The sequence below is a fragment of the Pelobates fuscus genome, chromosome 1 (genome assembly GCF_036172605.1).
Source record: "Pelobates fuscus isolate aPelFus1 chromosome 1, aPelFus1.pri, whole genome shotgun sequence".
Classification (NCBI taxonomy): Eukaryota; Metazoa; Chordata; class Amphibia; order Anura; family Pelobatidae; genus Pelobates; species Pelobates fuscus.
This window is the reverse complement of record NC_086317.1, coordinates 406,125,196-406,186,143: the sequence shown is the minus strand read 5'-3', so window position 1 is coordinate 406,186,143 and position 60,948 is coordinate 406,125,196. Positions and strand designations below refer to the sequence as shown.

General features: G+C 45.6%; 1 protein-coding gene across 1 annotated transcript; it reads left to right on the top strand.

Annotated features, from left to right (window-relative positions):
* Positions 1-15,704: 15,704 nt before the first annotated feature.
* Positions 15,705-49,793, top strand: LOC134569221 (cyclic AMP-dependent transcription factor ATF-1-like). The gene is made up of 8 exons (XM_063428139.1): positions 15,705-16,091; positions 32,339-32,452; positions 43,469-43,594; positions 43,728-43,828; positions 45,666-45,793; positions 45,946-46,113; positions 46,198-46,357; positions 48,928-49,793. The coding sequence occupies exons 2-8, from the start codon at positions 32,345-32,347 to the stop codon at positions 49,070-49,072; spliced, it is 936 nt and encodes a 311-aa protein (XP_063284209.1). The 5' UTR covers positions 15,705-16,091; positions 32,339-32,344; the 3' UTR covers positions 49,073-49,793.
* The last annotated feature ends 11,155 nt before the right edge of the window (positions 49,794-60,948 follow it).

Sequence of the window (60,948 nt, the reverse complement as noted above, 5' to 3'; positions counted from 1 at the left end):
AGGAAGCACCTCTGGTAGCAAGAGGCTGTAATGTAAACACTACCTTTTCTCTGAAAAGACAGTGTTTACTGCAAAAAGCCTAAAGGGAATGATTCTACTCACCAGAACAAATACAATAAGCTGTAGTTGTTCTGGTGACTATAGTGTCCCTTAAAGCTACAAAAAGCAAAATTCTCTACATCTGTAAGGTAACAAACAGATGCTAATAATCTCAAGTGACGCAAAAAGGCATCCACCATGTGAACTCAGGTGCCTAAGGCCTTATACCTTTTGAAGCGGAGGTTGCTATGCCCCACTTATCAGCATTACAAACATATGACTTCCCCCAAAACACTTACTCGTTTTTCATGGTTCTCTTAGTATTCCTTGGATAACCCTAACCAAACCTGTGTTATTTTGCATTTTCAAATGGTTTTTACCCACATGTATTTAGTTTTTTTTTTTTTTTTTTTTTTTTTTTCATTGATCAGTTTAATTCATTTTTGGTTTTGGAGCATGCATGTAATTAATACAGTACAAAGTTTATGGGATCCCTTAACATCCTCCTGCACATGATTTAGTAGATTGTGTGGAAAAGATACCTATATCACACCTACAAAATAATTAAAGCATGAACACATATTAATTATCTTATGGGCATGATTTATTAAACAGTGTGAAATATATAGTACAGTATGTGTATAAAAAAAATTATGAAAATCCACTAAATATGATATAAACAAGAAATAATCATTAAATAAATAATACAAAAAATATACTCTTGAACCAAAAATCAAAATAATACAGAGTCCCAGGGGTAACAGAGGAATATTTTTTTTGAAAAGTGGGCAACCAGGACTATCATTATTCATGATTTAGAACGTTGTGCCTATGAAATAGTGTATACTTTAAGTGTTTTGTTGGCACAATATAGTTAACTCATGTGCATGATCTACTATTGCATGCCCACAAAATAATGTATGGGCAACAGGCCCAGCACTTTGGTATGCCTTACCTCTCTTCCTGCTGTCTTGGCGTCCTCCGGTCCCTGGCTAGGCTCCAACATGCTGTTGCAATGTGCTTGCTCCTCCAGTGAGATAATTAGAGGAGCTGGCCAACTCTGTCACCATGTTAGAGCGCAGCCAAGGTCATACAAGTCAAGACAGCAAGGAGAAAAGCAGTTGCTTACCAAAGTGCAGGCCATGCTGTCCAATATATACTTATCTTATTCACAAGATTCGGTAGATTGTGTGCACAAGCTAACTATATAATTACTTAAATGCACACATTAACACACATCTTGTGAGCACAATCTACTAAATCATGCGATCGAGATAGAACAGTGTGCGCAATATCGATTAAATATGTTATAATTAAAACATTTTTTAATGAAAATCAAATCAAAATTAACATTTAAAAAATCATGAAAATTACCGTATTTTTCGCTCCATAAGACGCACTTTTTTTCCCCTCAAAAGTGAGGGGAAATGTCTGTGCGTCTTATGGAGCGAATATGAAGCTTTACTTACCTGTCTTGTAGCGTGGGCCGGCTTCACAGTGCGCACCGTGGTACAGGAACGTCAATTTCAGGTTCCGGTTTCCGGCGGGACTGAAAGGAAGTGCGCACTCAGTGTGCACACTTCCTTTCAGTCCCGCCGGAAACCGGAACCTGAAATTGACGTTCCTGTACCCAGGGCCGGTGCTTGGATTTTTAGGTACATAGGCGAAGATGCATTTTTCCGCCTCCCCCCCCCAAAAAAAAACATCTTCACCTATGTGCCTCTTAACCAGCCCCTCTCCCCTCCCTGACCATTAATGGTCCCTTCCCTGTCCCTTAGTGTTCTTCTCCCCTACCCACTCTTTTCCCTGTCTCTTGGTGTTTCTCTCCCATTCCCTCCCTGTCCCTTGGTGCACCCCACACCCCTTTAGTGGTCACACTCCCCTTCCTGGTGTGTCAGTGTGTACAGAGTGTAGCGGAGCGGAGCGCGGTACAGGAGCTTCAGTTTTCTGTACCCGGCCGAACTGACAAGGAGTGCTCTCTCTGTGAGCACCTCCTGTCAGTCTGGCCAGGTACAGGAAACAGAAGCTCCTGTACCGCGCTCCGCTACACTCTGTACACACTGACAGTCACACACTCAATGACAAACACACAGACGTCACTGACAGACACAGACTCATTGATCTGACACACACTCATTCATTGACACTGACAGACCCACACTGATTGACACTCATTGACAGACACACTGATAGTCGCACACAGACTCAATGACAAACATACTCTCACTGATTTGACAGACACACACTCATACACTGACAAACACACTCATCATACACTGACAGACACACTCATACACTCACATGCACACACAGACGCACTCACAGACGCACACACTGTCACTCACAGACGCACACACTGTCACTCACAGACGCACACACTGTCACTCACAGACGCACACACTGTCACTCACAGACGCACACACTGTCACTCACAGACGCACACACTGTCACTCACAGACGCACACACTGTCACTCACAGACGCACACTCTGTCACTCACAGACGCACACTCTGTCACTCACAGACGCACACTCTGTCACTCACAGACGCACACTCTGTCACTCACAGACGCACACTCTGTCACTCACAGACGCACACTCACTCACAGACACATACACTCAAACACAGACACATACACACACACACAGACACACACACACATACACTCACACATACTCACACACAGACACATGCACACACTCACACACACACACTCACTCACACAGACACATACACACACACAGACACATACATATACAGACACATACACTCACACACATACACTCACACACACACATACACTCACACACACACACTCACTAATTATTTTATAAATAAATATTTTCCACCCAGCCTCCCTACCAGCCTCCCTATCCTTCCCTGGGGTCCAGTGGGGCTGCTGGGCGGCGTGCGGCTTTGCTGAGATCAGACGCGGCGAGGGAGCTCTAACCTCTCTGCTCTGCTCCCTCACGCGCTGCCTGTCTGCTGATACCGCGGGAGCCGGAATATGACGTCATATTCCGGCTCCCGCGGTATCAGTAGACAGGCAGCGCGCGAGGGAGCAGAGCAGAGAGGTTAGAGCTCCCTCGCCACGTCTGATCTCAGCAGAGCCGCACACAGCACCGGGGGCCGAGATGGTGGCCCGGCAGGAGGGAGAGCTTCCCTCCTGCCGGTCACTGAAATCTTGCGCCCCCAGAGCCCGTGCGCCCTAAGGCGGCCGCCTGTGCCGCCTTATGGACGCGCCGGCCCTGCCTGTACCGCGGTGCGCGCTGTTAGGCCAGCCCACGCTACAACACAGGTAAGTAATTATGGGACAAGGGGAGGGGGAGGAAAACACTATGGGAGGGGGAGGAAAACACTATGGGAGGGGGAGGAGAAGACTATGGGACAGGGGAGAAAAAAAATATTCTGAACAAACTGTTCCATAGTAAGAAACATTATGGGACAGTTTGTTCAGAATTTTTTTTTTCCTGGCTTTCTTCCTCTAAAAACTAGGTGCGTCTTATGGAGCGAAAAAATACGGTAAGTCAAAATAAACAAAATGACTAATAAAAACAAAGAAATATAAATCACATTAAACGAAATATAAAAAAATGAAACACATTCACACACAATTTTTATTTTATGTATTTATTTACATGTTACATTAACCCCTTAAGGACACATGACATGTGTGACATGTCATGATTCCCTTTTATTCCAGAAGTTTGGTCCTTAAGGGGTTAATGTCCACCCAACCTCCCTTTTCTTACCTTATACCCAGCTGGGTGATACTGGGATCTCTCTTCCCTGATTGCCCAACTCCCATCAGTTCTGTACTGATGCCAAGGCGGGGATGACATTATATCTTGGGTACTTCATCAGTACAGGATGTATGAGGCAACTTGTAACTCAGTGCAGACAGGTCACACCAGCTTCCACACAGCCCACTTCAAAGCCACATGCAACAGCCACAGAGCAGGCACCTGCCACACGGCACACCCTCTAGCAATTAGCCAGTCCCCAGGAACCCTGCTCTGGGATGAGGGGGGTGTTCTGTGTACTTCACCTGGAAAACTGAGTGCTGCATAGAGTGAGCACATCCTTAGAAGTGTTGCCGCTAAACTCAGGGTGCTGAAACAGTTGTTTGCCTAGTCTACCCTCGGTTAGCAGTCCTGCGTGATCGGCAGGCAACCTGTCAGGCATTCACACCAGGCTGACTTTCCAATTCTTCGGGAAGACCTGTACCCTTTTTCAAGGAGGATCTGTCTTTTTGGCCAGTGCCACTGGCTCACCACTTTTTACCCCGCCCACTTACATTGCTGTTGCTGGTGGGGTATAGATCTGCTTGAGAGATTAGCGTAGGGTATGTGCTTTCTTATAGTTGCATCCTGTGAATTTCCTTCCAGCACCACCTCCACCAGATACATGACCTTTGGGAGGTATGAGTTTTTTAGTGTTTTTAGTCAATACGATTCTGCAATTAGGTTTATCAACGACCAATGGGCTCTTAATCCGGCCCTGATGATGTGTGGATCCTAGACTTTTTCATGGAGAGTCTATTAATGTCCAAACTATGGAAAATAATGTGAAGAAAATGGATTCTCCTTCAGAAACCTCATCATGACCCATTTACCACGATATTACCAAAACAGACAATGCAAAAAAAAGAAAAAGAAAAAGAAAATACTTTTAAGTTTAAACTTTTGGCCTCATGATGATTTATATATACAGTGGGACCTCGGTTAACAAACGACTCGGCAAAAATAATTTTCGGTTTACAAATGAAAATCCATTGAAAATAATGCCTCGGTTTACAATTTTTTTTCGCAATACAAAGCAAGTTTCCCCAGGATGCATTGCAGGTTTATAGCACTGCCCCCTGCATGCCGGAGCCTCGCCTTGTCGAGTGCGGAGGTGTTGGAGCGGCTTTTGCATCGAGGTTTGGAGCCATTCTGGAAATTGTTTGAAGTTGTTTTGGGACTTTTTGGTGCATTTCTCAAGCTGTGAAAAGGTAGGGAGCTGAGCTTTGTCGTTTGCATGCCTTTTATTGTGTGTTCTGCATTGTGGGTTGGTTTCCATGTCAGCTCATTTTGACTTTTCTTCTTACCTCCAGAACGGATTAATTGGTTTTCAATGCATTCCTATGGGAAACCGCGTTTCGGTTTACAAATTTTTCGCAATAAGAAATGTCCAGGAGAACACATTAAATTCGTAAACGGAGGTCCCACTGTATATATTAGTCAATATTGGAACAAGTACAACAAATTGCAAACATTGTTTCTTTATACTGAAAAACCTGAGCTTGGCGTGAACGCTACACTTTCTGGGTACAGTTTCCTGGTGTCTCTCAGCAATTAATTGTCCACTTCTCTCTTTTCCTTCTTACTAGCAAGCAGAAGCTTAGTATGCAGTCTGGGACAGAGAAAAAAAGTGGTGGTCGTGAGTGTGATGGAAGCCCATGTGCCCCTGGCTCGTTAAGGGGCTTGGAGGCCAACTTACACCCCATAGACTATGAAACCTGTCCTAGGTCTCTTTGAGTCGGATTGGCAGATTGCTGTGACCTGGTGGAACATTAAAATACTGTCACTTAGCATGGTACCTTTGATCCAGGTGCTTTTTGGACAGTGGGGAGCTTAGGGGTAAGCTGCCCACAAATGTATGGTTTGTGGGGATGCTTTGTTGGGTAAGGACATTTTGTATGTTTACATTAACATGTTTACATAGACACCAGAACCACTTTATTAAGCTGGAGTGGTTCTGGGGACTATAGTGTCCCTGTAATGTGAGGTAAATTAGAGATTATTATTTCTCACTAATGATATACTAGATTGCCTATTTACAACCAGATGAGGATGGTGATGGGCTCTGGCTACAGTTTGGCTCCACTGGTCTGGTGTAGAACAGGATCGCTGGAGGCTGTTTGTAACTGTGGTCACAAAATTCAATGTTCTGGGAGAACGGGAAGCAGCTTCATTTTTTGGGGGCCCCTTACACAGCTCAAGGTCTGGGCCCCAGGGCCTGACGGTGAGTATGCCCATAAGTCCACCTACATGTTCCACCCATGAGTTCACTCACAGGGAGTGGAGTGTGTAGGGGATGTGTTATGTGTTGTGTTATTGTAGAGGATCTAATGTGTGTGCTTATGGAATGGAGTGTTTAGGGATACCAGTTTGTGATGCAGTGTGTTTGTGTGCACTGGAAGCAGTGTGTTTTTGTGTAAGGGATAGAAAGCAGTGTGTGTTTGTGTATAAAGGATGTATTGTGTGTTTCTGGTTGTGTGTAAGGGATGCATTGTGTGAATCTGTGTTTGTATGCATAAGGGATGCAAGGTGTGTTTCTGTGTATGTAAGGGATGCAGTGTGTGTATCTGTAAGGGGTGCATTACGTGTGTAAGAGATGCATTGTGTTTATGTGTGTGTGTGTGTAAGAGAAGCAGTGTGTAAGGGATACATTGTGTGTTTCTGTGTATGTGTGCAAAGGATGCATTGTCTTTGTGTGTAAGGGTTGCATTGTGTGTGTGTGTGTGTGTGTGTGTAATGGATGCATTGTGTGTTTCTATGTGTGTAGGGATGCATTGTGTGTGCGTAGTGTGAAAGAGCTCCCTGTCCTATAGAGATCTTCCTTCCATCCTTTAGAGCTCTCCTCTGCCCCTTAGTGGTCTCTCTTCTCTTCCCCTGTCCCTTTGTGATCTCTACTCCCCCCCCCTTCCCTCCCTTAGTGGTCTCTCCTTTTCTCCCTGACTTTCCATTAGTGGTCTCTTGTCTCTGCTCTCCTCTGCCCCCCTTTCCATTAGTGGTCTCTTCTCCCCCCCCCCTTCCTTCAATTAGTGGTCTCTCCTCCCCTCCACCCTCCCCTAGTGGGCTCTTCTCACCCCCCTCCCTCCCTTAGAGGTCTCTCCTCACCCCCCTCCCCTAGTGGTCTCTTCACCACCCCCTCCCTCTCTCACACACCCACCAGTCTCCTCACTCCCCCCCCCCCACGCTCTCCTCACCTCCCCCTCCCTTAGTGGATTCTCCTCCCACCCTGTGTTCTCCTCACCACCGCCCCCTTGTGTGTTCTCCTCACCACCGCCCCCTTGTGTGTTCTCCTCACCACCGCCCCCTTGTGTGTTCTCCTCACCACCGCCCCCTTGTGTGTTCTCCTCACCACCGCCCCCTTGTGTGTTCTCCTCACCACCGCCCCCTTGTGTGTTCTCCTCACCACCGCCCCCTTGTGTGTTCTCCTCACCACCGCCCCCTTGTGTGTTCTCCTCACCACCGCCCCCTTGTGTGTTCTCCTCACCACCGCCCCCTTGCTTGTTCTCCTCACCACCCCCCCTTGCTTGTTCTCCTCAACCCCCCTTGTTTGTTCTCCTCACCCCCCATTGTTTGTTCTCCCCACTTCTCCTCACCAACCCCGTTTGTTCTCCTCACCTCCCCTTCCCTGTAGCGTGGCCGAGCTCTTCCCCGATCCGCGGTACAGGAGTTTCTGTTTCCCGTACCCAGCCGGACTGATAGGAAGTGCTCACTCAGTGTGAACTTCCTATCAGTCCGGCCGGGTACAGGAAACGGATGTTCCTGTACCAGGGACCGGAGAGGAGCTCGGCCATGCTACAGGGAAGGGGAGGGGAGGTGAGGAGAGAGGCAGTGCTGCAGCCGCCTGAGGCTCTCTATAGAGCGCTCAGGTGGCTGCAGCATTAGGGCCGGCAATGAGTGTGCAGGGCGCCCCCTCCTATATGGCGCCCTAGTTCGCCTTATAGGAAGTGCTGGCCCTGCATACATTGTATTTGAACTTAAGCATGTTTTTGTATGGAGTAACACTAACATACATATGCATAAGGACATACACAAACACACACACATACATATAGACATACATACAGACATATACATATATACAGACACACAAACACAGCTAATTTTTCAGCCACCTGCTTCAGCCTGTTTCTTACATTTTCGTTGCAGGAGCGTGGCTGAGGCTGATGGGAGTCGGTGTAGCTCTCCCTCTTCACAGCCTGTCTGTCCTCCCTCCCGTGAAAAGTGAGCCGGGAGGAAGTGACTGGCTATCACTTCCTCCCAGCAGTACTTGCAGGTGATATTTTAAAAGGACTGGACCCTTTTTTCGAACTGCCCTATTACATGGGCATCGAGCTTCTTCAGATCAATTAGCCCATGAGTTAATACTGCCATGCTGAAATCAGTTAAATTGTCTCCATTGTATTGTCATATTCTAAATCACATTTTAATTGAACGTTTGTGTAGTTTTTACTGACATCAAACTTACACTGATCAGCCACAATGTTAAAACCTCTGAACGGTGAAATGAATAACATTGAATATATTGTTACAGTGGTACACGTCAAGGGATGGAATATATTACTCTGCAAGTGAACACTAACAGTCAGTTATTGAATTTCATGTGCTGGAAGCAGGAAAAATGGGCAAGCAAAAAAAAAAATGACATTGACAAGGGCCAAATAAAGATGGCTAGAATACTTAGTCAGAGCATCTCCAAAATGGCAAGTCTTGTGGGGTGTTTCTAATACGCAGCAATTATTACTTACCAAAAGTGGTGCAAGGAAGAACAATTGAGTTACCAGTGGCAGGGTCAATACATCTGATCCATGGAGGTACCTCCTGGCAACTTGCAGGACTTAAAGGATCTGCTGCTAATATATTGGTGCGAGATACCATAGGACACGTTCAGAGGTCAATGGATTCCATGCCTCGACGCATCAGAGCTGTTTTGGCAGCATGAGGGAGACCTATACGATATTAGGCAGGTGATTTTAATATTGTGGCTGATCAGTATATGTTCAATAAAAATATTTTTTAGAAGAAGTAAACACGTCTGCAGTAAATATTTTAGTGTGCATTGAATGTGTCTATAACATTTAACAATTATTACATATAATAACACTGTTTAGATTTTATTTCAGTTTTATTAAGCATAGTCAATTCTGTGTTAGTCATGGATTTGTAATAATGCAAACTTGCCTACAGTTATGGAAGTCTAACTTTTGTAAAGAAATCACAATATAGTTTTATTGAAATAGACTAAATGTTAGAGAAATGATAGGTAACTTTAAACCTCTAAGGCTGACTAGGCATCAAGGGGATCTGTAATATGCCGATGTTAGCCCACTGTGCTATAGATCTATCAGGATTATTTACTAAAGTGGTAATTGTTGGGAATTCATATGAACTCAAATTCGATTTCACGTTTTAGGCCACTCTGAAAACCATTAACTTGGAGAATATTGACATTTTATCTTTTTAGGAGTAAAGTTGCATGCACCAACAATAGGAAATCAGTTGTAGTTAATACTTATGCTTTATCTTTACAAATTGGTTAGCCAAAGGGTGCCAAACATGGTTACCCAATACATTTCTTCCCCTTGATGTAATATGTTTTCAGGTATCAATTATCATTACCGTACAGCAAGCATGTCAAACTCAAAGGCTAAAACGGGTTAAATAAACAAGGTTTAAAGGGACACTCCAGGCACCCAGACCACTTCTGCCCATTCGAGTGGTCTGGGTGCCAACTTCCACTACTCTTAACCTTTCTATAAACTGCAATAATTACCTTGCAGGGTTAACTCCACCTCTAGTGGCTGTCTACTAGACAGCCACTAGAGGTCACTTCCTCCTTCATAGCACAGGAAACCTGTGCTAGAGCGTCACTGGACGTCCTCACGCTATGTGAGGACCTCCAGCGTCGCTCAAATCCCCATAGGAAAGCATTGAAATTCAGCATTGAAATTCTCGCCCACCGGCCAACGCAATACAGAGGAGGAGCGGCGCAGAGGAGGAGACAGCGGCGTTTTCCTGGCACTGAAGTTTCCCTTTAAGTTCAGTTGAGCCGCAAAAAAACAAAAACGTGAGTTTTGATAGAATTTATTTAGTATTGTATAAAAAAATTGCCTAACACACTGGACATCCTCACGCTCGTAGGGCTTTAAAGTAAACAAAAGAACACATTTATTATATGGAGACATGCATTTTAATATAACCAATGTTTCAGTCCAACTACCATGACATATTAAGAAAAGTTTGTTAATGGGACTGAAATGGTGAATGTATGGTGTTGCACAGCTGTAAAATGCGAATGACGTTATATTGTTGATTTTGAAGTCCTATGAGTGTGTTCTTCACTTTGGCTGAAAAAGCATTGGGAGGTTAGTATGCATGTGTGGTAAAAAGCTGCATGGCCAATCAGCATCTCCATGAGGAGCGTTCAGTGGCTCCATTCAGGCCCAATCTAATACATTGCCCCCTCCCCCCATTCTAATACACTGTCAACACATTGCCCCCCCACCCAATCTAATACACCCCCCTTAATCTAATATACTGCCCCTCCTCCCAGCACTCTAATTTAATACACTGCCCTCCCTCCTCCAAATTAAAACACTGTCCCCCCCACCCACCACTTTAACACACTGCCCTATTCCCTCCTCCAATTTAATACACTGGCCCTTCCTCCCCCATATTAATACAGTGCCCCCTCTCTAAAATAAATACACTGCCTCTCTCCTCAATTAAGCAGACTTCACAGGAAGGTCCCTCAAGCCCCTCTTCCACTACCTTAAAGGACCACTATAGTGCCAGCAAAACACTCTTTTTCCTGGCACTATAGTGCCCTGAGGGTGCCCCCACCCTCAGGGTCTCACTCCTGCTGGGCTGGATGGAGAGGAAGGGGTTAAACACTTACTTTTCAGTGCCGGGGACTCTCCTCCTCCTTTCCCCGTCATCGGCTGAATGCGCATGCGCGGCAAGAGCTGCACGCGCATTCAGCCAGTCTCATAGGAAAGCATTCTCAATGCTTTCCTATGGACGCTGGCGTCTTCTCAATTTGAAAATCACAGTGAGAAGCGCGGAAGCGCCTCTAGCGGCTGTCAATGAGAGCCACTAGAAGCTGGATTAACCCTAAAGTAAACATAGCAGTTTCTCTGAAACTGCTATGTTTACAGCAGAAAGGGTTAATCCTAGATGGACCTGGCACCCAGACCACTTCATTAAGCTGAAGTGGTCTGGGTGCCTATAGTGCAGTGATGGCGAACCTATGGCACGCGTGCCACAGGTGGCACGCCGGGCCCTCTCTGTGGGCACGCGGCCATAGGTTTGCCATCACTGCAGAGTAGGCGCCTGCCTGCCCGAAACGGCAGGCGCCTACTCTGCTTCCGTGTCGGCAGGACCGGAAGCAGGGGGGAGGGATCGAGGAAGCAGCTCTCCTGTCCTCCCTCGAGCCGTGTGGACCGTTGCCGCGCGTTACCATGGCAACGCTCCACACAGCATCGCGCGGGAGGACAGGAGAGCTGCAGGACCTGTCCTGTCCTGCATAACACCACCGGACCACCAGGGATGGCCGTGTTCCCCCCCTCCCCTTCACCAAAGGTAACAAGAAGGGAAGGGGGGGATACTGATTTAATTACCTACCCCCCTTACCTACAGCACCCCCTACTCCCCTTACCAACAGACCCCTACCATAGCACCCCTACCCCCAGCACCCCTACTCCCACTACTCCCAGCACCCCTACTCCCACTACCCACAGCACCCCTACCCCCAGCACCCCTACTCCCACTACCCACAGCACCCCTACCCCCAGCACCCCTACTCCCACTACCCACAGCACCCCTACCCCCAGCACCCCTACTTCCACTACCCACAGCACCCATACCCCCCTTACCCACAGCATCCCTACCCCCAGCACCCCTACTCCCACTACCCACAGCACCCTTACCCACAGCATCCCTACTCCCAGCACCCCTACTCCGACTACCCACAGCACCCATACCCCCCTTACCCACAGCATCCCTACCCCCAGCACCCCTACTCCCACTACCCACAGCACCCCTACCTCCCTTACCCCCAGCACCCCTACCCCCTTACCCCCAGCACCCATACCCCCCTTACCCACAGCATCCCTACCCCCAGCACCCCTACCCCCTTACCCACAGCACCACTACCCCCAGCACCCCTACCCCACTTACCCACAGCATCCCTACCCCCAGCACCCCTACTCCCACTACCCACAGCACCCCTACCTCCCTTACCCCCAGCACCCCTACCCCCTTACCCACAGCACCCCTACCCCCTTACCCCCAGCACCCCTACTTCCACTACCCACAGCACCCATACCCCCCTACCCCCAGCACCCCTACTCCCACTACCCCTACCCCCAGCACTCCTACTTCCACTACCCACAGCACCCATACCCCCTTACCCACAGCATCCCTACCCCCAGCACCCCTACCCCCTTACCCACAGCACCACTACCCCCAGCACCCCTACCCCACTTACCCACAGCACCCATACCCCCCTTACCCACAGCATCCCTACCCCCTTACCCACAGCACCACTACCCCCAGCACCCCTACCCCACTTACCCACAGCATCCCTACCCCCAGCACCCCTACTCCCACTACCCACAGCACCCCTACTCCCACTACCCCCAGCACCCCTACCCCCACTACCCACAGCACCCCTACCCCCAGCACCCCTACTTCCACTACCCACAGCACCCATACCCCCCTTACCCACAGCATCCCTACCCCCAGCACCCCTACTCCCACTACCCACAGCACCCTTACCCACAGCACCCCTACTCCCACTACCCACAGCACCCATACCCCCCTTACCCACAGCATCCCTACCCCCAGCACCCCTACTCCCACTACCCACAGCACCCCTACCTCCCTTACCCCCAGCACCCCTACCCCCTTACCCACAGCACCCCTACCCCCTTACCCCCAGCACCCCTACTTCCACTACCCACAGCACCCATACCCCCCTTACCCACAGCATCCCTACCCCCAGCACCCCTACCCCCTTACCCACAGCACCACTACCCCCAGCACCCCTACCCCACTTACCCACAGCACCCCTACTTCCACTACCCACAGCACCCCTACTCCCACTACCCCCAGCACCCCTACCCCCAGCACCCCTACTCCCACTACCCACAGCACCCATACCCCCCTTACCCACAGCATCCCTACCCCCAGCACCCCTATTCCCACTACCCACAGCACCCCTACCTCCCTTACCCCCAGCACCCCTACTCCCCCTTACCCACAGCACCCCTACCCCCTTACCCACAGCACCACTACCCCCAGCACCCCTACCCCACTTACCCACAGCACCCCTACCCCCATCACCCCTACCCCACTTACCCACAGCACCCCTACCCCCAGCACCCCTACCCACAGCACCCCTACCCCCGCACCCACAGCACCCCTATCCCCTACCCACAGCAGCCCTACCCACAGCACCCCCACCCCCTACCCACAGCAGCCCTACCCACAGCACCCCTACACACAGCAGCCCCACACACAGCAGCCCCCCCACACACAGCACCCTTTCCTCCCCCCACACACAGCACCCTTTCCTCCCCCCACACACAGCACCCTTTCCTCCCCCCACACACAGCACCCTTTCCTCCCCACACACAGCACCCTTTCCTCCCCCCACACACAGCACCCTTTCCTCCCCCCACACACAGCACCCTTTCCTCCCCCCACACACAGCACCCTTTCCTCCCCCCACACACAGCACCCTTTCCTCCCCCCACACACAGCACCCTTTCCTCCCCCCACACACAGCACCCTTTCCTCCTCCCCCCCCCACACAGCACCCTTTCCTCCCCCCACACACAGCACCCTTTCCTCCCCCCACACACAGCACCCTTTCCTCCCCCCACACACAGCACCCTTTCCCCCCCCACACAGCACCCTTTCCCCCCCCACACAGCACCCTTTCCCCCCCCACACAGCACCCTTTCCCCCCCCACACAGCACCCTTCCCCCCCCAGCACCCTTTCCCCCAAACACACACAGCACCCCAACCCCCCACACACAGCACCCCAACCCCCCACACACAACATTACACACAGACACATACACTGCACCCCTCAATGCAGTATATGTGTGTGTTCAGCAGTCTTTATGTATTCAGCAGTGTGTGTGTGTGTGTGTGTATTCAGCAGACTGCGTGCGTGTATTCAGCAGACTGCGTACTCAGCAGTGTGCGTGTATTTAGCGGACTGTGTGTGTATTTAGCAGTCTGTCTATGTCTCGGTGTGTGAATGTGTTCAGCAGTCTGTGTGTATGTATTGCATTTGTTGGAGATACTAATATAAGCTTAATTTATATCATTATTTAAAATTTGTATAATTTAACTCTATGTTGTGTTCTTCTTTTAAAACAAAAGTTGTTAACTGTACGAGTAGTTTTTTCTAAACGTAAACCTCAGTATTCAGGTTTAATTGTCGTGTTGGCACTTTGAGGGAAAAAAAGTTGGCATGTATTGCAGTTTGGGCACTCGGGCTCAAAAAGGTTCGCCATCACTGCTATAGTGGTACTTTAAGATGAGCCGCTCGTCCTCCAGTTTCAGCCCTGCTCTTCTCTGCTCAAGGCAAGCAGGAGCGAAGGGGGAGTGTCTGGCGTGCTGGAGCACGCAATCGGCCGTGGGAGGGAAGACAAGAACCGGACAGGAAATATCATCACCCAAGATTTATTGGACCCCGCAGCAAGACTTTTCATGATTATTTGAGTACTACACTTATGGTGGTCTGTTTTACTTGGAAGTATTTCCAGGAATGCGCATTTATAAGTGTTTTACTTCAGATTGAGAGTGATTACCTAAATTAGGTTTTCAAGTATAGAGTGAGCGATAACACTGTGTGAGGCAGTGTGCATACTAGTCAGCTGCCACATAAAATAGTAAAAAACAAACAAAACAAAACGTTTATAGGGTCAATATTTCCTCCATATTAACACTATAGGCACCCAGACCACTTCAGCTCTTTGAAGTGGTCTGGGTGCAGTGTCCCTCTCCTACGTAGTCCTGCAATGTAAAACATTTGAAAAACTGCAATGATTACATTGCAGGAATAAGACCGCCTCCAGTGGCTTTATATTAGACAGTTACTAAAAGCAATATCGGGATTCTATTAGACTCTAAGTCCTTTAAACGACGCTAGAGCCAGGGTCTGTGATATTCCCATAAGAGAGCATTGAGTCAATCCTTTCCTAGGTGGAGGGCCTAAAGTGCGTGCACATTCGGGTGCCCTGTCAGATGACGTTTGAGGAGATGGTCCATTGGTGCTGGAATCAGCCATTAGGGGGTCGCAAGGGATGGGAAAAGAGGGCACTATAGTGTTAGGGTTACAAATCTGTATTCCGAGTCTGGAAAAAAAAATAATATATATATATATATCAGTGCACTAATTTTAACACGCTATCCGCGCCCCTGATTGCGGACACGCCTGTAACATACATCATTCAGCATGGCAGGCCCCCAGTGGCAGGATAAGGGGGTGTGGATTTGTAAATTTGATTTTCACACCTCACAGATATGATAAACACAGGATTGATATTAAAATTCCTGGTTAGTGGCCGCTCCCTCTGAGGGGCTCCTGGGGGCTGTCATTGCGGTCTGGCTGTATATCACACAGTGACTGTCCCGCTCCGCCCGCACTGTGCGCCGTTTAGTGAATCGGGCGCTGTGTTTATCGCCGTAGTCTGAGGTCACTGTGACTGTGCGCTGACGGAGGCGGCCATGCCGTGTGTGTCCGCCAGGTGGCGCTGCGCTCTCAGCCAATCTGGGTGATTGACGCTAAAATGACGCGTATTCGGTCACATTCCGCCATGTCCGGGCTCTAAACGGTCTGTCACAGCGAGCGCGCACACCCACGGTCCCGGATCGGCCCGGGGGAGCCATGGCTGGACAGCAAGGCGATGCACACCGCCGCCATCCCCAACCCCCATCCTCCTCTCCTCATCCGGATCTCTCGGCGGAAGGGGAACTGCCCTCCCGCCATTCCACCGCAGCACGTCACCATGCCAGTGACGTCACGGAGCACGCTGACGTCAGGCAGCAGGGCCTAGCCGGACGTGTTCCCAGTGTGTCCCCCCCGAGCTGAGGAGCGGGCTCCGTGCGGCGGGGACTCGGAGGATCGAGCGGTGACGGTGTGCGCGGTGCTTCTTCCTGTGACTCGGGCCGGGAGGCGGCTCCCCCGTGGGGACCCGAGACGTTCACACCGGTGATTGGCTGCAGCTCGTCCCCGAGCTGTGAGTTCACAGGACGCAGGTAATTCCAGCCAAACAGCCGGCCTGGAGGAGGAGCAGAGACAGGGGAACACACACCGGCCACTCCGGGGACAGGGGATATATACCTCCTCCTGGGGGTAATAGTGTCATGGTGGGGAGGTTAATGATGTCATCATGGGGGGGGGGGGGGTAATAGTTTCATGGAGGGGTTAATGATGTCATCCTGGGGGGGTAATGGTGTCATCCTGGGGGCAATGGTGTCATCCTGGGGAGGGGGGTAATGGTGTCATCCTGGGGGCAATGGTGTCATCCTGGGGAAGGGGGTAACGGTGTCATCCTGGGGAAGGGGGTAACGGTGTCATCCTGGGGAAGGGGGTAACGGTGTCATCCTGGGGAAGGGGGTAACGGTGTCATCCTGGGGAAGGGGGTAACGGTGTCATCCTGGGGAAGGGGGTAACGGTGTCATCCTGGGGAAGGGGGTAACGGTGTCATCCTGGGGAAGGGGGTAACGGTGTCATCCTGGGGAGGGGGGTAACGGTGTCATCCTGGGGAGGGGGGTAACGGTGTCATCCTGGGGAGGGGGGTAACGGTGTCATCCTGGGGAGGGGGGTAACGGTGTCATCCTGGGGAGGGGGGTAACGGTGTCATCCTGGGGAGGGGGGTAACGGTGTCATCCTGGGGAGGGGGGTAACGGTGTCATCCTGGGGAGGGGGGTAACGGTGTCATCCTGGGGAGGGGGGTAACGGTGTCATCCTGGGGAGGGGGGTAACGGTGTCATCCTGGGGAGGGGGGTAACGGTGTCATCCTGGGGAGGGGGGTAACGGTGTCATCCTGGGGAGGGGGGTAACGGTGTCTTCCTGGGGAGGGGGGTAACGGTGTCTTCCTGGGGAGGGGGGTAACGGTGTCTTCCTGGGGAGGGGGGTAACGGTGTCTTCCTGGGGAGGGGGGTAACGGTGTCTTCCTGGGGAGGGGGGTAACGGTGTCTTCCTGGGGAGGGGGGTAACGGTGTCTTCCTGGGGAGGGGGGTAACGGTGTCTTCCTGGGGAGGGGGGTAACGGTGTCTTCCTGGGGAGGGGGGTAACGGTGTCTTCCTGGGGAGGGGGGTAACGGTGTCTTCCTGGGGAGGGGGGTAACGGTGTCTTCCTGGGGAGGGGGGTAACGGTGTCTTCCTGGGGAGGGGGGTAACGGTGTCTTCCTGGGGAGGGGGGTAACGGTGTCTTCCTGGGGAGGGGGGTAACGGTGTCTTCCTGGGGAGGGGGGTAACGGTGTCTTCCTGGGGAGGGGGGTAACGGTGTCTTCCTGGGGAGGGGGGTAACGGTGTCTTCCTGGGGAGGGGGGTAACGGTGTCTTCCTGGGGAGGGGGGTAACGGTGTCTTCCTGGGGAGGGGGGTAACGGTGTCTTCCTGGGGAGGGGGGTAACGGTGTCTTCCTGGGGAGGGGGGTAACGGTGTCTTCCTGGGGGCAGTGGATATATCTCATCCTGGGGGCAGGGGACATTTTAAACAACTTCTTGTTCTGTTTCCCTCTCATTCCCAGTCCCGCCCCTGGATAAACAGTCTGCTTCTAATGTGCAAACTGCCAGCGATATGTACTATTATTTCATTCAGAGCTGGCCAAATTTTAGATACCTTGCTGCAATGGTCATGGCAAAGCATCATGTGATTTGTAGTTCTGGGGATCTAGCGGCGGCAGCCTTTGGCCGTACAAAGGGACTGTAACACTGGGATAACAGTGTGTATATGTGTGTGTGACTGTATTCACAATAAATATTTGATTTTTTTTTTTTTGTCAATCTTTATTTTATTTGTGCTTAGAGAGAACAAAGATGCCTACACTGCCACAACAGCAGTTGTAGGCAGGTATATAAACATAGCATAACATTGGTATGGCAATAAGAGACTTTGCACACTTTTCATTAGAAGTACCAGATTATGGAACAAGTTGTTAAGTAAACTGAAAGTAACAATGCACAGTATTTTATATTGTGGTCTAGTGTGTTATATCGAGTTGCCTCCGTTATAACTGGTAAATGCCAGGCCAGAAATGGCAATGCTATTGTTGTAGGGACGTGGTGACTTTTTGGTTTGAGGCCTATGGGCCATCTGTCCCACCACCTGGTGTTGGTGGTGTGGGGCCCTGGGTTGTTATTCTGAATGTTGGTCGCCCCGTATGCTGTTGGGTGTATGGTTGATTTAATGTGTGGTGTCCTGTCATAGTGGTCTAGCAGACCCTCGTTGCTTTATGGCGGTAGGGTCTTTCACGTCCCCCAGTTGGTGAGGCCGGTTCGAGGTGTTTTTCTGCCTGGCTAAAAGGTCATCTTCTATATGGGGTTGCGTTGTAGGTCGGAGTATGGGTGTCTATGTAGTCGTTGGGATCCGCCTAGAGTGGCTGCGTGCTTTGGTTATGTGTCAGGCTCCCGGTGCGGGGTGTAGCGCTCCGTGGTTGACCGTGCTCCTTAACCCTGGAGCACTCGGGGGGGGGGGGGGGGGGGGGATGTGTAGTCGGATCGCGGAGCTGCCGCCTTGTGGTGTGGGCCTAACAGAGAGAGTGTGAGTGGCAATGTATATGCGAACCTTAAAACATAGTTAAAACATAAACTATAACTTTGTGTGCTTCTTTCCTTGAGTGAGTTCAGGTAAGCCTCTTATCCCTCCTTGACTCAGGTGTGGGTTTGGCTTTGGCCGCTCGTGCGGAAGTGTGTGGTAGTCCTTGATTAGTGGTGCTTTGCTGGGAGATATTCCAATGCCTTCAGCAGGGCCGGGATTTCGGCTGGGTCTGTGGCCTTATATGATTTTTCATCTTTAGTGACCCAAATTGATTGCGGTGTCGCCCATCTGTAGGATATTCCTTAATTTTGTAGGATTTTCGTAAGGGGTTGCATGGATTTCCTCCATAACAGGGTGGTTCTGCTGAGGTCTTGGAAGAGAGAGAGTTGGCATTGTTCAAAATGGTAAGGTGACTGTCCCTTCAGTGCCTGTAAGAGTCCCATCTTGTCCGTGATCGATTGGCATCACAGGATGATGTCCCGGGGCGCTGATGCTGGGGCCTGGGGGGACTTGGCGATCCTGTACACCCCGTCGAAGGTAAAGTATTTGGCTTGTTTTGCCGGCAGGAGGGAGGCCGCCAGTCTCCGTATAAAGTGTGGTAGCTCGTCTAGTGGGATTGTTTCCAGGACCCCCCGTATCTTTATATTCTTCCTTCGCCCCCTGTCATCTAAAATATTCACTTGCCTGTTTGTTTCTGCCTGTGATGCATGTAATTGCTGTACTTGTTCGCCCAGCACTTTCAGACCTTGTTTAATGTCGAGCACCTCCTCTTCTGTGGCTTGGGTACGTGCAGTGACGGCCTGTACCTCCGTGGTGAGCACCACCAGGTCTGCCTCCCACATTCTCTGGAGGTTGTGTTGGAGGCTGGTGAGCATGTCTTTTATCTCCTGTTTAGTTGCAGGAGCTGTTTCATGTGTGTGTGAGGTGCTCCCAGAGGCTGGTGCTGGGTTCTGAGGGGAGGCCCCACCGCCAGACCATGAGAGTGATGTGTCCCTCGAGCGTGAGGGTTCCTGTGAGGCTGGAGCTGGCGTTTGAGGCTGCAGCATTAGGCTGATGTCACGCTGTGTCTTGGCGTCGGTCGCCGGCTGCTTTTGGGATTTCCTCCCCATGTCTCCCGCCTGTTGTGTGGTGGGTAGCAGTGTGGACAGGTCGAAATCACTCCACGTCGGATAGCCACCTTGGTACGCGAGGGCTTGGTCTCTCACGCGGTAGGCCTTTGGGACTCGGCTGCGTTTTTTTTGCCCGGGGCGAGGAAAAAAGGGATCGGCCGCTGCAGTGTAACGTTTTGCAAACGGATCTGCCTCCGGTGTCTGTTTTGGTGGTATGATGCTGTCGCTATTCTCTAATTAGAGAGATAAGCTGCCGGAGCGATGTGGAAGTGCGACTACTCCGTTGCGCTGCTAGGCTCCGCCCCAAATATTTGAATTTGGTTGAAAAGTGCAGTGAGAGCTCTCCTTCGAGATATAAACACACACACACACGTATGATTGTCTTGATTGAATCGTATACGTTGAATGCAGATATAAAAGATAATAAAAATATAATAAAGTGCAGATTGTAAAATACTGTGCAATTTATGTGAAGTAGAACAATGGATCACTCAAATTCTCAAGTGCCTATATTATTGGCTCTGTAAACTGGACTGGTATGCTTTCTATGGCAGCATCCCACCACTATTTCCTGCTTAAATTTTTCCTCCAGGAAAATAAAAACATTGGGAACATCCAATGTGTAGTATAAATATTTTTAAAGGTATCTTGGATAAAATGTGAATAGGTATTAAGCTCACTTTTTTCAGAGCCTTAAAGGACCACTATAGGCCAGGTCCATCTAGGGTTAACCCTGCACCTGTAAACATAGCATGCTATGTTTACTTTAGGTTTAATCAATCCTCTAGTGGCTGTCTCATTGAAAGCCGCTAGAGGCACTTCCGCGCTTCTCACTGTGATTTTCAAATTAAGAAGACGCCAGCGTTCATAGGAAAGCATTGAGAATGCTTTCCTATGGACTAGCTGAATGCGCACGGCTCTTGCCGTGCATGCACATTCAGCTGATGACATCAGAAGAGGGAGGAGAGCCCCCAGCGCCGAGGGAGCCCGGCGCTTGAGAAAGGTGAGTGTTTAAACCCCTTCCTCCCCCTTCAGCCCGGCGGGAGTGGGACTCTGAGGGTGGGGGCATCCTCAGGGCACTGAAGAGCCAGGAAAACAGGTTTGTTTTCCTGGCACTATAATGGTCCTGGATCTGAGGGTAGTAGGCTTTGTGCCACTCTAAGGGTATGGCACTTTCTCCAATGAAGGTACTTGAGGCTTCAATGGACTTGGTGTAAAATCTGATATATTTATTAATACAATCTATAAAATAAATAAAAATATAGTATTTTAAAAATGTAAAGTCCTGGTTGCCGATATTGCCTTGGTTCACTACTTTGTATTGCCTTGGTTCACTACTGCTAATTCATATGAAACACAGAAAATACATTTATTGTTATAGCGATTTCACGTAAAATAATATTTTAATCACCTTAGATCAGTGCGCTGTGTAAATGTTTGAAGCTGCACTTCTGTAATACAATGTGCATTATTGTTTATTTCATGTGTTCATGCGAAGTTGAATTGTCGTTTTTTTTTTTTGTTTTTTTTTTAGCAGAAAATTTGTTTTTATATACCATAAATATTTGCATGAATCAAAATGTCACCTAACACATATACATGTAGGCATTGTCAGTTCCCCTTTTTGGCTCTGAGCATGCGCATGCACCCTGTGCCAAAGGCAGTCCAATCAAATGCTTTTGTATCAGAAGCATTTGATTGTAATGTGTGAGGGCAGGGATTATATTTGTTGTAGAGAGCTTTGCCTGACACTTTATTGCAGGTAAATGCCTTTTTGTGATTCAGGCTTTAGGGGAGGTTAAAGGGTTCAGTAACTCTTAAAAGTACATATTAGAGGCCCACTCTAAGCATTCAACACTTCATTGTAGTGGTTATGATGTCATCACAGTCTGTGCCAAACCATTTTCAATTGATTTGAGAAGGGGGGGGGGGGGGGGGGATCTCTAATGGAACGCATAGGCCATCTGTTGTGCCTTGAGTAATGCGGATGGGAACTTCCACATATGTCCCTTCATCTTTGGCAGCAATGATAGGTTGAGTTAAGGGCTAACCCACCTCTGATGCTATCACTGTATCCTGTTAAAGTAAACTTGCCCATGAACTGTACTAAAATAGAGTGAGCTCTGTTTTTTGTCAGGTTGTTTGACACAAACTGGGTGAAGGGTGCCAAACAGACTCTTCGCAAGTTTGATGACAAGAACCTTACCAGCAAAAGTGGTAATTTTTCTTTTTTCTGCAATATACAGATGAAATGTATCTGAGAATTTTAAAGGGCAGCTCCAGGTTTGAGCTGGTCCTGTTTTTAATTGCATAAAATATACTAAACTAATACATAAATAAAAGAGAGGGAAAAATGCGGAATTGCTTCCTGTGTTTTTTATTTTTTTTATTTCTTACTAGGAAGTAGTTGTACCTGTCATTAAAGCCTACCGTATATACTCGAGTATAAGTCGCCCCGAATATAAGCAGAGGCCCTTAATTTTACCCCAAAAAACTGGGAAAACTTATTGACTCGAGTATAAGACTAGGGTGGGAAATGCAGCAGCTACTGGTAAATTTTTAAATAAAATTAGATCCTAAAAAAATTATATTAATTGAATATTTATTTTCACTGTGTGTATATAATGAATGCAGTGTGTATAAATGCAGTGTAAGTGTGTGTATGAATGCAGTGTGTTTTTGTGTGTTGCAGAGCCTTGGTGGGGGGTGGGCATTTTTATTATTATTTTTAATTATTATTTTAAATTTGTTTTGTTATATTATTTATTTATTTTTTATTTTATTATTTTTAATATTTTTTTTTTTTTTTTCGTCCCTGCTTGATACATGGCAGGGAGGGGGGCTCTCACTCCCTGGTGGTCCAGTGGATGGGCACTGTGTAGGAGGGGGCTGGCAGAGTTTACTTACCTCTCCTGCAGCTCCTGTCAGCTCGCTCCTCCTCCGCGCTGGTCTGGTCAGCTCCCCTTTCAGCTCACAGTGTAAGTCTCGCGGCCGCACTATGACCCCGCGGCTCTCGCGAGACTTACACTGGGAGCTGACAGAGGTGCTGAACGGACCGGCGCGGAGGAGGAGCGAGCTGACAGGAGCTGCAGGAGAGGTAAGTAAACGCTCTGCAGCCCCCACAGCCCCCAGTCTGTATTATGGCAATGCCATAATACAGACACTGACTCGAGTATAAGCCGAGTTGGGGTTTTTCAGCACAAAAAATGTGCTGAAAAACTCTGCTTATACTAGAGTATATACGGTAATATTTCAATTGTTTTCATGCTTAGCAAGAGGTTATGAGATATGTTCAACACTTTAACCCCTTAACGCCGTTACGACGTACCATGCCGTCACACATTAAATGCGCTTTAAAGTTGTTGCAACGGCATGGTACGCCGTAACGGCTTAAGCCCCCAGGAAGAGAGGTGTACTTACCTCCGCCGCGATCCTCTTCTGGGGGGCTGCCTGAAAACCCAGGCAGCCCCCTTCCGGCAAATGAGGCCCCCGGGGGCCATGTGATCGCTCTCAAAGAGCGATCACATGGCCCCCTATAGCTGGCTATGGATCTGCCAGCAGGGGGACTGTTTGAAATATCACAGTCCCCCTGCTGGTAGGAGGTGTAAAAAAAATAAACATGTTTAAAAATAAATTAAATATATTTATATATATATATATATATATATATATGTGTGTGTGTGTGTGTGTGTGTGTGTGTGTGTATATATGTAACGTCATACAAAGTGTATTTTAATATTAATATAAGTACATATATTAATATTAAAATACACTTAGAATGACGTTACATATGTATAATATGTGTGTATATATATATATATATATATATATATATATATATATATATATATATATATATATATATAATAGATGTACATATATATATATAAATACGTATAAATAAATAAAATAATATAAATAAATAAAATATTGAAACAAAATTTAATATAAATTATATATGCATATGTAATTTCATTCTAACTGTATTTTGTTATTAATATATATATATTGGAAACAGAATACACTTAGAATGACATTCTATATATATATATATATATATATCTATCTATATATATAAAATATAAATAACCGCAAATATATATATAGATAAATACATAAAAGATTACATTAGTATACACGTAGAATTTAAATACCTATAAATGCATATATATTAAAATTCGACGTGTATATTTAAATAATCTTTTAACGTAATTATGTGATTTGATTCATTAATTAAAATTTGATTGACATGCCTGAGAACACAGGGAAAAAGTGCAGAGAATTTAATTTGCAAGCACTATATTTGACCCTGTAACTCTCCAAGACACCATAAAACCTGTACATAGGGGGTACTGTTTTACTCGGGAGACTTCGCTGAACTCAAATATTAGTGTTTCAAACTAGTAAATTGTATTACAACGATGATATTTTAAGTAAAAGTTACGTTATTCGCATTTTTTTACAAGCGAACGGCACTTTTATGGTCTATATTATTGTTGTAATATGTTTTACTGTTTTAAAACACTAATATTTGTGTTTAGTGAAGTCTCCCGAGAATAACAGTACCCCACATGTACAGGTTTTATGGTGTTTTGGAAAGTTAGAGAGTTACATATAAGGCTTGCATTTCATTTTTTTCACATTGAAATTTGCCAGATTGGTTATGTTGCCTTTGAGAGCGTATGGTAGCCCAGGCATGAGAATTACCCCCATGATGGCATACCATTTGCAAAAGTAGACAACCCGAGGTATTGCAAGTGGGGTATGTCCAGTCTTTCTTAGTAGCCACTTAGTCACAAACACTGGCCAAATATTAGTTTTTTGCTTTTTTCACACAAAAACAAATATGAATGCTAACTTTGGCCAGTGTTTGTGACTAAGTGGCTACTAAAAAAGACTAAACATACCCCACTTTCAATACCTTGGCCTGTCTACTTTTTCAAATGCTATGCCATTATGGGGGTAATGCTCATTCCTGGGCTACCACACCGTCTCAAAGGTAACATTACTAATATGGAAAATTTCAATTTGAAAATGGAATGTTCTATATTTGACCCTGTAACTTTCCAAAACAACATGAAACCTGTTAATGGGGGGTACTGTTGTACTCGTGAGACATCGCTGATTACAAATATGTGCATTTTTTTGCAGTAAAACCTAACAGTGTTATGACATTCACAGTTAAAATGTCAGACGGAAATGCAAATGTAAAAAAAAAATCTTATTTTCTCACTTTTTTTTTTATTTTATTCATAATAAATTATGTTCCATATATGAATAGTTAATGATAGATTAAAGCCCTGTTTCTCCTGAACAAAATGATATATAATAAGTGAGGGTGCATATAATTTGAAAGAGGGGAACTACGGGTGAACAGACATATAGCGCAAATTCCAGTTTTTGTTTGCGTTTTGTTTTGATCAGAACGTGCACTATTGACTCCGTCCTGAAGGGGTTAAAGCCGAAGAGTAGGTGAAAGCAGCTGAACTGTAACTGCTACCAGATTTGCTTCATTCAGTTTGTAAATTGATTTACAGAATGTGACAAAGCATGTAACACTGGCTCCTTTTTTTTAAAAAAGGCTTTGGAGAAGTATGTTAATGGAGATGAACGTGTCTTTTTGATCACTGATTCACTCTAAAGACATGCAAAGCATAATAACCGCAGCAGTCTGTTGTGGTTACCATATTTGAGCACCAAGGGACCACTGGTTTGTGTCAATCTGCTAGAAAACAGCACATAACGGAGAGTCATTGCTTCAAATTCCCAGTTCCATAACAAGGGTTTATGGAGTATGCAGTGGTTATGGTGCTTAATGTTCCTTTAAGGGATTACATTTAAAGGCAAAGTCCACAACAACTACATATTAATGTATTGGTTTGGTACATAGTCTGTTCCGTTTCTCATATAATGCAAAATATCGTGATTTCTGAAAAAAATAAATAAAATTACATTTGGTCAAAAACATATTTCTGTTAGCTGCCAACCAACCACTAGAGCTGCCTCCTCCTTTGATTGTTGAAGGTCATCAGGTTTCTCGTCACCACGCAAAGCGGGATAACACTGTTAATTCTGCTCGATTGGTTGACTTTAAAGTCTGTATATGGCTGCAATCATATTATCACATATTTTATTGTCTTAAATACATGTGGTCTACGGTTTCCAGTCTATAGCCTGTGATAATATCAAGTTGCCTATTGTGCATAATCAGAGTTGTTGACATGGTCAAATTTGGGTATATGTAATTGAAAACTCCAGGCTGCTGTTAACCCCTTAAGACCGCAGGACGTTCTATGCCGTCCTTATTTAGATGGCTCTAAAATCCGCAGGGCGGCATAGAACGTCCTGCGGTCTTATGTACTTACCCGGTCGCCGGCGATCCAACGCTGGCGATCGCGGTATGGGGGACTTACCTGGGAGCCCAGGGAGTCCCCCTCCGTCCTCTTCGGCCCCCCAGGGCCATGTGATCGCGAGGTCCTTGCGAGGACCCCGCGATCACATGGACGGCATAGCCGTCCAAGGCAGTGCCAGCAGGGGGAGTGCCTGTAATGACAGGTACTCCCCCTGCTGTCTGAAATTCAAATAAAATCCGTTAAAACAGTGTAAAAATAAGATTATATATACTTAGATCATATATATATTTATTATATATATGATCTAAGTATATATATACACATATACACATAAATATACATACACTGTCTACATGTATTTTAATATTAATATATACATAATTATATATATATATATATATTAATATCAAAATACACGTACAATAATATTGATTAAATATATATATAATTTTTATTATATATATTTATATATAATAAAAAATAAATATATAAATACGTTAAAAAATAAAATTAAAAAATAATACAAAATAAACAGATAAAAAATATATAAACATGCGAAATTTCGTTCTAACTGTATTTTAAAATTAATATATATATATTGATATCAAAATACATGTAGAACGAAATAATATATATCTATATACATAAGTATATACGTATATATAACTAAATATATACCTATATATAAATAAAAATAATAAAAAAATTATATACATATATATGCACACACATATATATATATATATATATATATATATATATATATATATATACACACACCTATATATATATAATAATTCTATGCATATATTTATGTAATAATTTTACATAATTAGGTCATTTTATTAATTACAATTAGCGGGACCTGCCTGACAACCCATGCTGAAACTATAGGGAATTTAATTTGCTAGCACTATATTTAACCCTGTAACTTTCCAAGACACCATAAAACCTGTACATGGGGGGTACTGTTTTACTCGGAAGACTTCGCTGAACACAAATATTAGTGTTTCAAAACAGTAAAATACATTACAACGACGATATCGTCAGTGACATTTTTTGCATTTTTCACACACAAATGGCACTTACACTGACGATATAATTGTTGTGATACGTTTTACTGTTTTGAAACACTAATATTTGTGTTCAGCGAAGTCTTCTGAGTATAACAGTACCCCTCATGTACAGGTTTTATGGTGTTTTCAAAAGTTACAGAGTCAAATATAAGGTTTGCGTTTCAGTTTTTTCGCATTAAAATTCGCCAGGTTGCCTTTGAGACCGTATGGTAGCCCAGGAATGAAAATTATCCCCATGATGGTATACCATTTGCAATAGTAGACAACCCAGGGTATTGCAAATAGGGTATGTTCAGTTTTTTTTAGTAGCCACTTAGTCACAAACACTGGCCAAAATTTGCGTTCAAATTAGTTTTTTGCATTTTCAAATATTAACACTAACTTTGGCCAGTGTGTTTGACCAAGTGGCTACTAAAAAAGACTGGACATACTCCATTTGTAATACCTTGGGTTGTCTACTTTTGCAAATGGTATGCCATCATGGGGGTAATTCTTATTTCTGGGCTACCATATGGTCTCAAAGGCAACGTAACCAATCTGGCGAATTTCAATGTGAAAAAACTGAAATATATAACATGCTTTATTGGACCCTGTAACTTCCCAAAACACCATAAAACCTGTACATAGCGGGTACTGTTTTACACGTGAGACATCGCTGAATACAAATATGTGTATTGTATTGCAGTAAAAGCAAACAGTATTATGACATTCACAGTTAGAATGTCACGTAGAACTAAAAAAATTTAAAAAAATCTTATTTTCTCCCATTTTTGTAATATTTTTTTCATATTAAATTATGTTCCATACTTAAATATTTGATGTTAAACGAAAGCCCTGTTTCCCCTGAATAAAATGATATATAATAAGTGTGGGTGCATTTAATATGAAAGAGGTGAATTACGGTTGGACAGACATGTAGCGCAAATGCCAGGTTTTGTTTACGTTTTTTTTGGATCACAACTTGTACATTTGGCTGCGGTCTTAAGGGGTTAATACCCGCTTTTTTTAATTTGTTTGTTTAATTTTATTCTAATTAATGTTTTTGTTATTAGTTTAGGTTTCTAATATAAAACAAGAAAACACCAAAAACTACAAGCACATATAAAGCATACTTACTAAATAGTGTGCTCTCTAGAACACAAAAAACAGTGAAACCTACAGGTAAGTAGGATTCTTGTGCATTCCTACTTACCTGTAGGTTTCGAATATGTTACACTTAAAGGACCACTATAGGCACCCAGAACACTTCAGCTCAATGAAGTGGTCTGAGTGCCAGGTCCCTCTAGTTTTAACCCTGCAGCTGAAAACATAGCAGTTTCAGAGAAACTGCTATGTTACACTGAGTGTTAATCCAGCCTCTAGTGGCTGTCTCCCTTCAGCCCAGCAGGAGGGGGGCCATGAGGCTGGGCGGGACCGAATAACCCTATAGTGCCAGGAAAACGAGTTTGTTTTCCTGGCACTATAGTGGTCCTTTAATGGCATTTATTTTTTAGACCTAGCACTATAGCTCCCTGGAGCATTGCGAACGTACTGCAATTCGCTTATCCGGTGCATCTGGCATCAACATTCTTTGTCTGCTGATTTTGTCAATAACTCAGGGCTTGACAAATCCCAGGTGCCACGACAAATTTGCTGGTCGCCAAGGGATTTGTAAGCCTCTTCAGCCCTTGAGGTGACCCGCTGCTTGAGATTGTAGGCGGACAGTCGGCTCACGCAGGGCTGAGGCTGGCAGGCAGGCGGACGAGTAGTAAAGATTTGTGAGTGAGTGTTGCAGTGTGTGTCTGTCAGTGAGTGTGTGTCTGTCAGTGAGTGTGTGTCTGTCAGTGAGTGTGTGTCTGCCAGCGAGTGTGTGTCTGCCAGCGAGTGTGTGTCTGCCAGCGAGTGTGTGTCTGCCAGCGAGTGTGTGTCTGCCAGCGAGTGTGTGTCTGCCAGCGAGTGTGTGTCTGCCAGCGAGTGTGTGTCTGCCAGCGAGTGTGTGTCTGCCAGCGAGTGTGTGTCTGCCAGCGAGTGTGTGTCTGCCAGCGAGTGTGTGTCTGCCAGCGAGTGTGTGTCTGCCAGCGAGTGTGTGTCTGCCAGCGAGTGTGTGTCTGCCAGCGAGTGTGTGTCTGCCAGCGAGTGTGTGTCTGCCAGCGAGTGTGTGTCTGCCAGCGAGTGTGTGTCTGCCAGCGAGTGTGTGTCTGCCAGCGAGTGTGTGTCTGCCAGCGAGTGTGTGTCTGCCAGCGAGTGTGTGTCTGCCAGCGAGTGTGTGTCTGCCAGCGAGTGTGTGTCTGCCAGCGAGTGTGTGTCTGCCAGCGAGTGTGTGTCTGCCAGCGAGTGTGTGTCTGCCAGCGAGTGTGTGTCTGCCAGCGAGTGTGTGTCTGCCAGCGAGTGTGTGTCTGCCAGCGAGTGTGTGTCTGCCAGCGAGTGTGTGTCTGCCAGCGAGTGTGTGTCTGCCAGCGAGTGTGTGTCTGCCAGCGAGTGTGTGTCTGCCAGCGAGTGTGTGTCTGCCAGCGAGTGTGTGTCTGCCAGCGAGTGTGTGTCTGCCAGCGAGTGTGTGTCTGCCAGCGAGTGTGTGTCTGCCAGCGAGTGTGTGTCTGCCAGCGAGTGTGTGTCTGCCAGCGAGTGTGTGTCTGCCAGCGAGTGTGTGTCTGCCAGCGAGTGTGTGTCTGCCAGCGAGTGTGTGTCTGCCAGCGAGTGTGTGTCTGCCAGCGAGTGTGTGTCTGCCAGCGAGTGTGTGTCTGCCAGCGAGTGTGTGTCTGCCAGCGAGTGTGTGTCTGCCAGCGAGTGTGTGTCTGCCAGCGAGTGTGTGTCTGCCAGCGAGTGTGTGTCTGCCAGCGAGTGTGTGTCTGCCAGCGAGAGTGTGTCTCTGCCAGCGAGTGTGTATGTTTAGGTGACCTGACCCCCTCCAATCACAGGAATAGTGTTTTTACTCACCATTTTCCCACGCTGTGCTGGTGATGCTGCGGCTGGCACCTATGGGGAGCATTAACATAGGTGTGCACACTGTGCAGCACCGACCCAGGAAGCTCTTCTAGAGGCCATCTGAGTGAATGTCACTTGAGGAGTTACCAGTCAGCGCAATATAAACCCTGCCTTTAGTCTAAAAAGTCAATGTTTACATTGAAAAGAGTGCAGGGATAGTATATAGGCTGTAGTGGTTCTGGTGACTATAGTGTCCCTTTCAGAACTGTATTTTTAACGTTGAAAAATCTGTCTCCTAACTTTTTTTGCTGGCCTAGATCTCCTAGATTTCAAGCAAATTTGTCAAGCCCTGCAATGACTGAATCAGTTTTTAGTGAGTATCTGTCAACCTCTAGTTGGTATGGAGTTTGCAAAATGTAAATTCCCATAAACAATACAGTTTAGTTGCATGGCTGTTAGGACAGCATCTACACCCCAAATTCAGTACAGTAAAGTGATTTTTGCCCTAGCCGGTACATTTACACTGCCCAGTGAGCATTTACTTCACTTGACTTTTAAAATGTAATACAATTATGTTGACTAAGAGAATCGGTCTGTATTAACAGAGTGCTATGCCGTCCTTGGGGACCCGGCTCTAAACGTCGGCGGGCGGCATAGCACGTCCAAACCGTCCTTCCCACTTACCTGCCCGCTGGCGATGACGCGATGGGGGGGGGGGGATTACCTGACATCCCAGGGAGTCCCCCTGAGCCGATCTGGCCCTCCTGTGCCATGTGATTGCGAGGTCCTTGCAAGGACCTCAGTCACATGGTTGGAATAGCCGTCCATAGCAGTTCCAGCAGGGGAAGTGCCTGTGGCGGGTAGTCTCCCTAATGCCTGTAAAAAATTAAAAGTTTTGGATGTTAAAAATTAAAAATAATTAAATGTGTAATTTCGTTCTAACTGTATTTTAATTTTAATACATATATATTGATGGCAAAATACATTTAGAACGAAATTATTTTTATATATATATATATATATATATATATATATATATATATATATATATAATTTTAATTCTACATATATATTTCTGTAATATTTTTACATAATTAAAGGAGCACTATAGGGTTAGGAACACAAACAAATATTCCTGACCCTATAGTGTTAAAACCACTATCTAGCCCTCTTGGCCCCCTTTGCCCTTCTAACGATAGTAAAATCTTACTTGTATTCAAGTCTGAAGCTGCTGCCTTTGCTTGTGAACTTCCTCTGACATCATCAGAAGTGGTGGCCTGATCCAATCACAATGCTTCCCCATATGATTGGCTGAGACTGACAAGGAGGCAGATCAGGGGCAGAGCCAGCACAATTTAAACACAACCCTGGCCAATCAGCACCTCCTCATAGAGATGAATTGAATCAATTAATCGCCTATGAGGAAAGTTTAGTGTCTGCATGCAGAGGGGAGGAGCTACTGAATGTTTGGATGCATTTTAGGCAGCCATGACCCAGGAAGGATCTCTAACAGACAACTGAGGAGTGACCAGCGAAGTTATCACTAGGCTGTAATGTAAACACTGCATTTTCTCTGAAAAGACAGTGCTTACAGCAAAAAGCCTGAAGGTAATGATTCTACTCACCAGAACAAATGCAATAAGCTGTAGTTGTTCTGGTGACTATAGTGTCCCTTATTACAATTTACGGGATCTGCCTGATAACTCTGTAACTTTCCAATACACCATAAAACCTGTACATGGGGGGGTACTGTTTTATCCAGGAGACTTCGCTGAACACAAATATTAGTGTTTCAACCTTGGGTTGTCTACTGTTGTAAATGGTATGCCATCATGAGGGTAATTCTCATTCCTGGGCTACTATGCGGTCTCAAAGGCAACGTAACCAATCTGATGAATTTCAATGTGAAAAAACAGAAAAATGTAACATGCTATATTTGACCCTGTAACTTCCTAAAACACCATAAAACCTGTACATAGGGGGTACTGTTTTACATGTGAGACATCACTGAATACAAATATGTGTATTTTATTGCTGTAAAAGCAAACCATATTATGACCTTCACAGTTAAAATGTGAACAGACATATATATATATATATATATATATATATATATATATATATATATATATATATATATATATATATATATATATATATATATATATATATATATATATATAAAGTTTTGTTAACGTTTTATTTTGATCAAAACGTGTACATTTGGCTCAGTCCTTAAGGGGTTAAAAAATGTTTTAAATCTGAATTTGATAAATCTTAATTTTTTGTTTCCAACCTCCAGTTTATTATGGAAGACATATCGAAGAAAAGCAGCAATAGTTCAGAAAACATACAGACTATATCATTTCCCGCAGCAGCTTTCCAAGCATCAAATATATCTCAAATCACTCAACAGGTACATTTTACTTAACAATGTAAATTGTGCTTTTGTGATTTTCATTTGTTCCCCTGCCTATAGCATGCAGTATTAGTCCATTTTAACCCATCACTTGAACACCAGGTTTATATACAATGTAAGGTTTTTGGCTGTGTACGAACAACAGTACTAATAAGAAGTTATGTTACACTTCAGTCTTTGAGCCTCCCTCTCTCTAGGCCTGTCTTGTCCTCCCCTCTCCCCCCTTTTTTTTTTCTCCCTGTAAACATTTTTCAAGCCTGTTGGTCTAGCATACAGATGTCTGTCTGTTTCTACTAAACACATAACTAAATTGCTTTAATTTCCTCAAAGAGCACATTGCTCTGACATCTTATTTTGCTTCTAAGTACATTAAAACAATGAGTGTATCTGAGAGCATCATGTGATCGGCTAAATGAAAGAACTACCTTTTGACTTGCATGACACTGTGATCGGCTAAATGAAAGAACTACCTTTTGACTTGCTTTAAAGGGGCATTCTAATCACCATAACATCTCTCCAAGTGTGTATAGTTATGGTATAGTATAGTTATGGTAATCTTAAACAGTTATGCACAGTGTCCTAAGGGGCCATTGGCCGGCTTGCCTCCAGGTTGGCATTTTGCTATTATGGGACTTGCACTCTCACATTCACAGCAATTTTGTGTGCATTTTTTCCCCCATAGGCTGAGCATGCTAATATATGCTCAGTTTGTCGCAGGCTGGCTGTAGACGTTATTGGGGCTGCAACTATTGTTGTTATAATAATCATAGTAGTAGTAGTAGTATGTTTTTTTTTTTTTTTGTAGATTTAAAAAAAAACAAAAAACATAAATCCCCAAATGCCGAGTGTTACATGAAAGAAAAACATATGTAAAAAATATAAGGCTTTATCGTTTTAGATGATTTGGAGTAGGAAATACTATGGATCAGATTTGTTGTTTTAGCACACCCCATAGATGCTCAATCGTATTGAGGTCTTGAAAACACCTTGAACTCTGTCATGTTCCTGAAGCCATTTCTGTACAGTTTTTGCAGGGGGCATGGTGCATTATCCTGCTGAAAGAGGCCACTGCTATCAGTGAACACCATAGCTATTAAAGGTGTTCTGCAACAATCTCTGTAGGTGGAAGGTGTCAAAGCATATCCACATGAAGTCAAGGACCTGTGCATAGCACTGCCTCCACTGACCTGCATTCTTCCCATAGTGCATGCTTTGCTGCTGCTCGAATGAAGACAAGCACCTGGCCATCCACCTGATCTAAAAGAAAAGATAATTCATCAGACCAGGCAACATTCCAGGGTCCAGTTCTGATGCTCATGTCCCTCTTGAAGGTGCTTTTGGTAGTGGACAGGGAAGATCACGGGAACTCTGACCAATCTGCAGCTACGCAGCCCCATATGCAGCAAACTGTGATGCACTGCAGTGATTGCTACTTGGCTGTCGTCCGTCACATTGTTTCTGCACATTAAATTTATGAACGGACTGTTCACTCGACCCCTCAAACCTACTCTAAATATTAGATAACAATAACTTTTTTTTTGTTAATGAACCAATTTCAATACTATTACATACAATGAATGCTTAACATAAGGAGATTTGTTTGACTAGGTACGGAAGATATCTTTAAAATGAGGTCCATTTGCTGCCTCACAAAGTCGAGCTTTTTCGATTGCATTGTTCATAACATTAGTTAATGTTTGAGACTAGCGCTCAAATTTCTGCATGGCTTTTCTCCTTGTGCTACTGAAGTGAACATGTAAACAGCATTCATGTGCTTCTTCAGATATCCCTTCACAGGAAGTAATTGGGAGCTGAAAGGTAGAGCGAATGTAGCGGGACATTCATCTTGGAATTTTTTCAATCATATCCTGATATCTCAGACCAATAAAATCCCACTATTTTTACTTGTTCTTTTGTGAAATTAGCTATGATGAATCTCCTAAGACTCCCTTATAATATGTTCCCGCAACAAAAAAATTAACTATTAATAAAAAAGTTATTTACCTGTCAAATCCTGTGTGTGTGTGTATATAGTGTTTTCCAGGGCTTGAAAATGTGCTTGGAATCCAGGAGACAGGTGATAAAAAAAAAAAAAATAAAATAAATATATATATATATATATATATATATATATATATATATATAATTATTTTTTTTTTAAACTAATAAAGTTTCAATAAAATTATTAAAGGGACATTGACCACCAGAACCACTACAGCTTTATGTAGTGGTTCTGGTGTCAATATCCTGTCCCTGCTTCGCATGGAGGCTCTGAATGTTCCCCATAGAGATTCATTGAGTGTATGATTGGTGCAGCACAGCATTTTGCTGCACGTGCATGATATCCTCCCAATGCTTTCTAATGAGAAAGCATTGGCTTAGCTGAGATCGTCAAGATTGAGTATCTCAGCCATGGAGGAGAGATCGGAACGACACAGGGATAAAAATGTGAGTAAAAACACCTTTTCCGTGCGATTGAGGGGGGGGGGGGGGGGGGGGGGGGCATAATGTCTCATACACTCACAAATTATTCTGTTATGAGGGGACTGATATATAGTGTATCCTAACTAGAAATCAGCATCTAGAACGCGGGGCACACCGATTGATGCCTTTCTTTCACACACACAGAGGTCTGGCAAGGTGAAACGAAGGCCTGAGGCCTACCTCTCACAGACCATCTCTGGACTAGAGCGTCAGGTGCAACCCAAAATGGCCGCGCAGATGCCCCACACGCAAAGACAACATCCGGCTCTCCAGCCCACACACATACAATCGGAGCCAGACATAGAGTGCACTGCAATCAGCCCATGCTGCACCAGATAACACACTTGCTGCTAAACAAGACCTGCAAAATTGGGTGCAAGACATCAAGAAAATGCTGGCCACACTTGTGGGATTACTTAAAGTGGACTTGCAGAATGTAACTGAACGGTGCGGGTGACAGAGGAGAACATCATGGAAATTCAAACTGAAATGATACATGTGAAAGATGCAGTACAACAACTGCAGACCACCCAACAAGGGCTCTCTTGCAAATGTCAGCCGAACGTGCACGTCGCAACCACATCAAAATACCCTCTGACGGACTACTGAAGCGAATGGTCGCATGGCTGAGGAGCTCCGGGTCACTACTACCCAACAACATTCTCAGCCCATACAAACGGGTTAAAACCTTCCCGTGGGGACCCATAGCACACTAGCACCAACATGGGGCGAAAAACTAAGAAGCTCAAACCTGATAAGCCCAGAATGGACTTACACATCGATGAACTCTGGCGACAGGCCCAGGGCGCAACTAGCTCCAAAATGGCGTCCATACATGGAGGATGCTCAGACTTTTATGAGGATACGTCAGATAAAGCGGAGGAGATGACCCCTCCGGCCCAGCCACAGCAGCCACAGAATCGGAAACAGCCCCAGCCAGCCGCGGTAAAATCCATGCCGGTGAGCATGGGGGCAATAAGAGACCTGATAGCAGAACACCACAAAAAAATCCTCAGCCGACGTGGCCTCAATACGGGGGAGGCCTTACAGGGCCTAGGCGGCAGGCTCGGAGTCGTGGAGACCACCATAGAAACCCACGGCGGCCAAATAAAGGAGCTGCAGCATGCAATTAAAGAGCTCAAACAACTGAACAAAATGACTGAGCTGAAGCTCGCCACGATGGAAGACAAACGCCGCCGGACACACCTAAAGATCAGGGGCATTAAGGAAGATATACCTTATGCAGAATTGCCTCACTTTGCACGTAGGCTCATCACAGCACTGTTGACCCCGAAGTCTGCCAAGGCAGTGGCGCTGGAGGGCATATTCCGCGTTCCAAAGCCGACAACAGCCCCAGCCACGGCTACAAGGGACATGATCTTACAGTTTCAGACCCAGAGGGACAGGCCCGCAGTCCAGACGGCTGCCAGAGAACACCCAACCTACCTTTTCGAAGAAATACCCCTTGAGTTCTATTCGGATCTCTCTGGAGCCACCCTGGCGTGGAGAAGAGCTTTGCAGCCATTTACCACCCATCTGAGAACACACCAATTGAGGTACCGCTGGGGCCCTGCACACACCTTGCAGGTCAAGAAAGGCGACACCACACACACCATTCGGTCCCTACAGGAGACAACTATGGCCCTGAGGCAGCTAGGCCTCCCCTGGACATGCCTAACTTGTCTAAGCCTCCAGCGAGCCCCAAACTGGGCCACTGCCAATGTCCCGGAGTTTGTCCCCAGACGACCCGCAGAGGTACCGACCGACGCAAACACTACCTGAACTCCAACTACGACCGGAGACCCCATAGCGCCGGGTTCTTGCCCAATTCCAAAGGTACTTTTGCCTGAACTTTTACCTACATTTTTGCTTTTGAGCTCTTGGTTCTAAATGTTTCATAGACACTCTGCGGAATGCTGCCACCAGGGAACTTGTCGCCCTACTTTACATATGGACGCACACGACAGACCTCTGATCGAGATGACCCCAGCACGCGCCGGGAACACACGGACTATATGTTTTTTTCATTTATTTGTTTCCTCTATTTACCCTAGTTTCCTATGTTCCATCAGCCATGACACAAGTCAATGTTAACAGCATGCTCCCCATCATTAGTACATAAAAGGCAGTAATAAACCTATACTAATTTATTATATGGATGGAAAAGCGTAGGTCAACAACTAATCTTTTAGCATTGCCAGCCTCGCAAGACTAAGCACCGCTTTATGCCCAATAGCCAGAGCCATAACCGACCAGTATGTATTCCAATGTATTTACTGAAAAACAATGCAAGGAAGCTAAACCATGACACTGCTTGAACATATAGTTTATAGTCTGGGATTGAGCTACTGCCGGGGCATAACAAGCCTGCCTTGAACATAATGTGCATGATAACCCTATCCCATCGAAAATATCGGTCCATATCTCCAGCTTTGCTTGCTACTCAGGGTTTTCTCTTTTATTTTTATCACCAATAAATCCTACCGGAACAGGTATATTTATCTTGATATTTATCTTGAAATTTGCGAGACCAGGCGCCTTGTTATGGTATAAGACCCTCATGTGATAGCTTGTAACATTAACATTTAAAAAATTGTGCATGCATATTGGTTTACCCCGTTGTTATACATGATACGAATTTGCCTGAGGATTGCCTTTGTGGTACCTCAGGATGGTATGTTACTCTTGACCTGCACTACAAAAATAAAGAATATAAAAAAAATACCCTCTTACATCTCTGACGAACTGTCACACTATGTGAGGAGACTCCTTGCCACCAACGACTGCCAGAGAAATCACCCTTGATGGGCTGTATCACCTCCCATCCTTGCTCATCTATCCTATCACAGCTACCATGGACGTCATCCTACGCTGTGCCACCTCTCTGGATCAAAACCACATCATGTCTGCGAACAGTTTTGAAACACCCCCTGCCTTTGAGAATGCATAACTACTCTTCTTCCAGGACCTAACTAGGGCTATGCTTCAATGGCGGCATTCTCTGAACCACCTCACAAGCCGACTGAGCACCGGTGCCGTGCCTTATCGACGGGGAACGCCACAATCTCTTATGATCACGCACAATGGGAAAATTCACAAGATTGCATTGGCCACACAGAAGTACCTGCATTGCTAGCCAAGCTTGGACTCCCAGATACAACCACTAATACAAGGAACCCTTCTCAGACATGGGACCCCGTCAACTCTGTGCCGTTCATCCCGCGAATGAAGGAGCCAGCAGGCCTCGATGACTCTATACAAAAAGTAGAACCAACAACTGCACAAGAGAAATATACATTTCCTTTTACGGTTATCGTTACGTTCCATGTTACTTTTTGCATGCCTGTTTCTGGTAATGGACCCAACACGCACTCACCCGCTCTTGGGCACCTGATGAGTCAACACTAAAGTACAAGTCTTCAGCTATATAACACCAAAAAAATATGAATAATAAAGGTTTATATACAACCTGTATAAATTCAAAAAAGTAATCAAAGTTTCTGCAAATAAATCGAAAATATATGGTGCACGATTTTGCCCTTTTTGGTCCTTTTTTTTGTTGTTTTATAGTATTATTGAGTGTTTTGAAGGGAACACTTATTTCCATTAATGGTTTATCACTCAGCTAAATAACCAAGTTTGGCAACTCTGCACTCATATAGTAGAGTTATGATTTCCTCCCTCTGCTGCCCCCTCAGTTAGGGGCAAACCTACATCTTCAGAGACTACGGTTACTTTATATCCTGGAGCTCTATCACTAAAGTTTATGGGACGTTTTTCTATATTTTTTAAGATATATATTGTGTATATTTGTTTTTATTTATACTTCTTCTCCTCTTATAAATTATGGGGAGATAAAGTTGATGTGATTTGTGTGTGCTGTGTTTCTTTAATTCTGCAGAGATAACAAAAATAATTAACCATGTATTCCTCCTGACACGTTAAAAAAAAAAAAAAAAAAAAAAAACATTTTAAGCTGACCTATTATCTGAACTAAAGCGTATCTTTTCTAAATATTTTAAGATCTGTAATTTTAGATTAATACACTTTTCTTGATTAAAGTTCAGCCTGCATTACGAGTGAGTTTGTGTCCAATATTTGAAATGTTAAATACCGTACCTACACTATCCTAAAGAGACATTATAGTCAACAGAACAACTACAGCTTAACCCCTTAAGGAGGTGCTTCCTGGGTCAGTGCTGCACACTGTGCAGCACGGACGTTCGTGGAGACGCTGAATGCTCCTCATAGAGATGCTGAATAGCCTCCCAGTGCTTTACAATGGGGAAGCATCAGATTGGCTGAGATCATCAAAATTAATGATCTGAGCCAAGGAGGTGGACCATGGCCAGCTGCAAAAAGACAGGTGTGGCGTGGGAAACGGGCAAGGTGTTTTCACACCTATAGTGTCAGGAATACTAATTAGTATTCCTGACACTATAGTGTTTCTTTAAGGTAAGGTAGTTGTAGCTTATTCTCTAGACCAGTGGTTCCCAAAGCATGGGTCGCAGGGCGATTCCCAGTGGGTCGCGCTGACCCACACATCCAGGCCGCCAGGGACTTGGGAGGCAGGCAGACGGATTAGTCGGGCCTTCGGTCCATGATCGCGGACCCGACACCAGGAAGGGGCCTGGCGGCTTGCCCGGTATGCCGCCGGGCTCCCTCCAATCAGTCTGCCCAGCACCGGGTGCAGAGCTGCAGACTTGTGATAAAAGACTCACAAGCACCAGCGTTACCATGGAAACTCTCTGGGAGCTTGCAAGACTTCTATCAGATGATCTGCAGCTCTGCACCCGGCGGAGCTGCAGACCGGAGGGTTAACCCACCGGACCACCAGGAAGACACTGGACCACCAGGGAATTGAATAATGGTAGGACACAGCCCCCATACCCTGCCCCGCCCCCCCTCCACAATGTAACCCCTTCTCTCCCTGCCCCCACACACTGTAACCCCTTCTCTCCCTGCCCCCACACACTGTAACCCCTTCTCTCCCTGCCCACACACACTGTAACCCCTTCTCTCCCTGCCCCCACACACTGTAACCCCTTCTTTCCCTGCCCCCACACACTGTAACCCCTTCTCCCCCTGCCCCCACACACTGTAACCCCTTCTCTCCCTGCCCCCACACACTGTAACCCCTTCTCTCCCTGCCCCCACACACTGTAACCCTTTCTCCCCCTGCCCCCACATACTGGAACCCTTTCTCCCCCTGCCCCCACACACTGGAACCCTTTCTCCCCCTGCCCCCACACACTGGAACCCTTTCTCCCACACTCCCTCCCACACTGGAACCCTTTTTCCCACACTCCCTCCCACACTGGAACCCTTTCTCCCACACTCCCTCCCACACTGGAACCCTTTCTTCCACACTCCCTCCCACACTGGAACCCTTTCTTCCACACTCCCTCCCACACTGGAACCCTTTCTTCCACACTCCCTCCCACACTGGAACCCTTTCTTCCACACTCCCTCCCACACTGGAACCCTTTCTTCCACACTCCCTCCCACACTGGAACCCTTTCTTCCACACTCCCTCCCACACTGGAACCCTTTCTTCCACACTCCCTCCCACACTGGAACCCTTTCTTCCACACTCCCTCCCACACTCCCTCCCACACTGGAACCCTTTCTCCCACACTCCCTCCCACACTGGAACCCCCTTTCTCCCACACTCCCTCCCACACTGGAACCCCCTTTCTCCCACACTCCCTCCCACACTGGAACCCCCTTTCTCCCACACTCCCTCCCACACTGGAACCCCCTTTCTCCCACACTCCCTCCCACACTGGAACCCCCTTTCTCCCACACTCCCTCCCACACTGGAACCCCCTTTCTCCCACACTCCCTCCCACACTGGAACCCCCTTTCTCCCACACTCCCTCCCACACTGGAACCCCCTTTCTCCCACACTCCCTCCCACACTGGAACCCCCTTTCTCCCACACTCCCTCCCACACTGGAACCCCCTTTCTCCCACACTCCCTCCCACACTGGAACCCCCTTTCTCCCACACTCCCTCCCACACTGGAACCCCCTTTCTCCCACACTCCCTCCCACACTGGAACCCCCTTTCTCCCACACTCCCTCCCACACTGGAACCCCCTTTCTCCCACACTCCCTCCCACACTGGAACCCCCTTTCTCCCACACTCCCTCCCACACTGGAACCCCCTTTCTCCCACACTCCCTCCCACACTGGAACCCCCTTTCTCCCACACTCCCTCCCACACTGGAACCCCCTTTCTCCCACACTCCCTCCCACACTGGAACCCCCTTTCTCCCACACTCCCTCCCACACTGGAACCCCCTTTCTCCCACACTCCCTCCCACACTGGAACCCCCTTTCTCCCACACTCCCTCCCACACTGGAACCCCCTTTCTCCCACACTCCCTCCCACACTGGAACCCCCTTTCTCCCACACTCCCTCCCACACTGGAACCCCCTTTCTCCCACACTCCCTCCCACACTGGAACCCCCTTTCTCCCACACTCCCTCCCACACTGGAACCCCCTTTCTCCCACACTCCCTCCCACACTGGAACCCCCTTTCTCCCACACTCCCTCCCACACTGGAACCCCCTTTCTTCCACACTCCCTCCCACACTGGAACCCTTTCTTCCACACTCCCTCCCACACTGGAACCCTTTCTTCCACACTCCCTCCCACACTGGAACCCCCTTTCTCCCACACTCCCTCCCACACTGGAACCCTTTTTCCCACACTCCCTCCCACACTGGAACTCTTTCTCCCACACTCCCTCCCACACTGGAACCCTCACCTCCTGTCTCTGTGGGTATGTGTATCTGTGTGTCCTTTTGTGTTCATGTGTGTATTGTGTGTCAGTGTGTGTCTTATCTGTATGTGGGGAATCTAGGTGTCATTGTGTGTATCGCTGTGTCAGTGTGTGTCTCTGTATTTGTTTCTGTGTATGTATGTGCATACACTGCACACATACTCCATACAAAAACATGCTTACATTCAAACACACATTGTGTAAATGTATTTTTTATGTACACATACTGCATCCACTGCACACGCACTGCAATCAAACGCAAACATTACTTACAAACACACCCCTGCATTAAAACACTAAAATTATATACAAACACCCCTTCATTCAAACACCAACACTACACAAAAAAGCACACCTGCATTTAAAGTCATACACTACATATAAACACCCCTGCATTCAGACGCAAACATAACAAACAAGTACACCACTACATTCCAATGGCAACAGTACATACAAATACACCCATACATGCACACATATACTGAATACAAAAACATGCTTACATTCAAACACTTAAACACTGCTCACAAATATAACCCTGCAACGATGCACAAATGGTAGATCCCCAGCTGGCATAGCATTGTTGAAGTTCTCCGACAGATGGAGATCTAACTTTTGGCCACACTTGCACTAGAGGTGGGCCCAGAAAACATACTTGCACCAGGGCCCTCTCTATATTAGTTCCACCACTGGGATAATCAACGTGAGGTGCCTGGATGAAAGAGCAGGACACAGCACTTCTAATTCTGACTGAGTCTGTGAGTAAGCAGTTGTATGCCTCTAAAACTGATTGACATGATGTGCAAAGTTTCTGCCTCTAAACCTCCATGATATGTAAAAATGATGCCTCTAAAACTGCCATGACATGCCCATTTTATGCATCTAAAGCTGATTGCCATGGTGTGCCAATTGTATGCTTTTAAAACTGATTGCCATGGTGTGCCAATTTTGTCTCTGAAGCTGATTGCCATGGTGTGCCAAGTTTATGAATCTAAAACTGATTGCCATGATATACCAGTTTTATGCATCTAAAGCTGATTGCCATGGTGTGCCAATTTTATGCTTCTAAAGCTGCCATAATGATCCAATTGTATTCATGTAAAGCTGATTGCCATAGTGTGCCAATTGTATGCCTCTAAAGCTGATTGCCATGGTGTGCCAATGTTATGCCTCTGAAAGTAATTGTCATGGTGTGCCAATTTGATGCCTCTGAAAGTAATTGTCATGGTGTGCCATTTTTATGCCTCTGAAAGTAATTGTCATGGTGTGCCAATTGTGTGCATTTAAAGCGGATTGCTGTGGTGTGCCAATTGTATGCGTCTAAAACTGATTGCCATGGTGTTCACTTTTTAAAATATGCTTTCAAAACAAGTGGGTCTCGAAACATTATCGTTTTGAAAAGTGGGTCTTGGCCCATAAAAGTTTTGGAAGCCCTGCTCTAGACACAAGTTACAGATAAAGAATTATGATCTGTACAACCTTCTATATAAAATTGTAGTAAATGCTGCACTGCATTATATCCACTGGGTGTACTGTTTGTGTATATTGGTTTTATTTTTATTTTAGAGGTGTTTATGTTAACATACATGTACTTTTGTCAGCTCAAATAATGAAAATGCTTTGCAAATGATTTTACCATCAATTATTTGTACTATATGTGCTGCTGAAAATATTGGGTGAATAATTATGGACAGCATAAATGGAGTTTATTGATTATTTTATAAAAACATTTTTCCAGATGTCGTTAAGAGGTTCAGCCCCCCTCACTGTTGTACTGCCTGGGGACCAAGTTCAAGTTCAGGGTGTAATCCAGACAGCCCAGTCTTCATCTGTCATTCATTCTCCCCAGGTAGCTTCCTCACAGGTAATTATCTCAGTTTATTGCTTTGTATCGTTCTACTTTTATGGAATATAGAAGAAGGAAGTCAAAGCTATTTCCCCCCCCAAAAAAAATGCTTAAATACCAGCATACTATCTCCCCCTTATCCCTCTTCTAGGTATCCTCACTTTCTGAAAGTGAGGACTCTCAAGATTCATCTGACAGCATTGATTCTTCCCAAAAAGCACGTGGAAATCTAGTGCGTCGGCCGTCTTACAGGTAGGTTAATGTAGACCCCCCCCAAAAATAAAATGTATTACTCAATTTACCAATTTGCAACTGGGTCTGCAGTCACTCAAGCTTTCAATTTGCATATCCTCAGCTTTTCTTCTCTGAGTGCTGTAAAAGGGAAGGCTTATACAGTGTGTGCACACTGTACATAAAATCAGGATGGTAAAGAAGGAAATATGAATGTCTCATGAAGTGTAATCTTTAATTTGCATAACTGCACTGAATTCCATTCACGTCCAAATAACTGCAGCGAACCCCTTCAGGACGGAGTTGATTGCACATGTTCTGATCAAAACAAAACCTAAAAGCTGGAATTTGCGCTATATATCTGTTCAACCATAATTTACCCTTTTCATATTAAGTGTACCCACTCTTATTATATATCATTTAGTACAGGAGAGACTGGGCTTTCATTTCACACTAAATACCGTATATACTCGAGTATAAGCCGACCCGAATATAAGCCGAGGCCCTTAATTTTACCCCAAAAAACTGGGAAAACTTATTGACTCGAGTATAAGACTAGGGTGGGAAATGCAGCAGCTACTGGTAAGTTTCTAAATAAAATTAGAGCCTAAAAAAATTATACTAATTGAATATTTATTTTCACTGTGTGTGTATATAATGAATGCAGTGTGTGTGTGTATGAATGCAGTGTGTGTATGAATGCAGTGTGTGTATGAATGCAGTGTGTGTGTTTGTGTGTGTGTGTATGAATGCAGTGTGTGTGTTTGTGTATGTTGGGCATTTTTATTATTTTTTTTCAATTATTAAAAAAAAAAATGTAATTTTTTTTAATATATATTATTTCATTATTATTATTATTTTTTTTTTTTTTCTTCATATTCTTTATTTTTGCAGCTCCTGTCAGCTCCCTTCTCCTCCGCGACGGTCCGTGCAGCTCCTCTGTCAGTGTAAGTCTCGCGAGAGCCGCACTATGACCCCGCGGCTCTCGCGAGACTACACTGGGAGCTGAACGGACCGGCGCGGAGGAGAAGGGAGCTGACAGGAGCTGCAGGAGAGGTAAGCGCTCGCTGCCAGCCCCCAGTCTGTATTATGGCAATGTAAATTGCCATAATACAGACATTAACTCGAGTATAAGCCGAGTTGGGGTTTTTCAGCACAAAAAATGTGCTGAAAAACTCGGCTTATACTCAAGTATATACGGTATTTATATATGAAACCTTATATAATATGAATAAAATCTTAGTTTAAGAAATTGTATTTTCTTAATTCTGCATGGCATTTTAACTGTGAATGTCATAACACTGTTAGCTTTTACTGCAATAAAACACATTTGTGTACAGTTTTATAGGGTTTTTGAAAGTTATAGGGTCAAATATAGGGATTTCAGTTTTTACACTTTGCAATTTGCCAGATTGGTTTGCTAGGCCTATGTTGCCTTTTGTATGGCAGCCCTGGAATGCGTATTAACCCCAGGAGAGAGAGAGAGAGAGAGATATCTATATATATATATACACACACACATACATACAGGTACGGGGGACATCCTTGCACCATAACCTATACAATAAGCATGGATTGTTATGGTCCCTTCAAGAATTTAGCTTGTGAGACCATTTTTGTTAGTGTTATTAGCATTAAATGTAAAGTTTTCTGGCTAAGAGCTCTGTTTAAGAATTGTTATGAAAGTAAATATTATTGTTCTTGTAATCACTATGGTGTTATGAGCTGCAATGTCTACTCTAGCGTTTGCTGCAACAACCAGAGCACCACTCTTCTACCATACTTGCATTTTAAGAGCCAACACTGACATAGAATTCTTGAGATTTTTTGTTTATTATATTAATTTCCAATTATACAGAAAAATCTTAAAAGATCTTTCATCAGAAGATGCTGGGGATAGGAAACGAAATGACGACAGTGCTAGTGTTTCTACTGTTACATCTATGTCTGCTGGGACCATATACCAGACAAGCACCGGGCAATATGGTAGGTTTTCTTTCTTTAACCTAGTAGAATAATGCCATTTCTAAGCCCTCTTTGCACTAAACAGATATTTACTAATGTATATACAGTCTAAATTATATTTAGTCTCATATTTCCAGTAATAAAAAATTGTCCCCTCTTTTCTTAAATCTCAGTCACAATTGCTCCCAACGGAACACTCCAGTTAGCCACTGCTGGCTCAGATGGAACACTGACAATGGCAAATGCTGGTAGTAACCAAGCGGGCACAACAATACTGCAATATGCCCAAACCTCAGATGGTCAGCAGATTCTTGTGCCTAGCAACCAAGTGGTTGTACAGAGTAAGTATCCAGCTGTTTTTACGTTTAGTGCATTCAAACTACACAAAAGTGTAGAATGTAAGATTGTATGATTCTCTGTTTTAGCTGCCTCAGGAGACATGCAGACCTACCAAATAAGAACCACCTCAACCACCACCTCCCTTCCACAAACCGTGGTCATGACCTCCCCTGTTACACTGTCCTGTGGAACTGGCAAGTCAGACGATCCACAATTAAAACGTGAAATTCGTTTAATGAAAAACAGGTAAGATTAATAGTAGCAACAAGTAGTACCTCCAATCAGCACCTCCTCATAGACATGCATTGAATCATTACATCTCTATGAGGAAAGTTCAGCGTCTCCGTGGAGACATTGAATGACAGTTCTTGCACACTGTGCAGCTCTGCCCCAGGAAGCACCTCCAGTGGCCATCTGAGTAAGGGCCACTGGAGGTGTCCCTAGGGGGCAATGTAAACACTCCCTTTTCTCTGGCAGGGAATGATTACACTCACCAGAACAACTTTATTAAACTGTAGTTGTTCTGGTGACTATAGTGTCCATTTAAACTGCTGCTCATTGCTTTAAAACAACATAATTTGCCACAAAAGTGAAATGAATGAGCAACTTCTCCAAACTAGGAGATGGGGAAATTGAGTGGCAGACGTTCTTTAATCATGTAACAAGGGCTTAAATTGTTCAATCTACTCCACAGTCCTGTGCATCTTGTCATAGTGTTACCCAGTACATTACCTTGATGGATTTATATTCTGTGACTGTCTTAAAGTTTAGCAAAACGCCCTTTAGAACTTTTGTTATTTTTGGGAATGTGTAGGGTCAAATTATAAATTTGCTCATTTCAGTTTTTGATTTTCTGGGACTGTCACATTTTAGATAAAATAACAGTTCCCAACTGCACTTTCCCCCATCAAGCGATCCCCTTTGCACAAGAAAAACACTTTGCCATTTATTATGCAACGTATTGTGCCTTTCCACCAATTTTCTTTTCATATATATTGAATTGTACACCTTGTGCATTATTCTAGCTGGAAGGCTACGTTTTAGCTTTTTATTTTTTCTCCCTAGAGATGCTATACGGCGACGCAATACTGGGTCAAAATACTGACCAGTGTTAACCTGTGATGCTTTCTAAGTCTCCCTTAATGCTAATATCTAGCCTTTGGTTTTGGCTAACCTTAAAGGAACACTATAGTGACAGGAATACAAACACGTTCTTGTCACTATAGTTACGAAAACTCATTTTAGGTGGCCACCCCCCCCCTGTCAGCTAAGTGAAAGGCGATTTTATTCAATGTTTTTCCAGCACTACACAGGTTTGTCACAGCTGGCTCTGCCCCTTGACGATCTCAGCCAATCCAATGTTTTCCCATCGGAATGCATTGAGAGGCTGTCGCGCATGCATGGTAAAACGTCACGCTGCGCCGATCTCTATCTTCCCAAATGCATTGAATCAATCTCTGATGAACGTTTAGCACCTCCACTCTTGGTGTGGAGACGCTGAACGTTCGTGCTGCACATCTCAGTGACTGCCACTAGAGGTGTTACTAGAGAGTAATGTAAACACTGACTTTTCTCTGGTTATGGTGCCAGGTGTGTTCTGGCTACCACAGTGTAAGTAGATAAACTGTTTGATCGTGGTTTGACAGCTTACCTGGGCTCTATCAGGTTCTGGTTCCCACCTCCATAAAAGCTGGAAGCTCTCTGCATGGAGCAAAGCTGAAAATGCAGGGCATAGCTCATTGGGTAAGATCCATCAGCTGAAACTCAGCCAATGAGCAGGCCTGTATGGCATGGGTTTAGCTCTGGAGAGCTACCACAGCTTCCAGCTCTCTATGGAGTAAGTGGCTGGCACCTGGCATACTTCAGCTATGTTACCAAACATTTGGCAAACAGTTTGACTACTTACAGTGGAGGAGATGCCAGGGCACTCCTGGAACCATAACCACTTCAGAACACTTTTATTGGTTTTGTATAGTTCTCTTGTCCACATAATGGACATTTGGACCAGCTCTGTTTTTTTTTTTTTGTTATTGTTTTGTTAGTTTTTAAATGTTTTCCCCACACTTTTTGTGAGTTGGATTTCTTTAAAAGCTCACAAAATGGGCACAACACAATACCTAATAGCAGAAAAGACTTGGAAAAGATCAGAGTTAAAAACACTGCTGATTTTAGAGTATTTGAAGTTGTGTTAGAGTTTACAATTCTATATTTGACACTTCTTTTGCAAATAGACAAGTGCCAAGTCTAACTGCATATTAAAACTCACACTGTACATACATTTAATATCCTTTTAGCATTGGGAGAACTGTGGCTAAGTGCTGAATGGAGATGGCTTTTCCCCATTCTCAATGAGCTGTACTACAGATGTGCTCTATAACCCAGTGCTTCTGGCACTGTGTACCTAACGGAAGCAGAAGAACATTTTCCTGATTACCTCCGTGACAGCTGGGAGTTGGTCCTATCCCAGTTATAAATGGAGAATAAAAAAAAAATAAAAAAATGTACTTTATTTTTTTTCCTGCCACTGACATGAGCACTTTTATAAACTTTCCAAAAATGTAGACTCCTTTTTAAAGTTTTTATGCAAACCTCTAATGCGATTTGTAATAAAAAAAATAAAGGTTCTTACCTGAAAACCTATTCAGACATATTTTGCATATTTAAATATTGAACCATATGCCTAATGGGGAAGCTGTGCCTAACTCATTAAGTGCTACCAGCTGACTGTTGGGAAAAAATATCTGCTAATGACTGTTTTTCTTAACCGCAATACACTAACCAGAACAATGTAATACAATTTTTTTTTTCTTTCCCAGGGAGGCTGCTCGTGAGTGTCGCAGAAAAAAGAAGGAATATGTTAAGTGCTTGGAAAACAGAGTGGCAGTGCTTGAAAATCAAAACAAAACATTAATCGAGGAACTAAAGACTTTAAAAGATATCTATTGCCACAAAACTGTTTAAGATGGATTTTTTTTTTTTTTTTTTTGGTGAACTGTCTACATTTTAGATTGAAGAATTCTTTTATACCAAATTTTTCTAAAACATGAAAGGTCAGATTGAACCCTTTTATAATCTATCCTTCACCACATTTTAAAGAGAAGACAATACAAATGAATGTCACCTCACAATAACTGTGTAAACATCTGAAATATAATGGGAGGAAGTGATCCGTTAAAAACTAAATAAAAAAATTATGAATTGTGCGTTGCAATTAGTAATTACCTACAGTGTAACTAGTAGTACCACAATTCTTGCTTTACATTGCTTAGCAAACATGAGTTGTTGTCAGTGATACATATTCATATAGGTTCTAATGTTTTCAATATTTTTTTATATAATTTCTTTGTACATATTTTGCTTCTTTCGGTTAGTCCCAATTCTGCAGTTAAAGCTTATTTTGCTATAATATATTATAGTAAAAGGTTTACTCATTTCAGCAGGCATATTTTTATTTCTTTGTTTGCGGTGTCTAATATTTCATCTGCAGAGGATAATTTTTTTGTTTTTGCCAATTTTATTCCATGGGTAACCATGGCACCTGCTTTAGTAGCCATGATGAGCTCATAATACATACACTTTTAAACCAAATGATGGTTAGTTGTAAGAGCTAAACAAGTTGTAAAATGTCTTCATATTTTTTGGCTATGGGGTGTTATAAATTTCTATAAATAATAAAGTGTGATTATTTACAGAATAAGTGTATTCATTTGTTAACTTAAAGTGTTTTTTGTTATTGCATTTTAAAACATGGCTCAAAATTTCAACTTCCCACTAGCCATTCACAAGTAACCAATCTTCCAATTGTTAGTGTGCCTTGGACCCTTCAGTGCTGGCTAGTAGCACAGGATGTAAAATTTTGAGCCCTCAATAAAGTATAATGTGGGAATTATTTAGTGTACTGTCTTAAAATCATTTTCTCAAGTCATTTACTAAAGTATCAGCTACTGGCAGTCTTTGAACATGCTTTCAGTTAAGTTAAGATCAGGGAGTACATTAACAAGAAAATATCATGGATCACTTATGGGTAGCTCTGTCCACCAGTCAGATAAGGACAGGAATAAACCAATTAAGAAGAAAGATGACGGGTGCAGAGTCTAGCAGCAGAGCTGAATGGTTGCACTCCAGAAGAGCTCCGTGCACACACAGCAAAATGCCCCTTATTTATGGCACCAAACCTAATTTGGAGCAGCGGGTGACACGGTCAAAAGATCAAAAAGCAGAAGCCGGCAGGCACAGGGCTCGACCAGGCCCAAGATGGCAGACTTCCCAGAGACTTGCTTCAAGCTTTCTGACGTGGTCTTACCTTCAAGACCGGCACCAGCACTGCCAGACCTGGACTCGTCACCTGTGACGACAGCTGGTCTAAAGGCACTCCTGGCAGACCTGCAAACAAACACCTTAACAGATGCGGCAACGCTAAGAGCTGATCTAAAAGGCCTATCAGGCAGGCTGGAGGCAGTGGAAACTATCTCTGAAGAATACAGCCGACGCCTGGCCTCTAGACAGCAGGGGACTACTCGAGCTCAGGCAGCAACACGAGGCACACGACTGACGATTGGCGGCTATGGAGGACATGCGGCACATACCTAATGTTAAGGTTCGGGGCATATCGGAAGAAGTCCTGGCAGCAGAGTTGCAGCACATTGTCATTCGTCTCCTAGGGGCCTTGCTACCCCCACACCAGGCCAAAGCAGTGGGGATAGACTGCTGCTTTCGCATCCCAAAATAAAAGAAAGCTCCAGAGATGGCCATAAAGGACGACATGGTGGTCCAATTTCAGAACATCGGACATAAAGTGGCGGTTCTAGCAGCAGTCAAAGCGCAAACACCATACACCTTTGAAGATCAGGCACTTACCTTCTACCACGACCTTTCTGGAGGCATGCTGGTGTGGAGACGATCTATGAGACCGGTTACGGCCCTCTTCAATCAGCACATTATGCAATACCGATGTTGCCTAAACCGTACGTTAACAGCTCTCCAAGGGGACTGTCAGCACACAGTGCATGACCTAAAGGAAGCAACAGCCCTTCTCACAACTCTGGGGCTACCGCAGGACTCTCACACGGGAGATGCCCTGAACGTCCTCATTAACGACCCACCGTTAGGACCCCTCTAAAGTGACCATCTTTGTCCCAAGCCCTCGTCTGGCGCAACGGTCACCACTTTGCTTTGCTACACTTGGTTTTGTTTTACTTTTACTAGTTTAGCTTTCCTTTCATATTGTTCCACCAGTTTCATAAGTACTTGTGTACACACTCTCCCTCCTATGAATAGGTCATTAGACCACACAGATATTCAATGCCCCCGCAACAGAATTAAGCACATGGTATGGTGACCACCTCAAAATGCAGGTGTTAAACTCCCAGTAGCAGCATTACATCCTAAATTTAAGTCCCTTCCATATTTAGTTTTTTGCTAAGGTTAGCAATGGCCAGCACATAGGATAGCTTATCCATGAGGCGGAATAGGATTTATGAAGGTACACTTTACAATTCGACCCTCACATCTGTTACGGTTGCCTCCAGGCTGGCTGGAAGTTGGACCGTAGAAAGGATGCTCCTAGTGCTCACCAAAGGACCATCAGCACTGTAGACACTATAAGCACTGCAGACTCCACGAACCACCACTGCTGGGCTGGGATTTTGCCGTCTGCTATCCACTCTGGACCTACGACCAGGTTCCAGTAGATGGACCTCTTCCTTCTGTAGAGCGAAGCAGGATCAGGAACAAGAGCTCAGTAGCTAAGGGAGTATGAAGAGCATAGCAATCCCTGTAGTGATTATAGCTGTCCTCTACAAACATGAGTTGAGGCTGCAAGTTAGAGGGTCAAGTTGTTCTGTTTAATTGGCACCAAAGAGCCTTCTTTTATGGAAGTCTTACACATAAAGGACCACTCACAGGGTTTTGCAGAACAACCAATAAACATGTAACATACAGTAAAAGCACACCCATCAATAACACACAAATCCTCCCCTCTGCCTGTAATATAATTACTGAACACAATTGGTTAAAGTAATTATCACAGGCAGGAAAGATACACTTTTTATACATACACTGTAACTTTAAAAATGTACGTCCAATCTTACATATTCAGAATCAGCATACTTTAACCCCTTAAGGACACATGACATGTGTGGCATGTCATGATTCCCTTTTATTCCAGAAGTTTGGTCCTTAAGGGGTTAAATATAAACATAACCAAAAATTATACAAATCCCTCTAGTTGATAAAAAGTTAGACAGAAGTCCTTTATGACCGACCGCAAGCACATTTTCCGGCCCAAAACAGTTCCATAGATTTGGGCTGTGTGGCCGGTCAATTTTACACAGAAAAAAAGTCCCATTCGTGTATTTAGCTTAGTATAGTATGTTACAAACTGCCATTTGTAACTGGCCCTTTACATGATAAATTGCCCTGCTTCCCTGGGTTGTGGAGAAGCCTATTTGCCAGCCTCCTCCCGCATGACTATGGCCCTGGGAGATTGGGCCCTTTAAAACAGTATTCAGCCATACCAGAGTGTATGTCACTAATTCTGGCCCTTTAAAATACTGTGGGGAAGGATTGGTACTTTTTATATGGCACTTCGGATGCAGCCGAAGTGCCGAAGTGGCCGCCATTCGACAAAGGAACACGAGGCAGCGGCCATTTTGATTTGGTCGAACGCAGTCAGCGGTGTATGCTAAGAAATCCATGGAACTAAAATCGGCTACGCAAATACACGAACACCGCTGACCCTTACCGTCTCCTCCACTTTGACGCTTCGGTTAAAGTCGAAGTACGTTCGACAATTCGAACACCATGTTACAATGTGCTATTTGCACGAACGGGCCAGTTTTTCTGCATGAAATTGACCGACCGCACAGCCCAAATCTATGGAACTTCCGTCTATCTTTTTATCCACTGGAGGGATTTGTGTAATTTTTGGTTATGTATAAATTTGAAGGTTGCTGATTCTAAATATGTCATTTTTATGGAGATTGGATGTATGGCTTTAATGTTACAGTGTATGGGTAAAATCTGTATTTTTACTGTCTGTGATAATTATGTTAACCCATTGTGTAACATAATTATATCACAGGCAGAGGGGAGGATTTTGTGTGTAATCGCTGGGAGTGTTTTCGGTAATGTACGTGTATGATTGCTTGTTTTGTAAAACCCTGTGGGTGGTCCTATCTAAGGGAAACCTGCATAAAAGAAGGTTCTTTTGGTGCCAATAAAACAGACTGACTTGACCCTCTAACTTGCAGCCTTGACTCATGTTTGTAGGGGACAGCTATAATCACTACAGGGATTGCTATGCTCTTCATACTCCCTTAGCTACTGAGCTCTTGTAAGAGCTCTTGTTCCTGATCCTGCCTCGCTCTACAGAAGGAAGAGGTTCGCCTACTGGAACCTGGAGCCTGTTCATAGGTCCAGGGCGCAGAGCAGACGGCGAGATACCAGCCCAGCAGCGGTGGTTCGTGGAGTCTGCAGTACTTATGGTGGATACGCAGTAGTTATGGTATCTACGGTGCTGATGGTCCTTTGGTGAGCGCTAGGAGCATCCTTTCTACGGTCCAACTTCCAGCCAGCCTGGAGGCAACCGTAACATAGCAGTAAATTCAAACAGCAGAACGGGACTTAGTCTCTGTAGCTGAAAACTGAGTGTAGGAGAAGGTAAGGGTCAGCGGTGTTCGTTTAAATGTGTAGCCGATTTAAGTTCCATGGATTTGGCTACACATACCGCTGACCTCGTTCGAATGAACAAAGATGGCCACCGCCACGTGTTGGTTTGCACGAACGGCGTCCACCCAGCAGTTGGCAATTTACCTACAGCAGGCTCCCAGCCTGGGAGGTAAATTGCCTGCACGCTTCCACTTCTGGGTGGTCCACCTGTGTGGTACTTGGTTCAGTAAGCCCCATTTACTGAACCAACTGTAAAGAAGCCATGAATAAAGTACTTTAACCAAGTCTAAGGAGACAGACTTAAAGGGGCAGTGTCCCAAACAAGTCTGGGGACACCGTCTTAAAGGGGCAGTGTCCCAATTTTCCCAAAGTTACCAAAACTGTGCTTAAAGGGCCAGCACCAGTCCCATAAAAGTCCATAAGCCCCAATATGCTCACAGACTGTTAACCTTAAGGACCAAACTTCTGGAATAAATGGGAATCATGACATGTCACACATGTCATGTGTCCTTAAGGGGTTAAAGGGCCATACACACCAGGGCCATAGTCGTGAGGAAGGAGGCTGGCAAAAAGGCTTCTCCATAATACAGGGAAGCAGGGCAATTTGTCACTTAAAGAGACAGTTACAAAAGGCATTTTGTAGCAACATCTAAATCTTAAAACAGTTCAGGGTCAGTCATAAGCTTTTTTTTTTTTTTTTTTTTTTTTGTTGCAGTGCATATAATGAATACAAACTGGCTTGAGGTACCCCAACGGCATTCCTTGAGCTGCTTAGCATAAGTAACAAGTAGGGTAATCACTAGGAAATGCACAATTGTATAGTATATAATAGCAATGATGTTGGTGAGACATAAGAGTAGTAAAAGTAGTTTAAATAACAAACATGGCTTATGGCATATCCCCTTACTGATAAGAGATAGGTACTTAGTGTAGATAGTCATGATAAGGGATACAGTAGAGTATACCACCCCAGACAGCCCCAATAAACCTGAATAACACCCTTTAGAAATGGCAGCATAAGAGATGGCATTATCCTCTGGACCTGTCGAAGTAAATTGAGGGTGAGGAGCAACGCTATTAAGTAACACATGTATGGCAAGCAATAAGTCCGATACGGCCTGGGCACCCCTAACTGGATAGGCGCTGGGGTCAGGGGCCCATCCTGTTGGTCATCCTATCCCCATTATAAGGAATTTAGTGTCCCAGATTGCTTGGCTTCTCAGGCTCTCAGCCCAAGGAGATCCCTGCATATTTTTGTGCGGCAGTCGCATTCTACTCTTCTCTCCGACCCTGTGTTTTTCCTTCTGCATGGTGCTGGGATTATAGAGCTTCAGGGTTTGCAGGCCTGCTAATTTTACCGCTTAGGCCGCCTCTGCTGTCTCCGGTATGTCGGGCCCGTGGTGTGTGCAGCAGGGCGCTTCGGGGAGTAGCGGGATGATTCATGAGGTGTTCCGGTGGTCTCAGTGGGTGTCAGCCTGTTCTCCAGCTCCCTCCAAAAGGCATCAAAGATTGCCTCAAGGCGCCGGTATGTATTCGGCATCTCTCCTCCAGGATTCTGGAGACGCGTGTCGTCCGTCATCTTAGGTGGTGTTCCACCTTGCTGTCCGGTGTTTGCGGCATTGCTGCGGCTCCCCGATGGGGTTTGGGGGCTATCAGGATAACCCCCAATGGTCCAGAGGGGGTGGGGGTGCAGGGCTCCAGGTGCATGTTCAGCAGTTCGATCGCACTAGTCTGGGAGAGCTCGGTGTCTGGACTGCTAGAGAAAACTGTTGGAAGCATTCCCAGGTTGGGTCTTCGTTTTATGTAGCTGGAGGAAAGTCGCTTGCTGCCCAGTTTTGGATAATGCAGCCAAAATAGCAGCTTTGCTTAGTGTGTCCCTGGGAGCTCACAAGAAACACAACCAGTCGCCATGATTGTCAGGCCCCGCCACCAGTCATAAGCTTTTATTGTTGTTCCTAGTAAATTGCTTCTTCTAACCTATGTATACCAATTCCTTTTTGTTGTATTTCCAAGGCAATGCTAAAACTGTGAATTGAACAACTCCAAAGAATTTTAAAAATATAGATGACGAAACTGTATGTATAAAAGGTCCCTCCTCCTTTCATACAACAGTCCTTTTTTCCTTTTCTCAGTCAGCCAGACAGGAAGGTGGCCAAATAAAATGTGGCAAACCTAGCCACTTCAGACTATGGAAATAGTTCCTAAAGGTTGTCTTATACACTGCTAATATATTGTAATTGAATGTCCTGTGTATTCTGCCTGTAAATGTAAGGTTACATGTATGTCTATGGTATTCGTATGCTAGCAGCTGAAAGCCGCTAGCATTTACATGGTCGTTTCACGAACAGCAACTTTACCGGCTGTTCGTGAAACGAACTAGGTACCGAACGCAAGCCCACACACTTAGAGGCGTGTGGCACCAATTACCCGATTGCAACATTGTTGCAATCGGTAATTAAGTGGATTCTTAGGTGGCCGTCGATCGGCTACCGACCACGCGGCGGTCGGCCATCTTGAATCCTTTGTCTCCCCAGCGGTGTTTGGTCGTCGAGTGCATGGAACTAAAAACGGCTACTCGACGACACGAACACAGCTGTACTTCCAGGCTGTTCGGGAGCTCCGGTCTTCTTCTATTAGGAGGCCCATTGACGTTCGGTACTTTTGACACAAACTAAAAATATAACTGTATTTCGTGTGGCGTTCGGTTAGTTTAGCTGGGATCTGAGCGGTATTCACACGAAATGCACCCTCAGACCCCAGCTGTCTACCGAACACCGGTTTGTGCAAATCAGACGAATATTGTTAAAGTTATATATTTTAATGTGAATTGCTGGTTCTGCTGCACGAGGGGATAATCCACTTAACAGTCTATTTCAGTGGGAGTATCCCTCTCAGCAGCGGTGCCTGATGGGAGAAATGTATCAACTGTTAAGTCCCCCATGTAGTCCCTTACTGTATCACCCCTGCTTTGTCAGTAAGGAAACCCCTTGCATGGGGACTTGCATAAATACTGGAAGTTCTGAATAAAGCTGCTAGTTGACTCCCAGACTGTGTTTCGTCCGGTTATTGGGAGGATTGGGGATATTGCCTTACTTTCCAGCGCTGACTGTGGATTTACCTGTTATACCAGCGGAGATCGTGGATTCTAACATTGCACTCCGCTACAATTGGTGGCAAGCGACGGGATCCAACCTTACAGCCGAAAAGTGCAATTCGTGCAATTTAAACTGCCGAATAAGGAAGGGAATGGCAAGTGGAATACAGCAAAAGAACCGACTACCGAAGTGAATGGAGACGGATTATTCTACACTAAAGCGGCAGACGTTAAAAGAACTGCTAGAAGCCAGGGGTAAAGTAGCCAGCAGCAAACCCAAAGCTGTACTAATTGCCAAGCTCATGGAGGGAGACAGAGCCCGCAGCGCTACACCCCCAGCAGCCATGGAGGAGACCTTATACCAGAGGGAAATGAGGACAAGGCTGGAATTCTTACCACAGCCAATATCAGATGCCATGCTGCACTTGGTAATGGCAAATGTGCAGGAATACGTAATGGCACACAGTCCACAACATACAGCATCTCGAGCAGAATCCGTTACTGGTTCCCTGTGCAGCCAGGTAAAACCAAAAATCCCCTATCAGGCATTTAAAATGTTTTGCGAGGAGAAGGATGAGATTGATGGGTATTTACAAGATTTTGAGAGACTGTGTGATTTACATGATTTGGAGCAGACAGTATGGGTCCCCTTACTGGCAGGCAAGCTGGCCTGTCGGGCAGCAGAAGCATACCGCGCTGTACCCAGTGAGGACAGCAAAGATTATGATAAGGTGAAACGGGCGATATTAGAGAGGTTGGCCATCACGCCAGAGGCATACCGGCGCAAGTTTCAAAACCTGCGCAAACCAGATAAAGATTCTCATGCCGAATGGGCACATAAGCTGGACCAAGCCTCACAAGGGTGGATACAAGCCAGCCAAGCCACTACTATGGAAGAATTGCGACAGTTAATGTTGTTGGAGCAATTCTTCAACGGTTTGTCCCCAGAGACACAAGAATGGGTACGAGACAGAAAACCACTCACCCTAACGGAGGCAGCCCGGTTGGCAGACCAACATTTTGATGCAAGGAGGCATCATGGACCCACCGTCAAAGGTTACCCTTGACCCACGGGGACACCCAGCACACTACCACCCACAGCCCACACAGCTTCTCCTTTTCGTCCATCTCAAGGGAATTTACCCCTGCCCTCCAGGTATAACGGACGTGCCAACATCCAATGCCACACCTGCAAACAGTGGGGACATATGGCCCGCGAGTGCACCTAAAATCAGGGCAGACCTGCCTGGAACCAAGGCCGACCAAACCTGGCACATAGGGCTGCTGCCCATTATTATCAACGGGAGCCAGCTGCTCAAGAGATGTGGAGTGTTCGAGCGGAAGAACCTCTGGGAATTTTGCATGAGGTGATGTCAGTAAGAGCCACCGATAACCGGCAGCATCATCGCCAGCTAGTGACCTTAGAGGGAAAGGAGGTCCAAGCACTTAGAGATTCGGGAGCTACGTTAACTCTGATAGCACCCCATTTGGTTCCCGACTCAGCCCACACTGGCGGATCTGTAGCAGTACAAGTGGCAGGGGGAGCAGTGTACCGATTGCCCAATGCCAAAGTGCATTTGGATTGGGGTGTGGGAGAGGGGACCATAGAAGTGGGTCTCATGCAAAATCTACCGGCAGATGTTGTGCTGGGGAATGACTTGGGCCAGATGACTTCTGCTTTTGTACCACAGGCCCCATACCAAGAAGCACATCCAGTGACCACACGGCAACAAGCTTGCACCACGGCTCTGTGGTGACATGGTGATACACCACAGGCTCCACCCCCACACTCTGAGGCTCAGGTAAGAGACCATGACCACCACATGACACGTATGTCCTGGGATACCCCAACTAAATTTGAGGACGAGGTAAAACTAGACCCCACACTACAGGTATACTGGGACAGGGTACACACTGACCAGGCTGGGTTAGAGGGGGAGCGGTACACTTGGGAGAAAGGGCTACTGTACCGTATTGCTGAAAGAGGAGTGGGAGGGTCGGTCACAGTGACCACTAAACAGCTAGTGGTTCCCCAGAAGTATAGGCAAGAACTGCTCAGGATTGCCCACGACATCCCCTTGTCTGGGCATCTAGGGATGACCCGTACCCGGTACAGGTTAACCCATGCCTTTTTCTGGCCAGGGATCTCCAAGGATGTAAGGCAGTACTGCACCTCCTGTGACATTTGCCAGCGAGTGGGTAAACGAGGTGACCACCACAAAGCCAAGTTATGTCCCCTCCCTATTATTGAAGAACCTTTCATTAGGGTGGCCGTAGATATAGTGGGGCCCCTACCAAAACCCAGTCCCTCCGGGAAAAGATATATTTTAACGGTAGTGGATTATGCCACCCGGTACCCCGAGGCCGTAGCCCTCACTAATATTCATGCCGAAACTGTAGCAGAGGCATTAATGAAAATATTTTCCAGGGTGGGGTTTCCCCAAGAAATCATCTCCGATAGGGGCACCCAATTCACCGCTGAGGTCACCCAACAACTGTGGAAGATATGTGGCATTAAGCCAATAGTAAATTCCGCCTATCACCCCCAGTCCAATGGTCTATGCGAAAGGTTCAATGGTACGCTGAAGCAGATGCTCCGTACGTTTGGAGAGGCTCATAAAGACTGGGAGCGCTTTCTACCCCATCTGCTTTTTGCCTATAGAGAGGTACCCCAAGAATCGACAGGGTTTTCCCCGTTCGAACTACTGTTTGGGAGAAGAGTGAGGGAGCCCCTAGACCTAATTAGAGAACATTGGGAGGGAGAGAGTAGCCCAGATGGAACCCCTATCGTATCGTACATACTGGAATTTAGGGACCGTCTGGAGGCGCTGACTTAGGCTGTGCGCACCAACCTCCAGACGGCCCGGAAACGCCAACGCCGCTGGTACGATAGGGGAGCCAGAGACCGCAGCTTTCAAGTGGGGCAGAAGGTTTTGATTTTAAAACCTGTCCGCACAGACAAGCTGCAGGCCATCTGGCAAGGCCCATACCAGGTTGCTGGAACAGAGATGTGACACCACCTAGGTAATTGGCCCCTGCTCAGGGGTAGGGAAAAGTCACATGCTCCATGTGAATATGCTCAAACCCTACCATGAGAGGATAGAGGACGTGGCAGCGATATGCGCTTCTGCCTCAGAGGATCAGGAGAATCTGCCCCTACTTGACCTATTAGAACAGGAGGAACAGACAGAGCCCTCCAGGGGAGTTCAGCTGGGGGAGCGGCTAAGCCCTCAGGAGCGTGCCCAGGTACAAGAGCTGATTGTAGCGAAAGGGGCTACCTTCTCCAATTTGCCTGGGAACACTCCGCTGGTCACTCACCGAGTTGAGACCCCGGGACGGCTACCTATCGCCAGGCTCCATATCGTGTCCCTGAATCAGTCAAGGCACATATGAAGACTGAGCTGGAAGAAATGTTACAGCTAGGGGTTATCGAACCTTGCGATAGCCCCTGGGCATCGCCGGTAGTGCTGGTACCTAAAAAGGACGGCATGACACGTTTCTGTGTCGACTACCGGAGGCTAAATGACAAAACAGTGTCTGATGCCTACCCGATGCCCCGGATAGACGAGCTGCTGGATAAGATGGCACGTGGCCAGTATCTCACTACCATAGATTTGTGTAAGGGATACTGGCAAATCCCACTAGCCAAAGATGCCATCCCAAGTCGGCGTTCTTCACCCCGTTTGGCCTGTACCAATTTCGGGTCATCGTTTCAGTGGATGGTAGATAGGCTACTGGACGGTTTTCAAGGATATGCATGTGCGTATTTAGACGACATTGCCATATTTAGCCAGACATGGGAAGAGCACCTACAACACCTAGGGTCCATTCTGGATCGTATTGGAGAGGCAGGGTTGACGCTGAAACCCAGCAAGTGTCATATAGGGATGGCGGAAGTACAGTACTTGGGCCACCGGGTGGGGAGCTGACAGCAAAAACCCGAACCAGCCAAAATTGAAGCTGTAGCAAAATGGCCCACCCCTAGGACCAAGACCCAAGTGCTAGCCATTCTAGGTACTGCAGGGTACTATAGAAAATTCGGACCCAATTATAGTGCCCTGGCCAAACCCCTGAC

What these genes read in the sequence shown, in the direction of transcription:
- LOC134569221 (XM_063428139.1), top strand. Translation starts at nt 32,345, where the DNA reads ATGGAAGACATATCGAAGAAAAGCAGCAATAGTTCAGAAAACATACAG. An exon ending in TATCTCAAATCACTCAACAG is followed by an intron (nt 32,453 to 43,468) that starts GTACATTTTACT and finishes ACATTTTTCCAG; the next exon opens with ATGTCGTTAAGAGGTTCAGC. An exon ending in GACAAGCACCGGGCAATATG is followed by an intron (nt 45,794 to 45,945) that starts GTAGGTTTTCTT and finishes CTTAAATCTCAG; the next exon opens with TCACAATTGCTCCCAACGGA.